This window comes from Schistocerca nitens, chromosome 7 (assembly GCF_023898315.1).
Source record: "Schistocerca nitens isolate TAMUIC-IGC-003100 chromosome 7, iqSchNite1.1, whole genome shotgun sequence".
Taxonomy (NCBI): domain Eukaryota; kingdom Metazoa; phylum Arthropoda; class Insecta; order Orthoptera; family Acrididae; genus Schistocerca; species Schistocerca nitens.
The window spans coordinates 80,423,260-80,495,348 of NC_064620.1; positions in this window are offsets into that span (position 1 = coordinate 80,423,260).

The window sequence follows — 72,089 nt, forward strand, 5'->3', positions numbered from 1 at the left end:
CTGCGAAAACCGGGCGTCTCCACCAACACCCACGCCGCCTGCAGCCGCCGCCATTCCGTCGAATCACTGAAGCTTCCATTTCGCCCCTCTTAACTCTCTGGGATGTCAACAAAGCTGTAAGAACTAAGTTACTTTCTCTGGTCCTGAGTTGTGTTCAACATTCGAAATGAAGCATTTGCGTTACTAACTAAAATATATGTTCATTTCAAAACATTTATATACTCGTCAGCGCTCAACTAAAAACGAGTGTTCAACACAGATACATATACTCTGTTCTGAAAGCAACACCGGAGTGAAGCTGCTGCTGCAAATGCTCCAAATATTACAACATCCAGTGTTTTTTGTCGTTAATACACCACCTTAAACAGAAATAGAAATGAAATTCTCAATTTCACAGTGGAAAAAATTATTTCACTACTCCTTTTACCTGAAGTCTAGGATGCCCTGTCTTCGTCAGTTAAAGGAATAATTCACCCAGTTGTCAGTTAATTTAAATGCCATACCATACAGCACACTACTAGCCATAAGTGTTACTGAAGAAACATTCTACAGCAATACTATCTATTACACTGTCTGTAAACTTGCTGATGAACTGATCGGGTTACTTTTGTAATTGACATATTTAGATATGAACGTTGATCATGTGCAAATGAAGCTGATCACAATTTAAAAAAACACATGCAAGCGAGATGTACAAAAAATGTGGGTCATTGCAGAATCGATGCTAGAAGTTTTCAGGTCGATGCCTAGATTAACAAATAGAGAGCAGTTATTAGTTTTGATTCCGCTATTTCATCATATACTTTTTTTAATGTGATCTTGTTCCTTGTTTTGGAAAACAAACTTTATTTAAGTTCGTTGGTGTGAGTGGATGACAATACACTGTAAAAGTTACAATGGAATGAACACCCTTAGCTGCTTACAGGCGTTCACATACGTCAACGGGGACAGATCAAAATGTGTGCCCCGACCGTGACTCGAACCCGGGATCTCCTGCTTACATGGCAGACGCTCTATCCATCTGAGCCACCGAGGACACAGAGGATAGCGCGACTGCAGGCATTTATCTCTGGCACGCCTCCCGCGAAACCCACATCCTCAACGTAATGTCCCGCACTACATTAGTAGTGCCCCCGCCCATTATACTCATTACTCGCGGCGCGTTGCCGATTCCTGTAAGAGTTCGGGCACTGTTTGTGCATTCGCACAGAAGTAGAAGTTGCTCAAGTGGCCCGTGAGCCTTAACTATATATATACTAAGATGGTATCTGTTCTTTCGGACACAAAAAGTCCGTTCAAAAAATATCCCTCAATTAGAACCAGGGCCAACAAAAGTGTTTCAGTAAGAATTAAAAAACACTTAGAACAACATAAAAACGTACTGAAGTTCGCACAAAAAGGAAACTACATGCAGATTATTCCAACTCTACTCATCCTTCAGAACAAAACAAAAATCCAGCATAAGAATTCCCACCTGACCCATGGGAGTCTCCATAAAAACCTGCACTAAATATACCAGGACATATGTCAAGATTACGACAAGAAATTTACAAAATATAGGACGACAGCCTCGTAAAAACCCCTGTAGCTAATAGATATATTAAAAATATAAAAACTCCAGATCAACAGCAATTCTTTTCTTCAATATAGAAAGCTACTTTTCCAACAGAACAGTATCAGGTACACTAAATATAATAGAACAAAATCTTAAAGTCAACAGCCTACTCCTTGATGAACTTATCAATGAAACTCCCAAATTATACAACTAATAACAAACTATTCCAAATTCAACAACGTATTTGGTTTACAAGATAATGGATTGGATATGGGTTCACTAGTTGCAGGTACATTAGCAGATTCTTTTTGAATACTTCAGTAAATACTGCTGAACAGATTCGTTCCACGAAAATAGTTCCAAAACAGTACTACATATTGTGCTGGATTAGATACATGGATAATTCCTCTTATTAAGGATAAACAGTCGACATAGTTTTATCAGCTGCATACTGAGATTAACAAAATGCATGAAATAGTTAAATTGACAACATAAAGATAATATGACAACAAATGAGTGTTGTAGGTACAACAATTATGTGACAAATTGACAAACATGTTAATCAGTGGCAACTGCGTTTATTGTAGCAGATACAGATGTCGGTCAGTGAGTGACCACATTCAGTCCTAGAAGAAATATGGGAAATAATTAGAATATAATCACATACATGTGAACACCAGAATACAGTAATTATATAAATATACATGGAAGTGGGTGGTAAACACCAGCAGATAAAGTTAATATATCGCAGCTGTTGTGTGGGATAGACCCTCTGGGACTATATATGCCAAGAGTTCAAATTGCACTGAGGCCTTTTTTAACTGCTGTTGTTAAATGTTGTAGGAACCAATGGATGTGAAATGTTTCTAGATACATTTATACACGATTTACTTCTCTGATGCAATATGAATAGCTATTATGTACATATCAATACCTACCCAAACAAAGTAGTTCACATTAATACCACTTTGATTGTAAAGAATTTCCACTGCCTTAACATTACTCATTGTCTTAGTCGCTTCTGTTATATATATGTACACAAAAATGTATTTTTTTTTTAAATTAGCCATTTGTGTGATAATATAAATAACCAATTGTATGTATACGGTGCGTCACTTTAACATGACGCAAGTATAGCCATGAATGATGTACATTGAGGCCAGCTGTGAGATATCTGTAAGCAGTAGCCTCAGTCCAATCTGGAATCTTGACATGTATAGTCTAAGAAGGACTATGCCAAATAACATCCTAATTTTATCTGCTGGTATGTACCACCAATTTATACGTAAATTTATGCAATTGTACTTTGGTGTTAACATATATGTGATTGTATTCTGATTGGTTCCTGTGTTACCTGCAGCACTGAAAATCGTCTCTTAGTAATCAAGATCTGCTACAATAAAGACAAGTTGCAACTGAATGCTATACCTCCTTTCACCAATCACAGCAAGTATGGTCACTGTGAATTTCCAGGGTCCAGAAGGAGTGAAATTTAGAATATATAAAACACGTGGTTTGTAATATACTAGAACTCACAATAGCTCACACAATATTACACCAAACCTCGAACCAACCATAACAACACAGAACCAACAAGAGCTTAGACACATGCCTCATAGAGGGAAAAAAGGGATCTACCAAACAGAGCTAAAAATCACAATGTACTTTCGCATAAATCGTGGATACTAGAATAATATTTCCCAAAGTTAAACAACAGAATAAAGATTTGGGTTTTAATATGTGAGTGGAAGTATTAGTTTGGGGTGGGTCTAATACATTGCTTCAAAATCCATTGCCATTTGCTACAACAAATATGCTCCTATTAAAAGCAACAGTATTCATAAAACCCTCTCTAATCACAATTTTGAACAACATACGATTTTAACCAGTTGAAATAATATACTTCCCAAACTTCCTCAACAAACTGGAACTCCAATAAAGTTAGAAAATACAACTATTACTAAACATTTGCTTAAACCTCGCAATCTATAAATCCGTTACTATCCATACATGGAATATACTACTGTGACGTGAATGACATTAAGCCACTGTCAAACTAATTTTTACATTTATGAACACAGTCAATGAAATACAATACTGCTCAGGGCTTCCACCAAGACTAAGCTCTGAGTAAACACAACAACCACCATTAGTGGTTCTGGTGCCACTCCTCATAAATTATTACCACTATGAGCTTGCCTTAGGCCAGGATCACCAACGATTTGCTAAATCGTTACAAACCACCATGAGTGGTTCTGGTGCCACTACTCTTATAAATTATTACCACAATGAACTTGCCTTAGGACAGGAACACGAACGATTCGTTAAATCATAACCAAAGTCCTTGTGGACACTAATCGAGGCCACCAAGCGCTTCTTTGGAATGGAACAAAGTACACCTAGTTTTACAGCCGCGAACAGATAAGCCTAATGCTTGGGATAGGAGCCGGCGCTGTCGACGGTGCAGAACCAGGAAAATAAAAACGTCCAGCTCGTGGAAACAGTATGCACTGGCAGGGTGGGCTCCATCAGTGGTAGCTTCACGTTGATAACCCGTTGTTCTCTCTCAGTAATCGGGTGTGAAGCGGTTTGTGTAGCGAAGTGGGGTAGCAGCCCGAAAATATGCTTGGTTCGCTGTTGCGTTTAGCATGTTATTCAGAGCGGGATGTCGGTTGTCGGCTGGATCAGTGGAGACTGTCCGCCGTGGAAGTTATTTCGGTTTCTTCCTCGGGCACCTACTTGTAATTGGATTTGTATCATTCGGTAGAAGCCTGTGTCCACTGTAGCATCGGGTAGGTTTCCTGTCAGCTTGTTCTAAAGGCCTGAATACAAGGGAGACTGGTGGATTTGCTCAACCGACTGTAGTCACTGATCGGGCGGGTGTTGATTTATGTTCGCATTTCCTGGAAACCGTGGTGAGCATTCAATGATAGTCCCACCCGTTATGGTTAAAGTTAAGACCCTAGTCATCCATCGTCGTCTATAAAGCAGTATTTGTGGAACTTCGATGTCATTTTGTGTGAATTTGTGACAAACTGGAGGTGTAGAAGCTTTTTCCTGGGTGTGGCCGCATAAACTGGCGTCACATACATTAATCAGTACATAACGTGATTTCAGTTTCCAGCTTGCTTTTTCCAAATTTTATCCAGAGTCTTTCGGCGTTGTAATTTTCTCTAAAATTGTCAACTAGTAATTTATAAGTTACAGGATACGGATACACGTGTGGTTTATACTGTAAGTGCCACTAAGAGTCTTGAATAAAATAAATGGCCAACCCTAAGTTGATAGCTCTCTCTGTTGACTGTACAAAAGTGGCTGGCCAACAAGACGGAGTGTTCTTCACAAAGAAAAAAAAGAAATTAGACCCTACACGGGCACTTTTTCTGCACAACCAACTGATTGTGTTTTGTGTAAACATTTCATCAGCCTGTTTCACTGAATTTGTTTGTTTTTCCTAATTACATACGAAATGTTTTACTTGCCAGTGGATGCCAGACGTTAACTGCCTGTTCATCGTTTCTGTATTTCCAAAACAGTATGCTTTTTAACGCCACATTGTTGACCTCATTAAACACCTTGTTAAGGCTTGGATTGAATGTCAATATTTCAGAAAATTTTTCTTATGATTCTGTTCGTACAGTTATTCTTATATGTTAGCCGATTTTAGAGCTTTAGTAAATTTTGTCACCAGTTGTCTTCGTTCAAGCAGAAAAATCACTATTAAATAAAATTCGGAATTGTCGTTGCTGAGATTTTTCGCACCTTTCTGAGGTGACAATATAGTGGCTTATTTTCCATTACATTTGTTAATAAAATTATGGTCCAGCATCCTACCACTCAACACCAGATTCCTGCTGCATTTCTAAAATGTTGTATAAAAGGTTGAAACCCAATGGTCTTGACACTAATACGTGTCGATTTTCGTACACGAGGGAGAAAGGCCTTGTAACTTATTACCAGACGAGAGAAAACACTGGTTTTGGTATGACAGACAAGTAACTATGGACTAAGTTACAGGTTGTTCATATAATATTTAGGCGTTAATGTTTTATCAAGCGATATTACGTAGTAAATGTTTCCAGTATGTCAGTATCCACACAGCAGTGTCGAAAGAACAATTTTCAGTTACACAGTTAAAAGGAATGCAACACAAATCTACTAGGTACGGACAAAGCGTTGACACATTTGAAGTTCTGTATAAATTCATATAATGGAAAAGTGGCTCCCAATGTAGGTTTAGTTACCGTACCAGCATTCTTTTAAAGTTCACGCCTGTTACAGTTGTTCCCGTGTACTGCGATTATGATGCGTTATTATTAGTGGTGTGACGACGTATCTTCATCCCTCCAACAGTGGGCATAAGGAATGCAGAAGAAGACATGGAAGTTTCCAAATTCATGGCTTTTCTGCCATACTTGGGAAGCCTATTGTCAAAAATAGGACGGGTCCTCAAAAAACACAAACTGAAAGAGATTTTTCTCCCTCCACCAAAGACAGCAGCACTCCTAGCTTCCGTTAAAGATGATCTGGGGTTTACAAGATCCTCTGTCAGTGAGGCTGTTTATACATCTTACAGACGACACGTACAGTCCATGAGCGATGCACAGAACACCGCGGCTACACCCGGCTCTTACAGCCTAGTAAATCGGCGGTGGCAGATGACGCTATAGACAGTGGACACTCTACAGTCTGCGATAACGTCAAAATTTTAGCCTTGAATGCGCCTTTCTGGGACTCTGTAGTGAAAATAGGAACCGAAATTCGATTGGCGACGAATTTAATTAATAGAGATAGCGGTTTCAGCTTGGACAATGCACGGAATCCGGCACTCACGTCGCAACGGTGCAGCTCGCAGTGACACATCGACATCGCCGTGAGGATCGACGTACAGCCAAAGATCTAATTTCATGTTCATGTATATGTAGTACCTCTTTGCTCCCCCCCCCTCCCCCCCTTCCCCCAACAACGTGTCTAGCGCCGCGTGTATCTGTGGCAGTATGCATAGTGGAGCGGTCCACAGGTCTAGAGGACGGATCAAGTGATGGAGCGTCAGTCACTTTGGCTCATTCTGAAGATGGTTGTACGGTAAACAGCCGAAATATTAGAGGAAGAAGTGAAATTTATGAGGCTGCACCCCCGAAATTTTACTGAACAACTATTTCTCTGCGAAAATATGATGATGCACAACACGAAGAGAGCTCCATAAGCAGAGAATTACAGCGTGAGCTGGTACACCAAAACCACTCATCAATGATGCCAATGCGCTTACGTGAAAACGTGATGATAAAGCCATAAAACCTGGACCATATAGCAACGGAAGAAAGTGTTTTGTTTGACGCTATTCCAAAGTTATGGCCGAGTTTAAGCCCAAAGAGAGAGACAAAGATGGGTTTTGGGGATATTTGAGCAGGCATTTCGTGGTATTCCGTGAGTCCACAGACACTCTGCAAGTTCGCATTACTGCCAAGGCTTATGCGCCCATTTTGGCTGCTCTGAACCATCTCATCGGACAATGTATGTTCCTCAATACTTATGCTATGTTCCCAGAAATCTGAGAGCCAGTTCACGCAGCTATCATCGACTATAACTGACTTTTGACTAGGGGGATGAATTACGCATCCTTCCTAGGCACCACGGTCACCAGATCTCAATATAATTGAACCTTTATGGTCTACTTTGGAGAAAAGGTGGGTGATCGCTATTCACCTCCATCACCGTTTATTGCACCTCCTATTATTTAGCAGGAAAAATGATACAAGATTCCCTTGAAAACCAAACAGGACTCGTATTTATTCACTTCGAGATGCCCGAAGTTGTTTTGAATCCGAAAGGTTTCCCTAGGACGAATTAGGCAAGATAATGCTTTGAGATTTTGGTTTCCATATTTTTGTCGATCCCCTGAATCTATCGTCAATACGAACAAGTTATCACGTTTTGAATTCTGAAAATGTTCTTCATCGTCTTTTCAGAAGGGCTAAACTGGAACACGGTCTTTAACAATTGGTTATATGCTATTTCAAAGCAGCATGTACCATGTGGCTAACTTGGCGTTTTGAAACAAAGAACTAGAATGAAATACAGTTGTAGTGTTCGAAATGAATAATTGGGAGGCTTTAAATGAAAATGGGTGAAAGCCCGAAGGTGACAGTGGTGCATAGGAAATAAAATAATTTGACTGCCTGCTGTAATTATTCAAGTAATTTTTTCACGTTCACAAAGTTCAACTAACATTATCGTGCAACTAATTTTTATTAGATTCTCACCGTTAGATCCACATAGACACCAACTTTCTTTCTTAACAGACTTCCACAACAGCTTTAACTACATGCAGAGCGTTCCCATATTATACGTCGTTAACAATGAAATCCAAGATTTGAGCCTAAAATGTAAAAGTATCGACGACTTGATACGACTAATATCAGTTTAAGCAAAAAGAAACTTCATTAGATGAATGACTTCTTTGTGCAACTACTCCAATGCGCAAAATAATATGAACTGCTATAAGTACGGCATTTTCCTACTACTATGTTCACAGGATAACGAAAAAATACCAGCGAGGTCGCTACAGACATTACGCTCTGGAGTAGAAAGAAAATGACATAGATTGTGTTGTGTGCGTCGATGCGTTGAGTCCAGTAGTAGCATATGACATTTAGTGCTTCTCGAGAGCTCCCCCTTAGCGCTCCAGTTAATCGGATCAGCAGTTTGCCTTCTTTCTGCGTCTGACGTCGTACTAAATGTACATTAGCACGTTCTATTGTCAAATCCACTCACACTCTAAACACGATGGAAGTTTCAAAAAGCAGCAGAATATGGGACGTGATGACGTGTTGGATGCTGTATATGGTGCATTAAAAGTTATATTCCACTAAGAGATTTGCGGAACGCATTTGTAGTTTCATTTTATGCCACATTTTGTAAAGGAAAAGAGCACTGTATGTCCCACATTCTCAGTTTCCCGTTGAATTCCTTTTGCTTGAGACTGTTCTCCGCAGGTTCAAAATCCAATAAACTTAGCGTATTCCCCCTTTTCCTGTTAATGGTAAGATGGACCTGCTTATTTGTACCTTTCTGGCTTTATGAAACCGATTTTTCCAGTACGAGCAGTATATCTGTTATATAAAACAGACTGCGGTTCATTGGGATATAAATTTCTGTATTTGCTTTAGTCCGACACGCCTAGTGGACCATACTTAGCGGTAATTGTGACAAGTAAATATGTTATATACCATGAAATACGATAAATACTAAAAAAATCTTTGGATCTGCTAGTATTGCGACATCATTAGACACTGCGTGTAATGCTCCATCTACTTTGTTATTGTTATTTATCTGATACCACAGTTAGAAGAGGATGCTTCTTTTCAGTTTTAAAGCTTACGAAGTTGCTTCGCAGTGTGGAATGTAGCGACGAGCAGTATTAGTTGAATCGCTGTGAACTATTAGAAATTACGTTAATGACAGGTGAGAAAATTTTACTCAGGTCGCGCTGGAAAGTACAGCTTGCATCTGTGTCTACCAGCAAAAGCTCTAATATCTTGCATACGAGATTTCTTGTAATCCCAGCCTTTTGAGAATCTCTATACGTATTGCTTCCAGCTTAGAACACAATACGTTACTTAAATTTGAAGGTTCCGAAGCCAAAGAACTGAATTAAATAGTTATGTTCGATTTCAAAGATTGCACTAATAATATGCGAGACGACTGCTTTATAAATTACAATTAGCTATACTAAGACAAGCGGTTCCTTTATGTACATTTCACTATTTTTATCTAGTATCTTTCGTTTCAATTGACTGTAAGATTCGACATTATTAGAACCCCTCACCTGCAGTATAATGACGAAGAAAATATTGGTAGGAGAATAATACAATTTTCTTTCAAAGTGGTACATTGCAGGACCTTTGTCAGGTATTTTTACGAGTAGTACTCTAGTAATAATTCAGTTGGTATTGGTTACAAACCCCGCTACTGTTCTTATCGATTTGAAACGAATTTGTCCTGTCCCAACAGAAAAATACTAAAACTTCATCTAGTCTACTTTTTTTCCACCCCTTCGATGACATACCGACCCACTTAGGCTCTAGACTCCACTTTCGGAGTCTCAGTGGTGCAGGAGCCATCTTTATCGTTCCTTATGCTATCTGATGGCAACATTAATGCATCGTCTTTCTAAATAATGCCGTATAGATCACTAGGTACAGTAATAATTCAGTATTGTACTTACCAAAAGCATTGGATCAAGGCCACTTTCCTTCCGATACACAAATTTATTTAAAATAACAATGATGACATTTTTAAAATAATAAGCAGGTTACATATCAAAGAGTAAATGTTCTCGAGGTTAGTTTTCCCACCACCTCGAATTAAACTAGTAGTGATTGGGAGACTGGGGGAATACCGACGTATCTCTCAATACTGATAACATCGTGAGGGGACGGTAGTGCTGCAGCATATAATCAGGGTGCAGAGGCTATGAGCTGTTGTAAATGATAGTCTTATTACGGGATAAAAGGTCAAAGGTAAAAATCCTCTTTAGAGAGAAGGTATGTTTTCATGCCTGAGCAAGAATATGAACTTGTCATTCACGAGACTACCATGGGACGATTATTATTTAACGGCATTTCACTGGTTGATTTGGGCAAAGTGTCTATGAGCAGGCAGAAAAACTAGGCTTTCAGTCTCAAAAAATTAAAACAATGAATCGAGAAGATTTTGTTTCTGGTTTTAAGATGAAAAGTCCTAAAATAAGATTAAGAAAACTGACAGCAACAAATGACAACAGATTATATCTTACAATGAATCTGAAGTTGATTTCTTTTCTTTTCTAACTTGAACTTCATTTTCGGAAAACATTCTGTGGATTCATGTTGATACATGTTAAGATAATAAAGTATGTTACTTTCTTAGATCAGGAACTTTTTTGTCAGTATTTCATACTGTTGGTATTAAATTTTAAGGGTGTCGGTATTATCTACGTTCTTGGGGCAATATCGATAGGTTACAGACTTGTGAAAAAGTTTATATAGCTCCCAAGGTATTCAACATTTTTCGATTTTTATGGTAGAGCTATGCACGTAACGCTCTTTGGTTACACAGAGTGCCATCAATTTGTCCATCGTTGTGACAGATTCCTACTGTGTCTGGAAACGTGAGGTGGCATCCTCAACATTGCCTTAATAGTTTTCAAACAATCTATTTTCACTTATAGATGTGCCTTTTGTGGCGTGCGTTATTGCTGATGAACTTACTCAACGTGCAATAATATTTCAAACGTAATTGGTAAAAAACACGTCATAATATTGTGACGTCTCGTTTTGTCTCGGCTTGATGGTGATGGTTGTCGCAGTCGAGATGACGTGGAACGGCGTCCGTCGATCACGACAACGCCAATCTGTAGGTATTACAAAAACAAACTCCTCGCGGGGTTTGGTTATTTTTCAGATACTGTCTCTCAAAACTGATATCAACGTCTCGATGGAGCAGCACGCCGGAGTGTGTGCGCTGCCCTTCCTTGTAATTAAAGGAATAGTGTTCGATGTCCATCCATCTTCTCCACTTATAAATATAGCGACTGCACCACTCGATAACGTGATGACTCCCTTAATCTGAAAGGATAACCAAAATTCCTTTGGGTGTTGACTGTTGTTCTTATGCCCGGTTTGAGAATGGGTATTCAAACGTTGAAAATATAATGTCTTGAATCATCAGCCCATCACACAAGCCGATGTCACATCATGATTCTTTCGAGGATATTGAGTTGTTAATTATTATTCCGTCATCAAGGCGTCACTACGTCACGTATTCAACAAATACACAACGTAATTCGAGAGATAACATACCCTTGAGCAATGTGCAGAATGCGTCGTATTTCGGTGTAAACTTATTGCTGTTTACAGTTAAATTGTCACTAAATCACTTTTCACTTTTATGTTATCCGAAGAATCAGTTAATCCCACAAATTCTCTTTAAATGTCCATTAAATGATGCAGGCGACACGAAGAATTAAAGTTTATTGTTGTTCGTAATTATTTGTCCCTACACTGAGCACACGCACCGACTTTTCATTCAGGGAATTGCGTCTGTTAGCATCAGCAATTCTGACTTTGACGATAGTTTCTGACAACACGGCACACTTGTAAGTTGTTCGCGATTGCGTTTATCTGTTGCCTACTCGAGTCTAAGAGTTTATGTCGGCGATCAGTCTCTTTCTGTATACTTTGACGCTCGTGACTATTAAGTATCACGAAGGCTAAATCCCATCACAAATCAGCAATCACACGAGTTATTTTTCTGTCACATATATCAACTATCCCGTTATCTGTCTAAAGGGTAAAGATTATTTAGCTTCAGTACGACTTCTGATTAATACTTCTAACCGTAAAACTTTTAAACTTTAGACCGCTTTTAAAACAATCTATTAGCGCTCAACTTGCGTACTGCTATTGCAAGAGTACAAGACAGAAGCGAAGTTAACATCTCCATTGCCGAGTTCTTTGTAGTCACAGCGTACGTACAGCTCGATGCAGCTACAACTCTCTTCTAGGATAAATGTTATCTTTGGTCAATTTATGGTCTGGGCTTTAACCTCCGTAAACAATAATTTTTTGAATTCTTTCTTTAAACTTTCTGTTTCGTATCATATGGTATTCTTTCATTCAGTCCTTGATTTATGATAAGCATTAGTATTTACACAACATTCTTGTTCATCAAATTGTCAAGAGTGTAAGTTTTGTTATCAGTAGCTGTCATCATTGTCAGGATTTCTGATTTTTATACTTCTTTTTGCAACAAATGGATGTTCATTAATGGTTCTATAATTGGGGTGTTACAATATTCGTAAATACTTCTTTTGAAATACACAAATGATTTGGCACACCAAACGAAACGGTAGTCATGAACCTTATCATCTCCGAATAATCAAGTTACGACCATTAATCTTGTTGATTGTGTTAATCCTTTACTACGTATTTGTTCTTCACTGTGACATCAACGAAGGATTACTTGGAGACGTTGGTTGTAGGAGTTTTTATTTTTGCTCTTCAGGAAAGTTCCTCTTCGAAAATCTACTGGTTTCTATTACGTAACTGCCTGCCAAGCAATAGTTTCTTCGTCCAAAGAAAGAGGAAGAAACCACTAGGTGGCACGTTTAGGAGAACAGAGGAGGTGGGACAACCTTTGATCGCCCTGTACGCACCAACTATTTTTGATCATAAATCCACAAAGAAACAGGAACGTAGCAGCACCAGCTGAGGCAAGTGCAGGTGCTATACTTGACGTCCTGTCACGTTAAGTGTTGTTGACAATTTTCTATTTGCTTTCCGGCAAAGAGTGGAGGGGTGGGGACGGGTGGTGGAGCCAAGTTCCTGATCACCAGACTTTGCGCGAATGCCGTGTATTAAATTCCAAAGATTTCTGTGGTGCCTCACTGAGTGATAATATGTGACACTATTGATGGACTGATGGTGATCTCCCCATTCACTGGGGCGTTAAACTCGGCTCCCTTTTCTGCTCTTCAAATGGAGTAAACTATGTGCTGAAACTGGGTTTCACCCTCTCCCTCCGCTCATAATCATGCAGCCCAAAAATGACACCACACTACGCACGTGACAGTCATCTACACGTATCAGACACATCTTACACAAAAATCTCACACTTTGCCAAGGAAAGGTACCAGAGAGAGCGAAGGGTAGGAAAAACCCTTCACACTATTCCGAATCTGCCCCTTGTGGTCTCCCAGAACATCACGCCATATGACTCTGCTTTACCAGGTTACCTCGTGTAAACATAGAACTCAATGTCTTAGGGGGTGTCCATTGGTTGGGATACTTGGTGTGTAAATTTCGTTCGGGCAGTGATCTTACCATTGAGCTGTCCAGGCACGAATGATGACGCTGTGTTCACAGATTTATTTCCGCCACTACATTTCCCAAACCTCACAGAAGTTCTCGAGCATACCTTTCGCGATCAATAATCCTAAAAGAATGGACGGAAATTATCCAGCCGCAGCATAGGAACTGTTTACAGAATGAATCAGTCACTCTACTGTGCAGTATGCATTGGTTTGAAAGTTCCTGTGTTCCGGACTGAGGTTGAAACCCGGAATCTTACCACTTGTGGATAATTCAATAACCAGTTGAGACCTATTGTGTCAGTAAGGGGTTCGTAAGAGCGTTGCTCCGAAAACAAGTACTCCCGGTTGAAGTGCCAATTGGCTTATATCTTTAACCGTAATTAGGTAACATACAGGGGACAGGCAAAATAATGTGAACAGTGGTAGTAATTGGATGGTTGTGTTCGACTTTCAACAACGAAGGAACAACACTGTCGCGTTGGACTGTGCGTGTTCTTTACCGACTAGGCATCAGTGAAGGTTATTTACAAGTGGTGCAGACTTCGAATTTGCATTCAGAGGCCGAGGCCGACGTACAATGAAAGACCTAGCGGAGTTCCAAAGAGGGCAGATTGTTGGGAGTCCGATTATCTGGAGCATCAACAACCAAGACAGCCAACGTATTGAACTTTCCAAGAGTAACTGTTTCAACAGTCATGACAGCCTACACAATACATGGAAAGACATCATCGTGAAAACCTAATAGTGGGTGCAAATCAAAACTAAATGACAGAGATCGTCGTACGCTAACATGAATTGTGTTGGAACAACACAAAACTACTGCTGCTTAAGTAACTGCAGAGCTCACTAGCCATTTTAGAGATTCCGTTTCTATCGACATTGCCCACCGAGAACTCTATAAAGCGAATATTCATGGATGAGTTGCTATACCGAAACCATTAGTGACGACAACTAACGCAAAGAAGCGTAAAACATAATGTCAGGAGTATAAATCCTCGATGGCTGATGAGAGGAAACACATCAATGACCCGACAAGTCAACGTTATCGTTATTTCCAACATCGGGCCGGGTATGCGACTGGAGAACGCCAAACGAAGCCTACAATCTTGAATGATTGATTCCACTGGTTAAGCATGGAGGTGTAAGTGCTATGCTGTGGACAGCTATATAATGATCCCATCATTACTCTCAAAGGCCTTATACAGGCATCTGTGACTCAGCATCTCCGCCTTTAGGTGATCAGGTGCACCCCATGATTCAAATGTTGTTCCCAATAAAGATGTCATATTTCAGGACGATAATACACCTATTGGTTCAAATGGCTCTGAGCACTATGGGACTCAACTGCTGAGGTCATTAGTCCCCTAGAACTTAGAACTAGTTAAACCTAACTAACCTAAGGACATCACAAACATCCATGCCCGAGGCAGGATTCGAACCTGCGACCGTAGCGGTCTTGCGGTTCCAGACTGCAGCGCCTTTAACCGCACGGCCACTTCGGCCGGCCAATACACCTATTCACATAGACATAACAGTACAGTCGTGGTATGAGGAGCATGTAACTGAACTGCAGTGTCTTCCCTGGCCAGCACAGTCCCCAAACTTGAACATTATCGAACCCTTGTGGGCCGCATTGGAGTGCAGATTCCGGAGCAGATTTCCGTCTCTCTTGTCACTACAGAAGTTAGAAGAGGTTCTGATCGAAGAGTTGTATAATAGTCCACTGGAGACTATAAAATCATTAAATGCCGGTATTCCAAGAAGAATTGCAGCTGTATTACAGCAAAATGGGGGCTAACCCCTTATTAATGAACCATTCCCAAATGAGTACAGGTGTTCCCATTATTTTGCCTATCCCCTGTAGCATGGAGACAGCGATTTGTACACTAGAATGTTGTAGATTAAAACATTTATCAGGCGAAGATAGTAGTGTAGAAAACAATGACTACTAGTTTCAACCACTTAAACAGTATCTCAGATCAGGATACAAACATGTAGTGTCTAAATTAAGAGACTAGGTGAGACACTTTGTCATTATAGAGTTAACATCTATAAGGAAATGTCAACTTACAGTACACGTATTTTCTTGATTCAGACACCGCATGTTTGCACCATTGCCGTTTAAACGCTTGAGACTAGTAATAACTATTTTCTACAGTGCGACACTGGGCAAATAAAGGCTTTAATAAAATCTATAATATTCAAACAATTTGTAATGTTCTGAAGTTTAAGGACACTCCAATACATAGTGAAAAATTCGTTCTGCGAAGTCCTAGTGTGTCGTTAAGGCATTATCCTCCGCATTCTTTCTTCCGTAGGTAACAATTATGTAAGGTATTCTCACCATGCTCGTGGATTTTGAAAGTAGGTAAATGATACTGAAAGTTTCAAGTTCTGGATCGACGTGTAATTATTGCCGTAAAGTGCTTGGTAGGAAGGTTACGAGAGACAGGCATGGTTACAGATTCAAGTACCTGTTATTGCCAGTTTTGATATGTTAGTTAGTCATGTAACAGGAAGGGGCAAACTGCGCTTTTGTAGAGAATTATTCTACATCCAAATAGAGGCAGTTGTCACAGTCAATACACAAACTCGTCGTTTGACATACAATGTTAGGAACTGTACCTTGGAATTTCTCGTCTGTAATAAAAGTTTAATATATATTAGAATACAGGCTTTCACGGCCTGTTATTGGTATTATTTATTTATGTGCTTTACGCCATCGTTCAAGGTATTATTCTTTGACTAGAGTTTCGTCTTCCAGTGCTGGAAGCGTCATCAGATATTTAACGGCTCAGAAAGCAGCTATAGCTATAATTCTCGATTGCAACATTTTTAAATTCCAGTAGAATATTCCTTCACAGGTCCATGACGATGTTGCGCCTTGAAACACTTTTTTCCACATTTGGAAACAGCTTAATATTTCGGAGTAATTTTTGCATAAATGTCTGCTTTCTTAGTCGTTGAATCTGCTGATGATCTGTCTAGCATTTGAAAACAACATGCTAGCGATTGATTATTCTTTGGGGCACAGATTAATGCCCACAGAATAAATACCAGCAATATAACATAGTTTATGATTCCTTTTTGAAACGATAGCACTCACTTCTTGTGTGCAGCAGCCTTGTCCTGAAATTACGGAAATTGTTCCGAAATAGTAAAGTGTTTCCAAACGTAAAAAAAATGTTCCAAGATGCACGAGTCTAGTAAGAAATATTGTACTGAAACTAACAATTGTTTCAGTCGAGAAAATCTTGTAAATATTGTATTTATTAATGTATCTTTTACATTATTACTATAGTGCACACCAGTGATCAGTAAGTGAAATAAAATCAAGCATCAGTATTAACAATAACCAGATATAAGTTAAATACATTTTTAAATTGAAGCTACACTAATTTTTATATTAAAGATGGATCAATTTAGTCGTTATCGAAACTCAGTTAATTTGGAACTTACACACGTTCCATTGTAAAAATTCTTCTACTTCAAGTGCACACCAGTGATCAGTAAGTGAAATAAAATCAAGCATCAGTATTAACAATAACCAGATATAAGTTAAATACATTTTTAAATTGAAGCTACACTAATTTTTATATTAAAGATGGATCAATTTAGTCGTTATCGAAACTCAGTTAATTTGGAACTTACACACGTTCCATTGTAAAAATTCTTCTACTTCAAGATTAAAGATGGTTCACGATCAGTGAAGTATGGTTCAACTATCCACACATCAACTACTTTTCCAAATATACAGCTTTCACTCACCATATAATAAACAATACCCCAAAACTAGCTTTAATATTTCATACAGTGCTTAATTATGTAGAACTCGCGCAAAACACAAACTCATTTTTCACAACTGTGAAACTGTAGAAGATGCTGCAATGTTCTTTAATGTGCATTCCTTCATGTGACTATAAAATCATTCACTAGATTTAAGCATGGAAACTGAAACGTGTTCTTACATACAGTATCACCTAGGTACAACACTCTCCCACAACACATAGCACTAAGATGATGGGCGTTATCAAGCACCGTCCGCACCGCTCAAAAGAGGAAAAGAGACGCAAAGACGTGCTCGGTTTTCGACGCGCTCGCACTGGCAGTATTCACGTGCGTGACTGACAGCGGCTTTATCGCAGAAAGTCGACAAGAAGAGTTTGCAGGGCGGTAAACACGCCGCGGCCCTTTCCAAATACGGCTTGTAAATGACGTACACGTCCCTTCCATCTGCCCGTGGCACCCTCTCTGGCCGGGATAAAAGCTCTCTCTCGGGCGGCACTTTTCGATCCGTGAATGCGTCGGACCCGATCCTCTGTTGACCGGCAGCGGCGGCGGCGGCGGCGGCGCTCTGCTGGAGGACTGCGTGCTCGTGACAAAGGGCCGGATCGAGTGTTTGTCGCGATGCCCAGGTCGAGCGGGCAGCTCCACGCCGGTCGATACTCGTTGAGTCGAGGGTGACAGGCGCCGCGCGCTGCAGGCTAACCTGCCAGGGGCAGCCGACGCGTCACCCGCCTCCCCTGACCCCTAGGCAACCCGTGATGCGATGCCCGCGGGGAATCCACCCTACGCAGCGGTCCAATCCAGCGAAGACTGCTGAGAAATATAGTAGCCGCTTTCTGGGACATTATGACGTTACGCTCTCGCTGCTTCATCTCTATATTCACTGCGTAGCTTCGGACAATGACAGAATCAAGTGCTCTGTTTCAAGATTCTGTAGCCTAATTAAAATACTTTTCCCTTAATACCAGTCAGCTTTCAAGTTGCGACAAAGTATCAGCCATACCATAGCAAATTAGAGTTTTTCGCGTTTTCCTTAAGACATACTTCCACACCCACAAAGCAGAAAGGAATCATGAGAGCCTTTTTTGAGGCGATGGATATTGACGCAAAAGAAAGATTTATAACGGTGCCCATATTACAGCTCCAGATGAAAGTACACTAATGGCCATTAAAATTGATACACCAAGAAAATGGCGTGCTACAGACGCGAAATTTAAGCGTCAGGAAGAAGTTGCTTTGATATCCAAATAATTAGCTTTTCAGAGCATTCACACAAGGTTGGCGCCGGTGGCGACACCTACAACGTGCTGACATGAGGGAAAGTTTCCAACCGATTTCTCATATACAAACTGCAGTTGACCGGCGTTTCCTAGTGAAAAGTTGTTGCGATGCCTCGTGTAAGGAGGAGAAATGCGTACCATCACGTTTTCGACTTTGATAAAGGTCGGATTGTAGCCAATCGCGATTGCGGTTTATCGTATCGCGACATTGCTGTTCGCGTTGGTCCAGATACAATGACTGTTAGCAGAATATGGAATCGGTGGGTTCAGGAGGGTAATACGGAACGCCGTGCTGGATCCCAACGGCCTCGTATCACCAGCAGTCGAGATGACAGGTATCTTATCCGCATGGCTGTAACGGATCGTGCAGCCACGTCTCGATCCCTGAGCAACAGATGGGGACGTTTGCAAGTCAACAACCATCTGCACGAACAGTTCGACGACGTTTGCAGCAGCATGGAATATCAGCTCAGAGACCATGGCTGCGGTTACCCTCGACGCTGCAACACAGACAGGAGCGCCTGCGATGGTGTACTCAACGACGAAGCTGGGTGCACGAATGGCAAAACGTCTTTTCGGTTGAATCCAGGTTCTGTTTACACCATCATGATGGCCGCATCCGTGTTAGGGGACATCGCGGTGAACGCACATTGGAAACGTGTATTCGTCATCAACATACTGGCGTATCACTTGGCGTGATGGTATGGGATGCCATTGGTTACACGTCTCGGTCACCTCTAGTTCATATTGACTGCACTTTAAACAGTGGACGTTACATTTTAGATGTGTTACGACCCGTAGCTCTAACTTTTATTCGATCCCTGCGAAACCCTACATTTCAGCAGGATAATGCACGACCGCATGTTGCAGGTCCTGTACGGTCCTTTCTGGATACAGAAAATGTTCGACTGCTGCCCTGGTCAGCACATTCCCCAGATCTCTTACCAACTGAAAACGTTTGGTCAATGGTGGCCGAGCAACTAGCTCGTCACAATACGCCAGTCACTACTCTTGATGAACTGTTGCATCGTGTTGAAGCTGCATGGGTAGCTATACCTGTACAAGCAATCCAAGCTCTGTTTGACTCAATGACCAGGTGCATCAAAATGGTTCAAATGGTTCTGAGCACTATGGGACTCAACTGCTGAGGTCATAAGTCCCCTAGAACTTAGAACTACTTAAACCTAACGAACCTAAGGACAACACACACATCCATGCCCGAGGCAGGATTCGAACCTGCGACCGTAGCGGTCGCGCGGTTCCAGACTGTAGCGCCAGAACCGCTCGGCCACCAGCGGCCGGCCCAGGTGCATCAAGGCCGTTAATACAGCCAGGGGTTGTTGTTCTGGGGACTGATTTCTCAGGATCTATGCATCCAGATTACGTCAAAATGTAATCACATGGTGGTTCTAATGTAATATATAAACTCGAACCTTTGGAGATGAGGTATTGGTGGATGCAAAGCTGTCAGTCGTCCTGGATGGCCAAGACTATAGAGCGCTTACCCGTGAAAGGCGGAACTATCAGTTTTAGGTCGCGGTCCGACAGACTGTTTCAACCTTCCCGGAAGTTTCAAATCATGAACTGATCAAGACCCAAGAATGATAACGTGAAGTCAAGAGCCGACTATCCGCCGATGAGCATTTATCCTCAGTATCTAAATCATTGTGCTACATTGTTCATGAACAGCTGTCTGAATACCTCAGACTTCCAACTTCGGCAATAAATATCATTCATACTTCCATGAATTCGAAGTACAACAACTGAGTCAATCATACTGACTGACGACATCGACTATGCCATGCACAAGCGTGAAGTGACCATTTTAACAATGATCGATTTTAGTGGGACATTTGAGGTTACTTTTGGAAATGATACCTTTGAATACTGCGAAATGATAATTCTACGCTCCGATCTATGGCTGCCTGAAAAACGGTCTCTATTATTTATTTCCTGTGTTAGGGACTGGAAACCCGAGAAGTGAAGACCCTACATAAAATTTTTATTTAGACTGATTACTAGTTTCAACTAACGATCTATCCATCTTCAGATCATAAAACATTCTCGATTAGTGTTGGTGCCATTACAGCTTTACATATCGTCAAAATATTTCTTAAAATGACAACATCCACGCAGGACATAGTTAGAAATAGCTTTTCATAGTTCGAAACCCGTGTAACTAAACGATGATCCTACAACAAAGGCGTTACAGCTTGTGTCAGCTACTAAGTGGTCACGGCATAAAGCCTTTGTTTTATAACCATCATTCACTTACACAGGCCACTAATGACGAAACGTAGTTTTTAATTATGACTGTTTTGGATGTTCTCATTTTAAGAATTAAATTATTCGTTCTAAGATTATCCACCAAAAACCTCGATGAAACTCATCATACTGTTATAAATTTTATCCCACATATTACTAGTCAGGTCATTCCCATTCGCCGGCCACGGTGGCCGAGCGTTTCTAGGCGCTTCAGTCCGGAACCGCGCGACTGCTACGGTCGCAGGTTCGAATCCTTGGATGTGTGTGATGTCCTTAGGTTAGTTAGGTTTTAGTTCTAAGTTCTAGGGGATTGATGACCGCAGATGTAAAGTCCCGTAGTGCTCAGAGACATTTGAACCATTACCATTCCACACTGACCTCTCTCGCAGCAGCGAACAGACTTTTACTGGCCTATACTACGAGACTTTACAACTCTCCCACCAGCCGCATACAACAATGTCGATCCACATTCTCCTATTGTTAGACAAAAGATCTGGCAGATGTAGCACAGTACTCAACAGAGATACAAACAATCTCATAATCAAATATCGAATAACTCGACATGTGAGGATACTGAAACCACACGGCACCGTTGGAAGTACCCTCTGGCTTCACAGTAATTTGCAGAAAATGGACGTAGATGTGGATTCCGCTGGTCATAGCGTCAAAACTCTTTTGTGAAAGGTCTGTTTCTTATAATAAACGACGCACCATGAAAGAATTATCCGAATGGGACAGAAATTGGTAGATGTCATGTACGTGTACAGACAAACAGATGATGAAAGTTCAGTAATTTTTGATGATTTATTCAAGAGAGAGACATTCGTAAATTGAGCAAGTGCCTAATGCGTTGGTCTACCTCTGGCTAATTCGTCTTTACACTGACTGATGGAATTGTTGGATGTCCTCCTGATGGTTATCGCACCAAATTTTGTCCAATTGGCAAGCTTGTTGCTAATGCAGCAAACGGTCTCTATTGGGGGAAGATCCCGTGACCTTGCTCGACAATGTAAGGTTTTGCAAGCAGTATAAATTTCCGCCTTGTGCGGGCGGGCATTATCTTGCTGAAATGTAAGCATAGGATGGCTTGCCATGTAGGGCAACAATGGGACTGTACTGCAAGAATGCTGCGGATGACAACCAAAGTGTCCTGCTATGAAATGAAATGGCAATCCAGACAATAACTCATGTCGAGCACATGTCGGTTGACAATAAAGTTGTTACCTCACCACTGTCCAGGGCGTTTTCTGCCACGTTTTCGCTATTCATCGGATCTCAAATCGAAATGCGACTCACTGCTACTGCAGACAATACGAGTCTCGATCGAATGTGCCCGACACCAGTACAAGCGGGCTTTTGGTTGTACAGACGTCAATGGTAGCCGGTGCAATGGGTGCTGTGATCTCAGCCTCCTTTCTGTGAGCAGTGTGTTAACGGTCGTTGTGCTCACTGAAGCCAACGTTTCACGTCGGATCGATGATAATGATAAATCTGGCTCTGAGTGCCTCTTTGACGATTGCTCAGTCCTCACGTTCTGTCGTCTCTATAGGTCGACCATTTCCTTCTTGATGCTGTGTTCAGTCATGATTCATCCATTCCCACCAACATCGTCAAATAGTGCCATCGCCCTCATTCAAATGTCGAGCCAATTGGCGATTCCTCCATCCATGTTCTTCGAGCCCAACCACACTCCCTGTCTCAAATGCTGACATGTAGGTATATTATTCACACTCCTGTCTGAAATGCATATTTACTGTCCTACTGAGTACTTGGAACGAAACTTCGTAAGACTTATGTCCTGTCTGGAACAGCACGACCGCTACGGTCGCAGGTTCGAATCCTGCCTCGGGTTTGGATGTGTGTGATGTCCTTAGGATAGTTAGGTTTCAGTAGTTCTAAGTTCTAGGGGACTGCTGACCTCATCAGTTGAGTCCCATAGTGCTCAGAGCCATTTGAACCATTTTTGAACTTATGTCCTGGTATTGAAATGTCTCCTGTTCACTATCCTTGCCAGCTGCAAGTTGAAATGCCGACACTCCAACACACATTCACCCATAGGCCGCCAAAGTTAACAATTTTGCATGTTACGTCGATACCTGTACGAATATAAATTTGTGACCCATGACTCCTCCGTGGCGTGCCGCTTTTTTTGTCTTAAAATGTGTAATCCATTCACCTTGAGCCTTACCAATACAGCTGTGCAATGACATTATTCTCCCGTCATACCTGCAGCTAGGTCCATTGCCACTCGTGGCGTGAAAAGCTTTCACTGTTACGCCTCGCCACCCACGGCCATGATACCGCGGCGCTACTACATCTCGCACTACCTGACGGGCCCTTTGTGCCTAATGAATCTGCTCACTCATCTCCCTCGCCGGTCTGCAAATGATTTATTAACGCACAGCTCGCCACATTGACACAACATATCTCGCGGGTAACATGGCTCGCACGTCGCCGGTCCATTAATTCCATAGACACGGAACCTGTTCTTCAATCAACTGACCAGACGCAGCAGGCGACCGCGCGACGCGTGGAGGAGCCAGCTGAAACCCACGTAATGAGCTCGATGCGACTGCCTGTCACAGAGGCGGCATTTAGCGCTGCAGGTGGGTAATTGTGCGTGCCGCAGCGGCGAGCGCAGCGCAGCTCGGCGGGCGCGGACCGGCGTCCGCACAAAACCGCGGTTATCTGCGGGTAGCTGCGGGCGCCCGCCGAAGGCCCACGCAGAGCCGAGCGCAGCTCAGCCGAGCTGTGTGCGGGAGGTGGCTGCCGCGGCAGATATTACGGGCATTATCCGGCCTGCCTTTCTCCCGGCCCATTCTGTTTCAGCCTTCCTTTGTCGACAAAGCACAAAAACGGAGGGGATGGTGAAGGGGATGGAGGATTGGGGGATGTCCTGTCAGAGCTCCCAATGCAAGTAGCGCCATTTTATCAGGGGGCCACCGAATTCATTACCTCTTCCACTGTGGTGGCGTAATGCGAATTAATTCCATCAATTTATCTTGCCAAGTGGCCACGTTCTGAGCGACAGTCTTTGACGTAAATTGCTTTCTCAGGTCTTTTTATATTTTTTTAATCTTTTCTCATCTTCCCTAATGCTACCTTTAGATTATTCTCGGAAATTAATGACTCCTTGTTCCTGAAACTTGCCTTTTCCTTTTATTTTTGTCATTATCTTCTCGAAGAAGCAGAAGCTTTAACATAACACAGTTCGACCTGAGTTCTAGCCGTAATGGGAAAGAAAGACAGATACGGTGTCTATTGAAGATAGTTGGCTCTGAGCACTATGGGACTTAACATCTATGGTCATCAGTCCTGAAGATAGTTATTACAGCAGACAGATAAGGACAATACAATGATCAGAACACAAAGATTAGCATCTCCATATAAATTTATGTCTAAATCCACATTTGTGAATCGCAAGCCTTCGTTCAGAAATGTTCAAATGTGTGTCAAATCTTATGGGACTTAACTGCAAAGGTCATCAGTCTCTAAGCTTACACACTACTTAACCTAAATTATCCTAAGGACAAACACACACACCCATGCCCGAGGGAGGATCGAATCTCCGCCGGGATGCAAGCCTTCGTATAGAGCTCTGCATACAGAGTACATACTCCGCAACTAACCGTAGGCTGCATGACGGAGGGTACCTTCTACAGCTACTAGTCATTCACTTTCGTGTTTCACTTGCAGATGAGGCGAGGCAAACACCTCTGTGCCGGCCGCTGGTCGCCGAGCGGTTCTGGCGTTACAGTCTGGAACCGCGCGACCACTACGGTCGCAGGTTCGAATCCTGCCTCGGGCATGGATGTGTGTGTTGTCCTTAGGTTAGTTAGGTTTAAGTAGTTCTAAGTTCTAGGGGACTTATGACCTCAGCAGTTGAGTCCCTTAGTGCTCAGAGCCATTTGAACCATTTTTGAAACACCTCTGTATACTAATTATTTTGTCTTGTCTTTACTGTCCTTATAAGGAATGTACGTCGATGTCAACAGAATCATTCTGTAGTCAGCCACAAATGCCAGTTCTCAAATTGTTTTCATTGTGTTTCGAGAAAAGAACGTCGCCTCCCCTCCAGGGTTTCCCATTTTACGAAACGTTTCCGTTATACTATAGTGCTGATCGAACCTACCGGTAGCAACTGTAGCAGCCTATCTTTGAATTTCTTCACTGGATTCATATAATCCGACCTGGTGGGGATCTAAACACTCGAGCAGTTGCCAAGAAATTGTCGCACTATTGGTCTACACGCAATCTCTTGTACAAATGAGCTACAATTCCCTAAAACTCTGCCGGCCGAGGTGGCCGAGCGGTTCTAGGCGCTACAGTATCATGCCTCTGGCATGGATGTGTGCTCAGAGCCATTTGAACGATTTGAACCTTAAGTTCTCCCAATAACTCGAAGCCTACCAATGTCCTTCCCATCACCGACCTTGCTCGGTCGTTCCATTTCATATTGCTTTGCAACGTTCCGCTAGACATTTAAGCGCCATGATTGTGGCAAGCTCCACATCACAAATATTGTATTCGAAAATTTCAGAATTGGAGATGGAAATGCCGTGTGGCTAGGGCCTCCCGTCCGGTAGACCGGTCGCCTGGTGCAAGTGTTTCGAACTCACGCCACTTGGGCGACTTGAGTGTCGATGGGGAAGAAATGATGATGATAAGGACAACACAACACCCAGTCCCTGAGCGGATAAAATCTCCGACCCAGCCGGGAATCGAACCCGGGCCGTTATGTATGACATTCCATCGCGCTGACCACTCAGCTACCAGATGCGGACATTTCAGTATTGTTTACCCTATTCATCTGCAGTACTTACGTTCTTTCACGCAAACCGTCATTCATCACACCAAATAGTAATTATGCCTCAGTCGTCCACTACCCTCACAGTCACAAAACAAAGTCACTTTCATGTACACTAGAGAGTCATCTGCAATCAGTTGACTTTTCTGATTACTCAGTCGATCAGATCATTTATACTGAGTGAACAAAAGTATCAGGACACCTGGCTGACAGTGACCTACAAATTCGTGGTGTCCTCTATCCCTAATGCTGATATTCAGTATGGTGTTGGCCAACACTTAGCCTTGATGACAGCTTCCACTCTCGCAGACAAACATTCAGTCAGAGGGAAAAATGGTTGCCGATATGCCTCTTTATGAGCCCTAATCTATCTTATCTTATCTTTGTGGTCTTTCCGCGAAATGTAAGTTGGCGGCAGTAAAATTGTACTGCAGTCAGACTCAAATGCTGGTTTTCTAAATTTACTCAGTAGCGATTCACGAAAAAAATGCCTCCTTTCCTCTAGAGACTACCACCCGAATTCCTGAAGCATTTCCGTAACACTCGCTTGATGATGAAACCTACCAGTAACAAATCTAGCAGCCCGCCTCTGAATTGCTTCTATGTCCTCCCTCAATCCGACCTGATTGTTGTTGTTGTTGTTGTTGTTGTTGTTGTTGTTGTGGTCTACAGTCCTGAGGCTGGTTTGATGCAGCTCTCCGTGCTAATCTATCCTGTGCAAGCTGCTTCATCTCCCAGTACCTACTGCAACCTACATCCTTCTGAATCTGCTTAGTGTATTCATCTCTTGGTCTCACTCTACGATTTTTACCCTCCACGCTGCCCTCCAATACTAAATTGGTGATCCCTTGATGCCTCAACACATGTCCTACCAACCGATCCCTTCTTCTAGTCGAGTTGTGCCACAAACTTCTCTTCTCCACAATCCTATTCAATATTTCCTCATTAGTTATGTGATCTACCCATCTAATCTTCAGCAATCTTCTGTAGCACCACATTGCAAAAGCTTCTATTCTCTTCTTGTCCAAACTATTTATCGTCAATGTTTCACTGCCATACATGGCTACACTCCATACAAATACTTTCAGAAACAACTTCCTGACATTTAAATCTATACTCGATGTTAACAAATTTCTCCTCTGCAGAAACGCTTTCCTCGCCAATGCCAGTCTACATTTTACATCCTCTCTACTTCGACCATCGTCAGTTATTTTGCTCCCCAAATAGCGAAACTCCTTTACTAATTTAAGTGTCTCATTTCCTAATTTAATTCCCTCAGCATCACCCGACTTAATGCGAGTACATTCCATTATCCTCGGTTTGTTTTTGTTGATGTTCATCTTATACCTTCCTTTCAAGACACTATCCATTCCATTCAACTGCTCTTCCAAGTCCTTTGCTGTCTCTGACAGAATTACAATGTCATCGGCGAACCTCAAAGTTTTTATTTCTTCTCCATGGATTTTAATACCTACTCCGAATTTTTCTTTTGTTTCCTTCACTGCTTGCTCAATATACAGATTGAATAACATCGGGGAGAGACTACAACCCTGTCTCAGCCCCTTCCCAATCACTGCTTCCCTTTCATACCCCTCGACTCTTATAACTGCCTTCTGGTTTCTGTACAAATTGTAAATAGCCTTTCGCTCTCTGTATTATACCCCTGCCACCTTCAGAATTTGAAAGAACGTATTCCAGTCAACATTGTCAAAAGCTTTCTCTAAGTCTACAAATGCTAGAAACGTAGGTTTCCCTTTCCTTAATCTAGCCTCTAAGATAAGTCGTAGGGTCAGTATTGCCTCATGTGTTCCAACATTTCTACGGAATCCAAACTGATTTTCCCCGAGGTCGGCTTCTACTAGTTTTTCCATTCGTCTGTAAAGAATCCGCGTTAGTATTTTGCAACTGTGACTTGATAAACTGATAGTTGGGTAATTTTCGCATTTGTCAACGCCTGCTTTCTTTGGGATTGGAATTATTATATTCTTCTTGAAGTCTGTGGGTATTTCGCCTGTTTCATACATCTTGATCACCAGATGGTAGAGTTTTGTCAGGACTGGCTCTCCCAAGGCTGTCAGTAGTTCTAATGGAATGTGGTCTACTCCCGGGGCTTTGTTTCGACTCAGCTCTATCTGTGCTCTGTCAGACTCTTTACGCAGTATTATATCTCCCATTTCATCTTCATCTACATCCTCTTCCATTTCCTTATTCTGTCCTCAAGTACATCGCCCTTGTATAGACCCTCTATATACTGCTTCCACCTTTCTGCTTTCCCTTCTTTGATTAGAACTGGGTTCCCATCAACGCTCTTGATATTCATACAAGTGGTTCTCTTTTCTCCAAAGGTCTCATTAATTTTCCTGTAGGCAGTATCTATCTTACCCCTAGTGAGATAAGCCTCTACATGCTTACATTTGTCCTCTATCCATCCCTGCTTAGCCATTTTGCACTTCCTGTCGATCTCATTTTTGAGACGCTTGTATTCCTTTTTGCCTGCTTCATTTACTGCGTTCTTATATTTTCTCCTTTCATCAATTAAATTCAATATTTCTTCTGTCACCCAAGGATTTCTAGTAGCCCTCGTCTTTTTACCTACTTGATTCTCTGCTGCCTTCACTACTTCATCTCTCAGAGCTACCCATTCTTCTTCTACTGTATTTCTTTCCCCCATTCCTGTCAATTGTTCCCTTATGCTCTCCCTGAAACTCTGTACAACCTCTGGTTCTTTCAGTTTATCCAGGTCCCATCTCCTTAAACTCCCACTTTTTTGCAGTTTCTTCAGTTTTAATCTACAGGTCATATCCAATAGATTGTGGTTAGACTTCACATCTGCCCCTGGAAATGTCTTAAAATTTAAAACCTGGTTCCTAAATCTCTGTCTTAGCATTATATAATCTATCTGTAACCTGTCAGTATCTCCAGGCTTCTTCCATGTATACAACCTTCTTTTAAGATTCTTGAACCAAGTGTTAGCTATGATTAAGTTGTGCTCTGTGCAAAATCCTACAAGGTGGCTTCGTTTTTCATTTCTTACCCCCAATCCATATTCACCTACTACGTTTCCTTTTCTCCCTTTTCGTACTGCCGAATTCCAGTCACCCATGACTATTAAATTTTCGTCTCCCTTCACAATCTGAATAATTTCTTTTATTTCATTATACATTTCTTCAATTTCTTCGTCATCTGCAGAGCTAGTTGGCATATAAACTTGTACTACTGTAGTAGGCGTGGTCTTCGTATCTATCTTGGTCACAATAATGCGTTCACCATGCTGTTTGTAGTAGCTTACCCGCAATCCTATTTTCCTATTCATTATTAAACCTACTCCTGCGTTACCCCTATTTGTTTTTGTGTTTATAACCCTATAGTCACCTGACCAGAAGTCTTGTTCCTCCTTCCACCGAACTTCACTACTTCCCACTATATCTAACTTAAACCTATCCATTTCCCTTTTTAAATTTTCTAACCTACCTGCCCGATTAAGGGATCTGACATTCCACGCTCCGATCCGTAGAACGCCACTTTTCTTTCTCTTGATAACGACATCCTCTTGAGTAGTCCCCGCCCGGAGATCCGAATGGGGGACTATTTTACCTCCAGAATATTTTACCCAAGAGGACGCCATCATCATTTAACCATACAGTAAAGCTGCATGCCCTCGGGAAAAATTACGGCCGTAGTTTCCCCTTGCTTTTAGCGTTTCGCAGTACCAGAATAGTAAGGCCATTTTGGTTAATGTTACAAGGCCAGATCAGTCAATCATCCAGACTGTTGTCCTTTCAACTACTGAAAAGGCTGCTGCCCCTCTTCAGGAACCACACGTTTGTCTGACCTCCGCAGGCCTCCCCACAAACGGCAAGGTCCATGGTTCATAGGGATCCCAAACGCTCGAGAATTGGTCGTATTAGTGTTTTATAAGCGGTCTCCTTTACAGATGAACCAAATCTTCCCAAAATTTTACCAATGAACCGAAGACGACTATCCGCCATCGCCACAACTGCCATTACATGCTTGTACCACTTCATATCGCTCTGCAATGTTACGCCCAAATATTGAATCGACGTGACTGTGTCATGGGCTACACTACTAATGGAGCATTCAAACGTTACGGGATTCTTGTTCCTATTCATCTGCATTAATTTACATTTATTTATATTTAGAGTTAGCTACCATTCTTTACGCCAATTACAAGTCATCTTGTATCTTCCTACAGTCACTCAACGACGACACGTTCCCGTACACCACAGCATCATCAGAAAACAGCCGCACATTGCTATCCACCCTATCCAAAGGATCATTTATGTAGACAAAAAACAACAGCGGACATACCACACTTCCCTGGGGCACTCCAGATGATACCCTCACCTTCGATGAACACTCATCATTGAGGACAACGTACTGGGTTGTATTACTTAAGAAGTCTTCGGGCCACTCACAGACTTGGGAACCAATCCCATATGCTCGTACCTTAGTTAGGAATCTGCAGTGGGGCACCGAGTCAAACGCTTTCCGGAAGTCAAGGAATATGGCATCCGTCTGATACCCTTCATCCATTATTCGCAAGATGTCATGTGAAAAAAGGGCGAGTTGTGTTTCGCAGGAGCGGTGCTTTCTAAAGCCGTGCTGATACATGGAAAGCAACTTCTCTGTCTCAAGGAAATTCATTATATTCGAACTGAGAATATGTTCGAGAATCCAGCAACAAACCGATGTTAAGGATATTGGTCTGTAATTTTGAGGAGCCGTCTTTCTACCCTTCTTAAATACAGGCGTCACCTGCGCTTTTTTCCAGTCACATACAGGCAGTCATTTTTCCCTCGTTCTGTTTGGGAGTGGAACAGGGAGAGAAGATGCTAGTTGTGGTACGAGGTATCCTCCGCAACGCACCATATGGTGGATTGCAGAGTATGTATGTAGATGTAGATTTAGAATAGGTGCTTGGTTGCCATCCTTGAATTGCTCTTTAACAATGGGAAGCAAGAAGGTGCTTAAAACATTAATGTAAGCCTGTGCTGTGATAGTGCCACGCAAAACAAGGGGTGCAAGTCCCCTTCATCCAACACGACCACCACCGACCCCGAATTTTACTGTTGGCACTACACACGGTGGCAGATGACGTTCAGCGGGCATTCGCCATTCCCACACCGGGTCGCCACATTGTGTATCGTGATTCGTCACTCCACACGACTTTTTATGTTTTTCCACTGTTCAGTTTCCAATGTTTACGCTCCGTACACCAAGGGAGGCGTCCTTTGATGTGTGGCTTTTGAGCAGCCGCTCCGCCACGAAATCTAAGTTTTCTCATCACCTGCCTAACTGTCATGGTGGATAATGATGCAGTTTGGAATTCCTGTGTGACGGTCCGGATACATGTCTGCCTATTACACATTACGACCCTCTTCAACTGCCGGCGGTCTCAGTCAGTCAACAGACGAGGTCGGCCTGTACGCTTTTGTGCTGTACGTGTCCCTCCACGTTTCCACTTCACTATCACATCGGAAACAGTGGACCTATGGATGTTTAATAGTGTGGAAATCTCGCGTACAGACGAACGCGGCACAACTAACACCCAATCACCAGACCACGTTCGAAGGCAGTGAGTTCCGTGGAGCCACCCATCTGCTCTCTCACGATGTCTAATGACTACGGAGGTCTCTGATATCGATTACCAGGCAGTAGGTAGCAGCACAATGCACCTAATATGAAAAACGTATGTTTTTGGGGGTGTCCGGATAATTTTGATTACATAGTGTATGTATATAGAGAACAAGAGCGGTGCTGAATGAGATTTTCACTCTGCAGCGGAGTGTGCGCTGATATGAAACGTCCTCGCAGATTAAAACTGTGTGCCGTATCGAGACTCGAACTCGGGATCTTTGCCTTTCGCGGGCAAGTGCTCTACCAACTGAGCTACCCAAGTACGTCTCATGCCCCGTCCTCACAGCTTTATTTCTGCCAGTACCTCGTCTCCTACCTTCCAAACTTTACAGAAGCTCTCCTGCGAACCTTGCAGAACTAGCACTCCTGAAAGAAAGGATAGTGCAGAGACATGGCCTAGCCGCAGCCTGGTGGATGTTTCCAGAATGAGATTTTCACTCTGCAGCGGAGTGTGCGCTGATATGAAACTTCCTGGCGGATTAAAACTGTGTGCCGGACCGAGACTCGAACTCGGGAACTTTGCCTTTCGTGGGCAAGTCCTCAACCAACTGAGCTGGGTAGCTCAGCTGGTAGAACTCTTGCCCGAGAAAGGCAAGGGTCTTTCTTCATTCAATCTCCTTCTCGTGTCCTCTAGTTTCGCTTTTTTCTTCTTCCTCTTAAGCTTCAGATTATTTTGAATAACCGTTACTAAAATATTCATTGACAAATTTCTTTTATTACTGGTAGCTGCTAAATAGTAGTGTGTAGACGAGAGTTGTGTAACATTTGATGCGTGGTATGACACAAGGTCTCATCTGCTGTGGCGTAAGATTTAGCTCATGAAATACTAAACTTTATCATTCGGAATCTACTAGTGATCCATTAGTCTTCCTGTCTCTTGTTTATGTCGATAGGAAGTCTTTGGAATGCAAGCGTGTGCATTTATCTAAACTTATGTCTCTTGATGGAGGGAGTGTTATCTGATAGTATACCATATGCCATTTTAGCCTCAAGGCTGTTTCTTTGTCGATAGTTTATTCAGTTCGTTTGTTTATTATAATCGTTTTTGGATGATTCACATAGGTTACGTTTGTGATTTTCACAGCAGCCCTCAACCGCTAGTATCACTCTTCTTTACGTGAAGAAACTACGACATTCATGTCACCATCGCAGACAAAGTAATAGACATGTGTCTATACAACTAGCTGTAATGCGACAGTACCTAACTGACTGAGCAATTTCAGAGTACAATACTTTCTGTCTTTCTGTCTTAAAGTGCTACCACATACTTCTAGAGTATGCGAGTCAATAGCACTTATGCGTAGGGATTGTTAATCTACTTCTTAGAATAATCAGATCTAGCATTAATACCTCATACTTTCCCTCCACGTGTCCCTTGAATCAGTTCTGAAGGTAACACTATAAAATTAAGTTGTTGCTAAGCACCGTGAATGTGAAATCACAGCACCAGTAAGTTCGATATGCCTTTACTGATTGCAATATAGTGTTCCAGCACCTTCAACAGACATATTACCTCCCTTAGCATTCAAGTAATCTCCAGAACAATATTTTGCAAAAAAAATATAGTCTACAGATCTTAATAAAGGGAGTACGACCCTGTTGAGGTATAGTTGGGCTGTTAGTATTCACTTAGCACCAAACCGCAGTGAAAAGTAAACCTAATAACGTATGCACAGCAAGTAAATTTTCCTGGTGTCTACCTTGCAGCCTGTGCCGATTTAATAAGGCAGTCATTATTATTAACAAAGTGGGTCTCTAGAACAGTCTTCGCCTCATTCCCTTACTGTCCGGACTCTCATATATGCGGGGCAGGCAGTCCTTCACTGTATTGCTCTCCCACGCCCCTTCAGCTGCTGATGTAAACATCATGTGCTTAACGTCCACAGTCTCCTGGTGCCGTGAGTGGGCATATTTGCTAACGACATTTATCTCCAATCATCATCATCATCAGTGTTCTGCGAAAAGGCAGGTTTTCACATGGTAGTTCTCCAGGCTGTCCGGTCTTCTGGCAGCCTCTTCAGGTTCGCATTATTTCCTCTTCCCCTTATGTCGTCCATCATCTTGTATCTCCTTCTTCATCTCAGTCTTCTCCCGCCGGCCGCGGTGGTCTAGCGGTTCTGGCGCTGCAGTCCGGAACCGCGGGACTGCTACGGTCGCAGGTTCGAATCCTGCCTCGGGCATGGGTGTGTGTGATGTTCTTAGGTTAGTTAGGTTTAAGTAGTTCTAAGTTCTAGGGGACTTATGACCTAAGATGTTGAGTCCCATAGTGCTCAGAGCCATTTGAACCATTTTTTTTTTCAGTCTTCTCCCACAAACCAATCCTTCCAAAGCATCTTCTAGCAATGTGCAATATGTCACATCAAACTGAACCCTGATTTTCTACTAAATAAAACAATAAAACAAACACAGCCGGTAAGGCAGGAGAAATCGCAAGGTGTCTGCTACATACATACTAGGTCCTTAACATCTTAAACACCAACGCTCGTTTTCATTTATTTGTGCAGCCCCCTGTACACTACACAGTGATGCTCTAACTCTTTGGTTCCAACTAAGCCGGTGTTCCAAACCTCATTTCGGAAAGTTCTCAGACCCCTTGCTTAGTAAACAATAGAAGGGATATTCTGCGTCACCTCAGAGCGAAGTATCTTTGTACAGTGGTATATTTTCCTTTTTTATGCGACGCCACCCGATTAACCATCAGCGAAATCGTCAGAATAGCTTAGAGCTTCGTAAATGTTTCCCACTCACGTGATGACATAGTCAAATATATGTGCAGCCATAGCATTTTACTAAGTAAAGTTCCTAAAAATCGCAAAGAAAACCAAGGGAGTTTGCATAAAAGCTACAGTTACTTTAAAACGCAGCTGTAATGTTTTGTTGTGGACTTATTTCAATAATACGTATGAGAATCTATATGACATCCAAATAAAGAAAAATGGGTATGTATTTCACGAGTTCGTAATAATCCTTTGGAATGTGGTTTAATGCTTCATTATTAATCCGTAGTTGGAAGCAGACTGGTAAAAATCGAATTTTCTGATTTCACAACGCTAAAAAATTCAACAAACGAAATGTGATACAAACAGGTTCCGTTTATTTAGACACACCCAGGCACACCGATCTTGTGATACATACTTATACGTGACAATATTCATCCTTCAAACTCTCTTGAGTAGATGTATAGAACACACGCAATAACATGAACGAGAATTTTCACTTGCGTCGACAGTAGCCGTTAACTACTGTCAGCTCAGCCAGAAAAACTTTACGGGCGTGACGGTCCTTTGATCACATATGCATAGAACGCGTCGACGCGACGGCAACTTCTACTTGGCCGTTCTGACTGAGCTTGCAGTCATTTCCCTTTCAAATGAATTAGAGCCAAGCCTGAATTATAAGCGGGAGCCATGTTGGGGGGTGAAGCTACCTATCGGGGTGCCTTCTGCCGTGCAAAGTGTTTGGCGCAAAAGTTAGGCAGCCCAGTGACAGACGTTTCGGCGATAAACCATACGCCACGCTAGCGACTGAGGTTTTGCCCAGTAATACGTTGACAAACTTTGTGTGTCCCATGTTTGTGTTTAGAACCTCTTTTCTTCGTACAATATCTGTTCAATTAATTTTTAACATCTTTTATAGCACCATATTTGAAATAGTTTCTGTTTTTATTTTTCATCCGTTTTATTAATATACGTTCAGATTAAATCACTGAAATTATAAGCATGAAATGACACAATGTTCTTTTTTCTTCATTAGCGTGTTTTTAAGGACTAGAAAATTTTGTAAATTATTATAGAAGAGAAGTTTTGAAAATAATTAAGGAAACTGACTTATATAACTCTCCTGGTGACATAAAGACCACCCAGGTGGGCGAAGTATTGGCGTCTGAATGCAATAAAGCGATCAGACCAAATTAAATGGAACGTGCATGTGGCATTACTGACCAGAAGACCCCATTGGGGCATTCGACCGCCTGGTGTAAGTCATTTTATTTTACGCCACTTCGGTGACTTTCTCGTTGATCTTGATGAAACAACGATGAGGACAACACACACACACACACACACACACACACACACACACAGACCCGAACGGAGAAAATCCGTGACCCGGTCGGGAATCGAGCCCGGAACCTCGTGTCGAGAGTCAGCAGAGCTAACCACAAGACCACGAGCTACTGACAGTCATCCCTGTGTTTGCCTCAAGTGGTTTAGGGAAACTACGAGGATCGTAAACCAACACACCGTCTAGGTAACACCAACGTTTGACTGTAACGACTGTCCGGATACTCTGTTGAGCAAAATCATTATGACCACTTGCTTAATAATAATTTTCTGACTTTGGAACGAAATAATTCACTCATTCTGCGTATCAGGGTTCCGACAGTTTGTTGGTAGGTTTGTGGCATTGGATCAGGCATTTTACGTAAATAACGTGCCGCTGACTTGCATACTGGGCGGTTTCGCCCGATAGCGACCCAGATGTGTTCTATAGGATTTAAACCATGGAGATTGGTTGCATAGACATCACCGTGAGTTCACTATAATGATCCTCGAACTACTGTAGCACGGTTCTGCCTCCGAGACACGGAAACACGGTCATTTATACTGCTGATAGATGACATCGGTTTCGGGGAAGACATCACACATGAAGGGATGCAGGTGGTTCGCAGCTGTCAGCGTGTCTTCGATTACCTACACAGGTCGCATGAAAGTGCAAGAGAATAATGTTGCTCCCCCCAGCCTACGTCAGTGGTGGGCTACACGTTTCCAGCCACCGTTCATCTACATGAATGCGTTTATGGAGGTGACCATTGACCTTGCGTAACAGAGGTGCGATCCACCCGAAGAGCCGACGAGTTTCCGCTCATCGACGGTCGAGTCTCGATGGTGCCGTATCCACTGCAACGTAACTGACGATGTCGTGGGTGCACACGTGACTCCGGAGCTCCATGTTCAGCAATGTACGATGAACGGTGTGCTTCGAAACACTTGTGCTTTCACCAGCATTGTGCTGTTTCGGCAGAGATGCCACAGATCATCATCTATCCCATTTTACAAAAATAATGGTTCAAATGGCTCTAAATACTATGGGACTTAACATCTGAGGTCTTCAGTCACCTAGACTTAGAACTACTTAAACGTAACTAGCCTAAAGACATCACACACATCCCGGTTCCGGACTGAAGCGCCTATAACCACTCGGCCACAGCGGCCGGCCTATTTTAAAGAGTAGGCAAACCTCCGAACCCCATGTTATCTGAAGAGTCGTGGATGCCGTACCATTTAGAGCCTACCGCTAATGTCACTGCCCTTCTACCTCTTTCCGTAGATGCTCACGACAGTAGCATGTGACCATGTGGAAATGTGGAAAACCTTATATTGGACAGACTTGCCGAACCTGTAACCTCCCCGCAAGAAATTAGAAATAGAAGTCAATGATAATGAAAATGTGCCAAGCGTAACCTCCTTGCAAAATTAAAGGACAATAATGGCTCAAATGTAAACTCCCCACAATAATATTAATTAAATAATGAAGCATGAACTGAATGTAACATCTCAACAGAAATAATTAAACCCGATAAATTTTATAAGGGCAGCAGCGCCGACCTACGGCCCTGTGAAATAATTAAACCTGATAAATTCTTACCTCAGTAACACTGCATCTATATCTGCTCTTATTTTTCGGCACAGCTCTGTGCAATGCTGGCGTATATTTAATTTTGATTCTTGGAGGAAATGCATAGGAAATATTCTTCGAATTGAAATGAATGCTTTTTCTTCAAAAGAGTGGAAAAATTCTTTAAATTGAAATGATTACTTTTCTTTAAAAGATTTACTTTATAGAAAAATTATTATTGGGGAATTTTTTGAACAAATTAATTACATTTATCATACGTTATTAGCTGAGCGCAATGCTGCTTCATTACCTTCTACAATAATACACATCGTCCACCACAATACTGACGAGATTCGGAAGAACAGCACGCCGTCGACGCATGCCGACTCCCGCAGACTAGCACCGACTAAGTACAACTATCCAACTGTCTGCTCCCTCTGCCGACTCGCCACACACAACTGCCGGCTGACTACTACTGCAGACAGAGTGCAACTCGCAACTGAACACTCGCGCGGTCAAGCGCAGACTAGCAACGATATACTGTCATGCCTCGCCATCGCTGGTAATGAATACATATGAAACGTACGCGTTTCAAACCATGCAAGAACGTTGCGTCGAACACCATCGTCATTCACAACTGGAGCAACCTGATAAATCAGAGGTAGCGGAGCATTGCCTGCACACGGGGCATCGCACGTTTTTCGAAAAAATGGAAAATTATATGGTTCAAATGGCTCTGAGCACTATGGGACTTAACATCTGTGGTCATCAGTCCCCTAGAACGTAGAACTACTTAAACCTAACTAACCTAAGGACATCACAGATATCCATGCCCGAGGCAGGATTCGAACCTGCGACCGTAGCAGTCGCGCGGTTCCGGACTGAGTGCTTTTTTTTTTTTTTAGATGGGTAGGTGGAGACAAGGCGGGCAGGGGTCGGAACCCGAGGCCTGGCCGCGATGTCTCGCCCCTCCCGTCGCTGAATCACTCCCTCAAAGTAGCTTTTTGATTTATTTTTGTTTTATTTTATTATTTTTATTATTTTTTCTCCAGGAATAGGGTAAATGAACAAAAGATCTTTATTGGTACAAACTTAAATACAACAGAAATGCAATCCTTCCGGCCAAAATAACACAAGACATTATACTCGTACAAGGCGAGCAATTTTTTTTATGAACAAGGTGTAGAAAAAAATAATAATAATACTGATGTAAGCTAAGAGGTGTGAAGCAATATACAGTGGAGTGAGGGAAAAACCAGTGTTTTCTGGTGTAGTTCATAAAAGAAAGGAGGCGCGCGTCCATGCGCCTACTCCACCGTGGGTTACAATGTGGAAAGTAGCGCGGGGGGTCTCAGATGTCAGCAGGGGGGGGGGGGGGGCGGGAGTGCTGTCGGCGTGTGGCATCATCCAACTGAGCGGGGGTGACGTAAAGATCGCATGTAGGTAATTGGCGAAGAAGGCGCGGTAGCGCGGTCGGTGTTCGACTTCACTGTGGGCGGTTTGTAAGTACTGCCAGAAATCATGGCGTGATTTGTCGCCATCATTATACATGTAGATGATCGTCCATCCCTTGACCCATACAATCGCATGAGTTTTGGTGGCGGGGAAATAAGTATTCGCAGGATGGATAAAAGTCCATGGGTCAATCGAGTCCGGCGGAACGCGGAGGTAACAGCAACGAACTGTCAGGCAAGTTTACAGACGTCACTGGTGGCAGCACAAGTCAGTGGAAGGACATCGTCATCCACGAGGTGGCAAATGGAACAAAGTGGAGAGTCCTTTAGTCCGATGGCGTGAAGACGATGATTTGTGGCGAATTTTTCATTTGCGACTTGGTACCATGTTGCCCGGACGTTGGAGGGAAGAAAAGACTGGTGGACGTGACGCCAAACCGTGGGCCACCGCGTGGACGGATGTCTCAGTTCGATATTGTTGCTGGATATGGAACGAAGGAGTGGGGTGTAAAAATCTGTAGGTCGAGGAGAACGCGTGGTCGGTAAATGTGTGCGAGCATAACTGAAGTCGACGATGAAATCAGAAATGTGCGTCAGATGGTGCTTGATGTGTCCAACTGGTACTGGTGGTGTTATGGTCGCGGGCACAAGAATTTCCAGCAAGCTGCGCGTAAGGGAGGTGCCCCCGTGCCACTGCTTGTGCATGGTGGACATGTACAAGGACGCCGCGCGGCGACGCACATTGACAAGGCCGAGGCCCCCCGTTCGCGGGGGAAGGGTGAGCGTGTTGTAGCGGACCTTAAAGAGCGTGCCGACCGTAAGGAAGTATCCGAAGGCAGCCTGGAGGCTGCGTCCAATAGTTGATGGCAGCGGGAGGACCTGTGCGATGTGGACCATTCTGGACGCCACATGTTGATTGAGGTATTGGACACGTTGTAAAGAATCGAGTCGTCGGAGAAGATTTTGTCGCACCGTCGTGCGGATAGTTTGGAGTGCACGCCGAAAATTGATGGCAGCGGAGCGGCGCACGGTGGAGGTGAAAATGATACCAAGGTATCGTAGTTTTTGTACACACGGGAGAGGTGCTAAGTCGTCGTGTGAGAGGCCGCGTCCAATGGGCATTGCCGCGGATTTAGCCACATTCATTTTACTGCCCGCTGCAGTGCCGTACGCTGATATCAAATCAAGTACCGTGTATGTTTCACTCCATGAGCGGATCAAGAGGAGGAGGTCGTCCGCATACGCACGACATCGAAAACTGTGCTGTCGCAGAGTGAGACCAGAAAAGTGGCTCGTCAGACTCCCGATGAGTGGCTCCAGGCTTATGGCATAGAGTAGGGTCGAAAGTTGGCAGCCTTGCCGTACGGAACGCCAGATCGCCACTGGTCCCTCCACACGGCCGTTAACCTGAATCAGCGATTCGGTGGTGCCGTACAGGCGCCGGATAACGTCGATAAAGGCTGGTGGAAAACCCATGCGGTTCATCACTGAGAACAGAAAAAGATGCCGCACTTTGTCGAATGCGCTGTCAAAATCAATGGCAACCACTGCGGCGCGGAGTCTGCACGCCGCTGCCAGTGTAATTAAATCGCGACATTCTCCTGTGGCCGTTTGTATATTAACTGAGCCGCCCGGAGTTGTCTGTTCCGGGGATCGAATGCTAGGCAGGACCTTGCGGCATCGCGTTGCTAGGCAGGACCTTGCGGCATCGCGTTGCCAGTAGGCGTGTAAAGTTGTACAGTCTGCGTTAAGCAGAGTCAGGGGACGGTAATGTGCTGTCGTCACACCTGGTGTCGGTTTGTGGATGGGTATAATAATTCCCGTGACGAAGGACGGCGGTACGGCGTTCCCCATCGTCAGCAGTTCGTGAAACATCGTTGTCCACCGTGACGCCATTAGTGTGAAGAAAGCGCGATAAAATTCTATCGGCAATCTGTCGACACCAGGTGACTTATTCAGAGCACCTTTTTTGATTGCATCGTGGATTTCGTCCCGCGTAATGGGCTCCATCAGCTCGTCTGCTTCGTCGCTGGTGAGGGTGCGAGTTATGTGTGGTAACACAGACTCCTCAGCGTGGTTGTTGGTAGTCTCCTCCAGGTACATTGTGCGTTAGTGGTCGACAAAGGCACTGACGATTTCGGCCTGGCAAGTGACGTGCTGGCCGCGACAGGTGGTGATCTCGGTGATGAGTTGTTGTCGTCGATGTTTCCTATCGGAGGCGATATGATGCATGGTCGGATGTTCTTGTTCCGCCGAATCTTGACGTCGGGTTCGCACCATAGCCCCCTGCAGTCTACAGCGTGTCAAAGTTACAATTTGCGCCTTAATCCTGCTGCGTTCCCTCTCGGTGTCTGGGGTGGGCGGTTTGGCGTCCAGGTCGCGGAGAACGGCGTAGAAATAGTCGGTAGTGTGCCGGCGCCACATAGCAACTTCCTTTCCATACTGAATCAAAGTACGTCGAATGGCAGGTTGGGCACATTCCAGCCACCAGGTCAAGATCGTGCAGTATTTAGGTAAGCGACGTTCACAGGTGGCCCATGTCTCGGTAACACGTTGAAGACATTCGGGATCATGAAGATGGGAGGTGTTGAGCTTCCACGGTGTACGACTACGCCAGACCACTTGCTTGGGGAAGAGAATGTTGCAGATGTAGGCACAGTGGTCCGAAAAGGCCAGGGGCCAAAGTTCCGCACCTTGGACTGCAGGTGTGAGTTCCCGAGAGACGTAAATTCTATCAAGGCGGCTCGCGGAGTGACTCGTCTGGTAAGTATGTCCAGGTGCGTCGCCGTGCTGAACTTCCCAAGTGTCGCGGAGCAACAGATCTCGGACGACAAGACGCAGTTCTTGACAGGTGTTGTAGTGGGACACTTGATCTTTAGGGTGCAAGACACAATTAAAATCACCCCCAAGCAAGTAATGGTCGCAGCGTCCAAGAAACAAAGGAGCGATTTCTTCTGAACAGAAGAGTGCCCTGTCGCGTCTGCGGGTGGAGCCTGACGGAGCGTAAATGTTGACGATACGCGTCCCCATGACGGTGACGGCCATGCCTCTGGCAGATGGAAGGTATGTGATATCGGCCACTGGAATGCCTTCTCTGGCGTAGATGGCTACGCCGCGTCCCAAGTGGTCACCAGGAGAAGGATAAGTGTTATATCCCGCGACGCGTGGAAGTGTGGCCAAGTGTACTTCCTGTAGTAGTGCGATATCGACGTCCGACGCCCATATCATTTCTCGCAGCAGTTGAAGTTTCACGGGTGAGCTAATGGTGTTAGTGTTCATCTTCGCTATTCGGTAGGTTTGGAGCCGTACCCCGCCGTGGAGGGGAACTCCACCGGCGGAGGATGAAGAGGGACGAGGCAACGGCGAGTCGTGCCGTACGCCACCTGACGGTGCTATCAGCGGCGTAACGATACTTCCGTCTGGGGTAACTCTGTCCCCAGCGTGTGGTCCGGGTCCTCATCGACGTCCTCACTCCACACCATTGAAGGCGTTGTCGTTGTGATGGTCGTACGTTCCACATCGGTCGTAGGGGCGGAGGACGTCTCGGCGGCAGTCGCATCGGTGGAGTCCATTGGTTCAGGAGCACCTGAGCGAGCCAGTAGAGTAGGCATCGACACAGCTACAGTCGGCGTCATGTTGTCGTCATTCGTATCGTCGTGCAGGTTCTCCGAGGCCTCGTCGGCTCGGACGGCCTCTGGAGCATCAGGGGGAGGTGATCCGTCTCGTTCCGAGACCGTATGGCGCCTCCTCTTGCGCCTCTTAGGTGAGCGTTGTTTGCGGGTTCGTCCCTCCGTGTCGGAAGACGGAAGGGAGTCGCGTCGCTCTGAGAGGAAGGCCGTCGCGGGAACGTCAAATGAAGGGGCGTCCATATGTTCAGGCGGGTGGGCGTCGGAAGTCGTCGCTGTTGGTAGTGGCGCCGGAGTAGCGTCAGGCTTTGAGCGCGACGTGTCGGCCCCGGCGGTATCCGTAGCAGCTGGAAGGGTCACCGGTACGTGGTCCGATGGGCGGCGGCCGGTGGTAGGAGAAGAGAGCGCCGATGCGTAGGTGATCGGTAAAACCATCGTCGGAGCCGGAGGTGCCACGGTAGCGGCTGGCAATTGAGTGATTCGTCGCTGAAGACACTCAGATCTGAGGTGGCCTTCTTTGCCGCACCCGGAACAGGTCTTGGGTTGGCCGTCGTATATGACAACCGCGCGGCACCCGCTAATTTGCAGGTAAGATGGCACGTGGCGATGGAGGTCGATGGTGATCTGCCGTACACCGTTAAGAACGGGGTACGTTTGGAATTGCGCCCAGCGTAAAGTTGATTTTCGAAAACGGTTGGCCATGGTTCTAGTGCACGTAAGCGACACGTAAGTGACGGCCGCTGAAATGTAAACAACAGCGAGCGCGCGCGCTCCGCAGGCGGAAACAACAACATGTCCGCATTGCACGGCGGCGAAAGCCGGACTGAGCGCCTAGAACCACTAGACCACCGCGGCCGGTGATGGAAATTATATCCCCTGCGGCATCTTTCCGGGACTATGTTGTTAAGGAGGCTATACGTACCCGTACGTCGGACAATCTCATCAATAGGGATGCAGGTTTTCAATTAAGCATCACCTGGAATCCAAGCACTGGTTGCCATTAAATCAAAGCAGGCAAAATAAGAATTTCCGATTCATCACTCGACGCAAAACATAGCTGAGATTTAATTCAGTGTTAACCGCAGGTGGTTCCGGCAGCGGAGTTACTGTCCACCGAAAATGCGCGGAAGGCCTTTCTGCGGGTCCCAGCAGGGGACACCAGGAAGTTCCGCTTTTCTCCAACTGCGAGGGTCTTCCCGCGCGCGCGTATTGTATGCTCCATTCCTGATAAGTTTCGACGCCGCCACGCGATTATCATCCGTCGCGTCTTGCAGCAGTGATAGCAGCAACTACCACCAACTGAAAATGTCGAGCAGCTGTATCGATGAAATACTGTGGAATTGCACAATATAATCTGGAGGCAAACCCGAGAAGTGTATTTGGAACAGATCCGCCGTGAAAGCCTGATACGTCACGTGAATTGTTCTCTTTATTGGCAATGACTGCAGATACGATATATAACGTTCCTTCCACAACATAACTTGTAAATATCATATTTGCGCATATCTATGAGGCAGAAGGTGTATATTGGATATTGAGAAAACAAGTAATAAATTTATTGCATATTTGTGTACGAATGATCGGCTCTTACACGTGAAAGAATCGTCTATGAGAGGAAAATATTTGAGGTCAAAACAAAACAAAAAAAAAAGGATGAATTGAAAAATGACGGATCTGACAACTTTTAATATCTAGATAACACTACATCCTTCCCCCATGAACCATGGACCTTGCCGTTGGTGGGGAGGCTTGCGTGCTTCAGCGATACAGATGGACGAACCGTAGGTGCAACCACAACGGAGGGGTATCTGTTGAGAGGCCAGACAAACATGTGGTTCCTGAAGAGGGGCAGCAGTCTTTTCAGTAGTTGCAGGGGCAACAGTCTGGATGATTGACTGATCTGGCCTTGTAACATTAACCAAAACGGCCTTGCTGTGCTGGTACTGCGAACGGCTGAAAGCAAGGGGAAACTACAGCCGTAATTTTTCCCGAGGACATGCAGCTTTACTGTATGATTAAATGATGATGGCGTCCTCTTGGGTAAAATATACCGGAGGTAAAATAGTCCCCCATTCGGATCTCCGGGCGGGGACTACTCAAGAGGACGTCGTTATCAGGAGGAAGAAAACTGGCATTCTACGGATCTGAGCGTGGAATGTCAGATCCCTTAATCGGGCAGGTAGGTTAGAAAATTTAAAAAGGGAAATGGATAGGTTAAAGTTAGATATAGTGGGAATTAGTGAAGTTCGGTGGCAGGAGGCACAAGACCTTTGGTCAGGTGATTACAGGGTTATAAATACAAAATCAAATAGGGGTAATGCAGGAGTAGGTTTAATAATGAATAAAAAAATAGGAGTGCGGGTTAGCTACTACAAACAGCATAGTGAACGCATTATTGTGGCCAAGATAGACACAAATCCCATGCCTACTACAGTAGTACAAGTTTATATGCCAACTAGATCTGCAGATGATGAAGAAATTGATGAAATGTATGACGAGATAAAAGAAATTATTCAGCTAGTGAAGGGAGACGAAAATTTAGTAGTCATGGGTGACTGGAATTCGTCAGTAGGAAAAGGGAGAGATAGAAACATAGTAGGTGAATATGGATTGGGGGGAAGAAATGAAAGAGGAGCCGCCTTGTAGAATTTTGCACAGAGCATAACTTAATCATAGCTAACACTTGGTTCAAGAATCATAAAAGAAGGTTGTATACATGGAAGAATCCTGGAGATACTGACAGGTTTCAGATAGATTATATAATGGTAAGACAGAGATTTAGGAACCAGGTTTTAAATTGTAAGACATTTCCAGGGGCAGATGTGGATTCTGACCACAATCTATTGGTTATGAACTGCAGATTGAAACTGAAGAAACTGCAAAAAGGTGGGAATTTAAGGAGATGGGACCTGGATAAACTGAAAGAACCAGAGGTTGTAGAGAGTTTCAGGGAGAGCATAACGGAACAATTGACAGGAACGGGGGAAAGAAATACAGTAGAAGAAGAATGGGTAGCTCTGAGGGATGAAGTAGTGAAGGCAGCAGAGGATCAAGTAGGTAAGACGACGAGGGCTAATAGAAATCCTTGGGTAACAGAAGAAATAGTGAATTTAATTGATGAAAGGAGAAAATATAAAAATGCAGTAAATGAAGCAGGCAAAAGGGAATACAAACGTCTCAAAAATGAGATCGACAGAAAGTGCAAAATGGCTAAGCAGGGATGGCTAGAGGACAAATGTAAGGATGTAGAGGCTTGTCTCACTAGGGGTAAGATAGATACTGCCTACAGGAAAATTAAAGAGACCTTTGGAGAGAAGAGAACCACTTGTATGAAAATCAAGAGCTCAGATGGCAACCCAGTTCTAAGCAAAGAAGGGAAGGCAGAAAGGTGGAAGGAGTATATAGAGGGTTTATACAAGGGCGATGTACTTGAGGACAATATTATGGAAATGGAAGAGGATGTAGATGAAGATGAAATGGGAGATAAGATACTGCGTGAAGAGTTTGACAGAGCACTGAATGACCTGAGTCGAAACAAGGCCCCGGGAGTAGACAACATTCCATTAGAACTACTGATGGCCTTGGGAGAGCCAGTCATGACAAAACTGTACCATCTGGTGAGCAAGATGTATGAGACAGGCGAAATACCCACAGACTTGAAGAAGAATATAATAATTCCAATACCAAAGAAAGCAGGTGTTGACATATGTGAAAATTACCGAACTATCAGTTTAATAAGTCACAGCTGCAAAATACTAACGCGAATTCACTACAGACGAATGGAAAAACTGGTAGAAGCGGACCTCGGGGAAGATCAGTTTGGATTCCGTTGAAATGTTGGAACACGTGAGGCAATACTAACCTTACGACTTATCTTAGAAGAAAGATTAAGAAAAGGCAAACCTACGTTTCTAGCATTTGTAGACTTAGAGAAAGATTTTGACAACTTTAACTGGAATACTCTCTTTCAAATTCTGAAGGTGGCAGGGGTAAAATACAGGGAGCGAAAGGCTATTTACAATTTGTACAGAAACCAGATGGCAGTTATAAGAGTCGAGGGGCATGAAAGGGAAGCAGTGGTTGGGAAAGGAGTGAGACTGGGTTGTAGTCTCTCCCCGATGTTATTCAATCTGTATATTGAGCAAGCAGTAAAGGAAACAAAAGAAAAATTCGGAGTAGGTATTAAAATTCATGGAGAAGAAGTAAAAACTTTGAGGATCGCCGATGACATTGTAATTTTCTCAGAGACAGCAAAGGACTTGGAAGAGCAGTTGAACGGAATGGACAGTGTCTTGAAAGGAGGATATAAGATGTACATCAACAAAAGCAAAACGAGGATAATGGAATGTAGTGAAATTAAATCGGGTGATGCTGAGGGGATTAGATTAGGAAATGAGACACTGAAAGTAGTAAAGGAGTTTTGCTATTTAGGGAGTAAAATAACTGATGACGGTCGAAGTAGAGAGGATATAAAATGTAGACTGGCAATGGCAAGGAAAGCGCTTCTGATGAAGAGAAATTTGTTAACATCGAGTATAGATTTAAGTGTCAGGAAGTCGTTTCTGAAAGTATTTGTATGGGTTGTAGCCATGTATGGAAGTGAAACATGGACGATAACCAGTTTGGACAAGAAGAGAATAGAAGCTTTCGAAATGTGGTGCTACAGAAGAATGCTGAAGATAAGGTGGGTAGATCACGTAACTAATGAGGAGGTATTGAATAGGATTGGGGAGAAGAGAAGTTTGTGGCACAACTTGACTAGAAGAAGGGATCGGTTGGTAGGACATGTTTTGAGGCATCAAGGGATTACAAATTTAGCATTGGAGGGCAGCGTGGAGGGTAAAAATCGTAGAGGGAGACCAAGAGATCAATACACTAAGCAGATTCAGAAGGATGTAGGTTGCAGTAGGTACTGGGAGATGAAGAAGCTTGCTCAGGATAGAGTAGCATGGAGAGCTGCATCAAACCAGTCTCAGGACTGAAGACCACAACAACAACACTACATCGGATTTAATATCATAGTTCCTGCATTGCCGCTCAAGCGCAAGAGGAAAAGGATACACATCAAAATGGTTCAAAGGGCTCTGACCACTATGGGACTTAACTTCTGAGGTCATCAATCCCCTAGAACTTAGAACTACTTAAACATAACTAACCTAAGGACATGACACACATTCATGCCCGAAGCAGGATTCGAATTGAAACCGCAGCGGTCGCGCGGTTCCAGACTGTAGCGCCTAGAGCCGCTCGGCCACCCCGGCCGGCGACACATATCAGTCAGATAGGTAAGTATCAGTCATAATAGTATACTGTGTTACTGTGGCTTATAACCTCATCTTACGTTTAGAAACACCTGTTATATTTCTCGTGTGTGGTTACGATATTTTTGCTGTCAATTTCATAAGCTGATATAAGATGGACGCTATATCTGAACTAAAGGAAGTCAAATTTTATATGAATATATCTAAAATTTCTTGATGTAGGGACTGTTTTCACTAAGTTAATGTGAAGAGCAGCCATAAACCACGCCGCACAGTAAGTCGTCTGAGTGTGGGTGGCAATATCTAAAAATTACTTTAGTGACAAGCGACAGTAAATACTGAAAATTTCAGTTAGTTGTTTCTTGGTGGTCGAACAGTTCTGGGAGCTTCAATCCGGAACCATGCTGTTGCTACGGTCGCAGGATCGAATCCTGCCTCGGCAATGGATGTGTGCGATGTCCTTAGGTTAGTTAATCTTCGTGCATCCATATTTAAATTGGATGATGGTGGGACACAGCTGGTATAATTTTTATTAAAAATGAAACTCCTCAAGCTGTACTTAAGATTTTATATTTATTTGGCTACTAGTTTCGACGTCGCGTCAACGCCATCTTCAGGCCCGTACACTTTGATGAAATCAATTGTGTGTGACTGAGTACTAGAAGTCCGCGTGAGACCAATACGTGCTCCACATAGTTAGTTAGGTTTAAGTAGTTCTAAGTGTAGGGGACTGATGACCTCAGGTGTTAAGTCCCATAGTGCTTAGAGCCATTTGAACCATTTGTTTCTCGTTTGATTTCAGTAACTGGATCTTTTCAACTACGTAATTTTCGACGCGTGAACGTCACGTTGAAATATCTCTAAAATACTAGTGTGTGCGTCTAATTATAAAGGTATAAAGCCTTCAGACGCATCATATTAATATCCTATTACAGATATGTGTAGCAGCTGTTTCACTATAAACCTATGAAGTACTTATCTATTGCCACACAGCGACGTATTTTCAGTCTCATAATATTCAAATATTTAACACGGGCCATGTTTAACTACGTGGCAATAATGTACACAAAACTGGGAGAGTTTATTTTACTGAATACGCTAACAGCTTTTCTATCAATTATTAATCAGCAGACTCGTGTGTAATCGTGTTATCGTCCATCAGTTATAAATTGAACGTATACTGAAAAGATACGATTCGTTTTTACAGTTGCGTGGTAGCAGTTTACAGACTGATAAAGTCGGACTATACAGAGCTGTCGCGAGTACTGTAACGCGCGCTCTGATGTAGTGTACTGCCCTGTCCACGCAGTGAGTGTTTAGCAGGCAGCAATGTGGTGCTACAGAAGAATGCTGAAGATAAGGTGGGTAGATCACGTAACTAATGAGGAGGTATTGAATAGGATTGGGGAGAAGAGAAGTTTGTGGCACAACTTGACTAGAAGAAGGGATCGGTTGGTAGGACATGTTTTGAGGCATCAAGGGATTACAAATTTAGCATTGGAGGGCAGCGTGGAGGGTAAAAATCGTAGAGGGAGACCAAGAGATCAATACACTAAGCAGATTCAGAAGGATGTAGGTTGCAGTAGGTACTGGGAGATGAAGAAGCTTGCTCAGGATAGAGTAGCATGGAGAGCTGCATCAAACCAGTCTCAGGACTGAAGACCACAACAACAACACTACATCGGATTTAATATCATAGTTCCTGCATTGCCGCTCAAGCGCAAGAGGAAAAGGATACACATCAAAATGGTTCAAAGGGCTCTGACCACTATGGGACTTAACTTCTGAGGTCATCAATCCCCTAGAACTTAGAACTACTTAAACATAACTAACCTAAGGACATGACACACATTCATGCCCGAAGCAGGATTCGAATTGAAACCGCAGCGGTCGCGCGGTTCCAGACTGTAGCGCCTAGAGCCGCTCGGCCACCCCGGCCGGCGACACATATCAGTCAGATAGGTAAGTATCAGTCATAATAGTATACTGTGTTACTGTGGCTTATAACCTCATCTTACGTTTAGAAACACCTGTTATATTTCTCGTGTGTGGTTACGATATTTTTGCTGTCAATTTCATAAGCTGATATAAGATGGACGCTATATCTGAACTAAAGGAAGTCAAATTTTATATGAATATATCTAAAATTTCTTGATGTAGGGACTGTTTTCACTAAGTTAATGTGAAGAGCAGCCATAAACCACGCCGCACAGTAAGTCGTCTGAGTGTGGGTGGCAATATCTAAAAATTACTTTAGTGACAAGCGACAGTAAATACTGAAAATTTCAGTTAGTTGTTTCTTGGTGGTCGAACAGTTCTGGGAGCTTCAATCCGGAACCATGCTGTTGCTACGGTCGCAGGATCGAATCCTGCCTCGGCAATGGATGTGTGCGATGTCCTTAGGTGAGTTAATCTTCGTGCATCCATATTTAAATTGGATGATGGTGGGACACAGCTGGTATAATTTTTATTAAAAATGAAACTCCTCAAGCTGTACTTAAGATTTTATATTTATTTGGCTACTAGTTTCGACGTCGCGTCAACGCCATCTTCAGGCCCGTACACTTTGATGAAATCAATTGTGTGTGACTGAGTACTAGAAGTCCGCGTGAGACCAATACGTGCTCCACATAGTTAGTTAGGTTTAAGTAGTTCTAAGTGTAGGGGACTGATGACCTCAGGTGTTAAGTCCCATAGTGCTTAGAGCCATTTGAACCATTTGTTTCTCGTTTGATTTCAGTAACTGGATCTTTTCAACTACGTAATTTTCGACGCGTGAACGTCACGTTGAAATATCTCTAAAATACTAGTGTGTGCGTCTAATTATAAAGGTATAAAGCCTTCAGACGCATCATATTAATATCCTATTACAGATATGTGTAGCAGCTGTTTCACTATAAACCTATGAAGTACTTATCTATTGCCACACAGCGACGTATTTTCAGTCTCATAATATTCAAATATTTAACACGGGCCATGTTTAACTACGTGGCAATAATGTACACAAAACTGGGAGAGTTTATTTTACTGAATACGCTAACAGCTTTTCTATCAATTATTAATCAGCAGACTCGTGTGTAATCGTGTTATCGTCCATCAGTTATAAATTGAACGTATACTGAAAAGATACGATTCGTTTTTACAGTTGCGTGGTAGCAGTTTACAGACTGATAAAGTCGGACTATACAGAGCTGTCGCGAGTACTGTAACGCGCGCTCTGATGTAGTGTACTGCCCTGTCCACGCAGTGAGTGTTTAGCAGGCAGCAAACAGTGATTCAAACTCGGGGCCGATACGAGCCGGCTGGCCGTTACACGAGCCGTTACCGTTTACCGAAACGTTCGTGGCTCATTTTCACGAGTCCCCCGTATAATCGTGACTTATTGAATAATTACACGAGGACAGTGCCCCGTAATGACGGCCGCTTGTCGACAAGGGCTGCCCGGGACCAAGTGTCCGCACCTCGGCTACTTACTAGGGTCCTGTGTGTGTGTATGTGTGTGTGTGTGTGTGTGTGTGTGTGTCAGGGAACGCCCACAGCTGTGTACATAGTCGCCGTGATGGCTTCCTGCTAGATACTTACTATCTTAGTAGCGAACTAGCTCGTATGTGAACTCAAAAGGAAAAATATTACTCCCGTAAAGGAATTTAGATGATATAGATGCAACTGGCACTTGTGGGTCATGTGACCGTCCACCTACAACGTAACTCATGGCTACAAAATTATTTGTATGTGCCAGACCTTTATATGTGATCAGAGCAGTACGTTTATCTCACATACAGCAGTAACTTGACAGAATTGCAGATAGGAACACGTTTGGATGCCCATAGCGTACAGTGAAGTTACCCAATTGTATAAGTACTACAGCGGACTGCCCAACGGGTTTACAAAGATCGAAGTATGATTCGTAGCCGTATAAGACGGTGTAAGAAATGTGGTTGTAAATAGATCCTAACTGACAGGGGTCGGAGGCGAGGGTCATTTCTCTCAAGATTAAATTGGTTTCAGATCGACAGCAAGTGCTGCTGTCAGTGAATTCACATCTCAACCAGCTCCCGACTGAACATTACGAACGGGACTGTATACGATGGATGCTTAGTGTCAGGTTCCTCGCACAATCCACTCCCCATAGCTGCACCTACAGCAATTGTCCGAACGGCACATGTTACTTAAGAACAAGAGAATTAAAATTGCATTCAAGACGGACAATTCAGTGCAGTAGAGGGTGAAGCATAAGATTACCACATTGGAGAGTTGGATGGGGAACCATGAAGTTTGAGAAATAAATTTACAGGAGTGAGAAATCAAGTATGTGAGACAAACGTGAAGAAAAATTAAATTATGGTTTAAAGAGCTTACTAATGAGGAGAAAGGGCCATCGACATCGACGATGCCCCTCAAGAATGAGCAGCGTTCTTTAAGTAACAAAACAGGCAGCATGATGGTCATTACAGTTTGAGGATAAAGGGCAGATACTGTCAAATTTAGAGGAATTTGAGGTTTATGCACATTGCAAAATAGCTGTAGTACGATTTTTTTAAGAATTTGCTAGGATCTAGCACACAACGTTCAAATAATTTACAATAGACAGTAGTACCGGTGGGGGCTGTAACCTATGCGTTATGGGTAAGTATTATCTTTGGTAGCTGAAGGAGCTGCCTTTAGCTTAGAAATGAGTCCTGTGAGAGCACGATGCGCCTGTATGAGATATTCAAGGAAGAACTTTTTGTTTGATAGTGCATGTTTCCTTCTGGCTTTCTAATTTTGTCAGTGGCTAATGGCGCAGAAATTTTTTAGGTATTTTATACTATAGTCTATACTACAAGACACTGTCTGCGTTTAAATACTTGTCAGTATGTGTGGTAATCCGATGTACTATTTTGTGTCCTTATTTCATAGCACTTCGTAGTGGGATAACGTAGCCCGGAAACACGTTGCGGTAAATAATCACACAAATAATCGACAACTGGTGCCTAACAGTGTGTCAGTATTGATTCTTGAGACGTGCGATGACTTCACAACATCTAACACAGAAAATGGACAGTAATGGCTCGAGGCGTGCCATGTGGTTCAATGAGTCGTAATTCTGCCTCTTTACGAATGACGCAAGGCTTCCAGTGCTCCGAATTGGCCCAGTGAGAGAATTAACTCACGATACATGCAGAGTGTAGTTCGAGCGAGAGATGGTTCTGTTATGTCTTGGGGTACCGTGACTTGAGGCCACTCATTCGGATTCTCGTCTAAGTAGGTTCATTAGTTTTATTTTAACATTCTCGGCGACCAAGTGTCGCCCTTTGGGCATCATAGTCATAATAAATGTGTTGTGGATACTCCAGACTTCCAGTGTGATAAGCGCCATGTTTGTAGACCAGAAGTCATACGTTCCTGGTTTGACGGACTCTCAGACTTCCTATCGGTCGTCTACTTAATCATCCAACCGTAATCCCACTGAAAATATCTGGGGCTCTTCGGAACAGACAGCCGAAGAAACATTGCTATCAACATCCTCGCAGTTTGATAGCTCCAAGGTCTCTAATCATACGTGAATTGCTTCAGCTGATTACCGGAAACATGAAGAAACTTACAGGCTCTCGTCCTCAGCGGACTGGAAGTTCCCGCGGCCTCGTGGAACTCGAGCGATGAAGGCCTCTAATATATGGAACGTCCTGGAAGTTTTTAAACACGTAAACCGACAAAAAGTAAAGACTACTTTTTTTCACCATATTCACCTACTGAATCACCATATGCAAATAAACTACTTTACTGCCATTTAATTCATTCAAGTCTATTTCCCTAACCTTTCTAACTTATTTAACTGTTACTACAACATCTTCAGTAACCTAGTTGTCTTAACTTTCCCTAGGCATTTTTCCGTTTTACTTGTCTTTTCAGTTACATATTCTTTGGCGATGTAGTACAGGTCCTACAAAAGTATTCCTTCTTCTGGCAATGGGTTGCTATAGACTCCTCTACTCATCTTGTATTTTTAGACCTTCTTTAGCATTTCGTGGGTTATCTATTTATTTAATTTTGTAACATTTTATTAATGCTTCACAGATAAAATGCTTCCATGACCCACGTGTCTTCCTGTGAAAGCTGTGCTCCAGACACACACTTGCAGTGAGTTGCAGCTCAGTTTTATATCAATATTTAATATCAGTATGTCGTTGTACTTATGTCTTCCCTGCTTCGACAGTCTTCGCAATAATCTTTCTCCTTGGATCGAAGTATCCCCCTATTTCTACAAGTACGTAATTCCCAATTATCATGTGAAGTCAGTCGTTGTTTTCGTTTTCTCCAACTCTTCATGCCATCCTTTATCCACTTTTGCGCTCTAATAGTGCTGTCTATTACGTTGAACAGATCTGAGACTTCCTTGTACGCTGCCGTAAGGGATAAATCGTCTGTTTAATTCTATCTTTTCCTTTACAACTTTTATACTAGTTCCCAAATTTTCGTTTTCTTTTACTACTTTTCCTACACATGAAAACTGCTTTACGTTCTTAGAATGAAATTTGGAATACAAAAGATCAGATATATATCCAGTCTGTTTGTATACTCAGATATTACTCTATATATGTGGTTATTATAATGTTTAATTACAATCTGGGTGTGGGTAATACAATCTCTTTTATCCAAAATAAATGTTATCAGAAATTGGCCCATTTTACCAGGTCTAGCTCTGGAATTCCGAGCACATATACGATTTGAATGTATATATGTAGAGAAAGTAAAGCCGGCCGCGGTGGTCTCGCGGTTCTAGGCGCGCAGTCAGGAACCGTGCGACTGCTACGGTCGCAGGTTCGAATCCTGCCTCGGGCATGGATGTGTGTGATGTCCTTAGGTTAGTTAGGTTTAAGTAGTTCTAAGTTCTAGGGGACTGATGACCACAGCAGTTGAGTCCCATAGTGCTCAGAGCCATTTGAACCATTTTTTAGAGAAAGTAACTTCCGCTTTGGCATAAGTATTTTCAGTGCTAAGGAACTCATGAATATGTCTCGTAAAGAGAAACCAAATACAGAGTGTCTAGAGTAAAACGCGATGATTTCAGACTGGTATTATAAAACAACGCCTTTTTACCTAACTTAAGTGATCTCGAGTGTTTTGTTGAAGTTCTTATTTCATCTCGAACACCACAGAAACTATGTTGTCACTGAATATAAGCAACTTGTCACTCCATCCTTTATTTCCTGCCAAGTATGAAGTTCATCGCTGTTAGCAACATCAGGATCTCACTTATGTATGAGAATTAACTGCTCACGGTTGCGTAACACTTCTATTATCAAGGTCAACACAATAACAACAAAGGAGAGGCAAGTACAATTCATTATTCACCCACATCGACAATGTTGGCGATAAGAGCATGGAAGTAAGTGTACTGTGGCTTTAAAAACAAAGTCTCCCGCCATTCACATAATGTATTTTACGTAAACAACAGAAAAGCCTCAGAGTGGTCGAGTGAGAATTTAGGCTCGGAGCGCCCTACTCTCGAGTGCATTGTTTACTAACTTTTCCGGAAGACGATAAGAGGCTCAAGAAGATAACCCAATGTGAGAAGTTCTAGCGAACAACTGTCGAAACACGCAAATCACCTATTCTCCATTCTTTGCAGATATTATGGCATTGAGGCTCCTTTCGTACTACTGTAAGTACATAAACAATGCAAACATTGAGAGTGAGAGCGGCGATCACATATCGCTGATGCTTCTGACAGAGAAAACACGCGTATACTATGTTTTTCGTTAATTTGTTACATAGTACTTTATATATTAATAACATACACTGATGAGCCGAAGTATTATGACCACCAAGCATTACGACACTAAAGACCGCCGGTTGGTGTTGCGCGGACGTGATGCGGTAAGGAAAATGTATCGACTGAGCAGAGACGATTGGGGAATCATTCAGTCTACCACACTACCCACAAATGGAATAATCGAGTGACATAAATGACTTTGAAGGAGCACATATTGTTATGGCTCGGCGTGTGGGAATGGGAATCTCGAAACGGCGATGCTGGTCGGCTGAATGTGTCCTACTTCCGTGAGATTCAATGGAAAGTAATGGAAGGACAGGGAAACGTCAAGGAGGCGACAAGGTGTTAGGCCTCTATGGCTCACCACAAAACGTGAAGATACAGGGCTAGCCCGCCTTATAAAGGAGGGCAGGTAGCCGTCTATGGGAGATCTGGCGACAAAGTATCGGTTGTCTCAAGAAGAACGACGGATTTGAAAAGCCCATTATTTTTATTTATTATTGTAGGCCGCATTGTGTATGTCTTTTGTAGTCAGTGATATCTGAGGTGATGTTTCATTTTCCGGATCAGTGTTTGTGGAGTATCGGCACGGAAAGTTACGGAACAGTGAGTGTTGACTGTGAAAACTTTCTACAAGAATAGTGGAAGTTTCACGGAAACTACTCGAAAACTCAATACCATTCTTAGACACAACAATACTCCAAATTATTACTCTCTTCTTTGGCTGATCAAGAAGAAACGTTTCAATACTCGACATGAAAAGTTCTGGACGCCCTCGAAGGGGCCAGAGTGGGACAAATGTTGTTGCTCTGCGTCATTCTGTAACTATGTGTCCAGGAAAATTATGTCACAGTCGTGGCCAAGAAATGCGCATGTGACCAGTAACAAACAGACAATCTTAATAAAAGATATGCACTTACATCCATGAAGTGTTCAGTTAACACAGCTTCTTTAACCAGAGGATCATGGAAAGCAATGGCATTTTGAGCATTGGATACTGGAACAGGAGCGAAAGAACCATGGTCTCATTTTCTAGGATGAAGCTCACTTCAGATGATGATGATGATTATTATTATTAGTGTTTTAGGGCGCACAACAGCGAGGTTATCAGCGCCCGTACCCAAAAGTTCAATTCAGAGCCGAATTGTGAGAGAATTGGTAGTGTTCAAATTGCAAGATGGGACACAGCACATCAAAACAGGGAGATAAAACTAAAATTAAAATAGTAGTACAAACAGGGAAAAAAGGAATTAACGGTGGCTGAGTGACCACTTACAAATAATGGGTGACCAAACCACCGGACAGCACATTAAGACTTCAATCCCAATAGTTTGGGAAGAAGGCCAGACATCACACAAAAACGTAAAACTCTAGCAACACTCGCCTCATTATTATTTAAAAGAGAGGGTAGGTCTGGTGGGAAACTGAAATCGTCCCTCAAACCCGCATATAAAACACACTCGCTCACTTCAGTTTAAACGGCTTTTGGAAGAATCATAATTCCCGAGTAAGGGGATCAGAGCACCTAAGAGTAACTCACGAAAAGACATGTATCCTCAGAAAGATACGGTATGGTGTGGGATTTAGTGTAAGGACTTAATCCGTCCGTAATGTTTTGAAGGTGGACAAGGAAGGGCCCTCACGGTGAATGGAGTTCGTTATCGTAGGAGGCTTACAGATTTTCTTCGGCCCTGTTTCGATCAAACGAACATAAAAAAATTGTGGTTCCAACAATACGGCGCAACTTGTCCCACTTCAGCAGACATGAGGTGAAAAATTCCTGGACAGCTTGATCTCGTTTCAAGGACACCGTACCTACCCATCTCGGTTTTCTGTCCTTAGAGCATGTTACTTTTTTCTATGGTGGTTCGCTAAGTCACAAATTTACCGAAACAAACCCCGTAATCTGTTGGATCTCAGACAAGAACTTCGACGTGTCCTCGACGAATCTGATGGAGAAATGTATGAGCGAGTGAACGATAATTTCATAGATCGGGCAATCGCGTTTAGGGCTAGTACAATTGGGTGCGTCATATCCCCGATAACATCTCCTGAAGAGAATGGTGTGTTTTGTTTCCTTCTTTCAGACAAACGATCTTGATCTATAGGAGCCTGAATACCGGCGTTCTTTTTGAGACACCCTTTACAATGCTGGTGCAGACAAAAAGGTTTCGGAGTTCCCCTTTCGGCACATATTGTTGAACATTGGGTTCCGAAGCGGATGACACATATGTGTTGGCATGTTACCCAACGACGTTGTCAGTTACGATTCTAGTGGACAAGAGATGATCTAGATTGAATCAGAGATCAATAGAGATGTGTCACCTGATCGGACAAATCAAGTTTCATTTTACACCAGGTAAATGGTAGTCTGATTGTCTTGTCCGGATATGCCGATATCCAAGCGATGGCTGCTCGAAACAGGCACCGCACCACGAACACAGACCGGCAAGGGCAGTGTTATGTTACGGAGGACGTTCACTGGGTTTCTATGGAAACTGCGGTGGTAATAGCATCGTGAGGCTATCCTTCTTTAGGCGCCTAGTCGACGGATGTTGGCGGTCCACATAGCGAGCTCTGGACATGACTTTGTAGCATGGAAGGTTTCTTCTGACGTGCAGTTACACCACCTACTTCATCCACAAGTTCCTTCGTCTAGCAATAGATTTTTCCCTCGCATTTTCCCTTCATTGACGAGTTGTATTAACTGGTGTCTTCCGCCTCTTATTATGTGTCCTAAACACTGTTTAAAAGTGAACAATAGTTCCTTTTTCTCTTATATCCAGTAAGGAATTCTTCGTTTGAAATTTTCATTACCCAGTGTATGTATAACAGACGGCGATACAGACACATTTCAAATGTGGGAATTCCTTTCTCCAGATATTGGTCAGCGGTCCATGTTTCGCATCCGTAGAAATAAATGGAGAACACGTAGCAACTAATCGTTCGCCTTCACAGTTGCAGATCTTATGAAAAGATCTTTCATACTATTAAATTGTCTCCTGGCCTCTTCTAATCTAGACATGATTTCTTTCTTGCCGTCACACTTCTCATCCATCACGGTGTCCCAGTGCCTCATGAAGGATACTCGTTCAGTCGTATTTACTTCTATGGACAACGTTGCTTGGCTTCTTTTCTCATAAGAGGCTACAACTTAGGTCATATAGGTGTTGACTAACAGGCCAAATTCTTCACTGCGCTGGACTAAATTGTGCATCGAGTGTTAAAGGCAGGTAGATCATTTGCAACGAGAACAGTGTCATCTGTGTATCTAATATTGTTAATTATCTTCCAATCTATAATGACCCCGTTACTTTATTCCGCCTATTTGTTGCGGATCTCCTGCATCGTCTCATGCTCGATTGCTTCCGCGGTTGCTATGGAATCGTTCAGCGCGAAAACTGTCCGTGTCACAAAGCCACACTCTTGCTGCAATGAATTGAGCTGCATGGCAGTGAATTCACGTTTTTGGCTTTGCCATCATCTTCGCCTTACCTAAATCCGACAAAGTACTTGTGGGACGCATTGGAGAGACAACTCCGCTGCCAGAAAACACAGGCTCCTAATTTAGGGACACATAGAGACCTGTAGGTAGACTCTTGGTTCCACCTACCTATGGAAACTTGTCGGATCCATGCCACGCAGAATCCCGGATGATCAGTTTTTTAAGCGGGTGCTCGTAATGTTTTAGCTGGTACTGTATATCGATAAATGGACCGTATATTTTATTTTTACATTGCGAAAACAAAACAAATTTGAGAACAGACATCACACTCCTGCACAAAAACGCCTTACTGCAACACTTCTCCACAGTAGCAGATAAATAAAGGTGTAAACTCAATGCTGTTTGCAAATCACATACAACTGCTCGTGTCTTATACATAAACGTGCAACAGGGATGTCTAAATAAACGATAAATACCATCTCAATAACATTGGGATCTCAAGTTTATCGCTTATTTTGCCATCTCGGTTGCACATGTACTTTATAATACGAACCAGTTGCTTCGCAAAAATAAATGTGAAAAGAGGTAGCAAGATAAACGGTAAATTTTAGATGTTAACATTGTTGGGCCTCCCCATGAACCATGGACCTTGCCGTTGGTGGGGAGGCTTGCGTGCCTCAGCGATACAGATGGACGAACCGTAGGTGCAACCATGACGGAGGGGTATATGTTGAGAGGCCAGAGAAACATGTGGTTCCTGAAGAGGGGCAGCAGCCTTTTCAGTAGTTGCAGGGGCAACAGTCTGGATGATGGACTGATCTGGCCTTGTAACATTAACCAAAACGGCCTTGCTGTGCTGGTACTGCGAACGGCTGAAAGCAAGGGGAAACTACAGCCGTAATTTTTCCCGAGGAAATGCAGCTTTACTGTATGATTAAATGATGATGGCGTCCTCTTGGGTAAAATATTCCGGAGGTAAAATAGTCAACCATTCGGATCTCCGGGCGGGGACTACTCAAGAGGACGTCGTTATCAGGAGAAAGAAAACTGGCATTCTACGGATCGGAGCGTGGAATGTCAGATCCCTTAATCGGGCAGGTAGGTTAGAAAATTTAAAAAGGGAACTGGATAGGTTAAAGTTAGATATAGTGGGAATTAGTGAAGTTCGGTGGCAGGAGGAACAAGACTTTTGGCCAGGTGAATACAGGGTTATAAATACAAAATCAAATAGGGGTATGCAGGAGTAGGTTTAATAATGAATAAAAAATAGGAGTGCGGGTTAGCTACTACAAACAGCATAGTGAACACATTATTGTGGCCAAGATAGACACAAAGCCCATGCCTACTACAGTAGTACAAGTTTATATGCCAACTAGCTCTGCAGGTGATGAAGAAATAGATGAAATGTATGACGAGATAAAAGAAATTATTCAGGTAGTGAAGGGAGACGAAAATTTAATAGTCATGGGTGACTGGAATTCTTCAGTAGGAAAAGGGAGAGAAGGAAACATAGTAGGAGAATATGGATTTGGGGGAAGAAATGAAAGAGGAAGCCGCCTGGTAGAATTTTGCACAGAGCATGACTTAATCATAGCTAACACTTAGTTCAAGAATCATAAAAGAAGGTTGTATACCTGGAAGAATCCTGGAGATACTAAAAGGTATCAGATAGATTATATAATGGTAAGATAGAGATTTAGGAACCAGGTTTTAAATTGTAAGACATTTCCAGGGGCAGATGTGGACTCTGACCACAATCTATTGGTTATGAACTGCAGATTGAAACTGAAGAAAGTGCAAAAAGGTGGGAATTTAAGGAGATGGGACCTGGATAAACTGAAAGAACCAGAGGTTGTAGAGAGTTTCAGGGAGAGCATAACGGAACAATTGACAGGAATGCGGGAAAGAAATACAGTAGAAGAAGAATGGGTAGCTCTGAGAGATGAAGTAGTGAAGGCAGCAGAGAATCAAGTAGGTAAAAAGACGAGGGCTAATAGAAATCCTTGGGTAATAGAAGAAATATTGAATTTAATTGATGAAAGGAGAAAATATAAAAATGCAGTAAATGAAGCAGGCAAAAAGGAATACAAACGTCTCAAAAATGAGATCGACAGGAAGTGCAAAATGGCTAAGCAGGGATGGCTAGAGGACAAATGTAAGGATGTAGAGGCTTGTCTCACTAGGGGTAAGATAGATACTGCCTACAGGAAAATTCATGAGACCTTTGGAGAGAAGAGAACCACTTGTACGAATATCTAGAACTCAGATGGAAACCCAGTTCTAAGCAAAGAAGGGAAGGCAGAAAGGTGGAAGGAGTACATAGAGTGTTTATACAAGGGCGATGTACTTGAGGACAATATTATGGAAATGGAAGAGGATGTAGATGAAGATGAAATGGGAGATAAGATACTGCGTGAAGAGTTTGACAGAGCACTGAATGACCTGAGTCGAAACAAGGCCCCGGGAGTAGACAACATTCCATTAGAACTACTGATGGCCTTGGGAGAGCCAGTCATGACAAAACTGTACCATCTGGTGAGCAAGATGTATGAGACAGGCGAAATACCCTCAGACTTGAAGAAGAATATAATAATTCCAATCCCAAAAAAAAGCAGGTGTTGACAAATGTGAAAATTACCGAACTATCAGTTTAATAAGTCACAGCTGCAAAATACTAACACGAATTCTTTACAGACGAATGGACCTCGGGGAAGATCAGTTTGGATTCCGTAGAAATGTTGGAACACGTGAGGCAATACTAACCTTACGACTTCTCTTAGAAGAAAGATTAAGAAAAGGCAAACCTACGTTTCTAGCATTTGTAGACTTAGAGAAAGCTTTTGGCAATGTTAACTGGATTACTCTCTTTCAAATTCTGAACGTGGTAGGGGTAAAATACAGGGAGCGAAAGGCTATTTACAATTTGTACAGAAACCAGATGGCAGTTATAAGAGTCGAGGGGCATGAAAGGGAAGCAGTGGTTGGGAAAGGAGTGAGACTGTGTTGTAGCCTCTCCCCGATGTTATTCAAAAAAATGGCTCTGAGCACTATGGGACTCAACTGCTGAGGTCATTAGTCCCCTAGAATTTAGAACTAGTTAAACCTAACTAACCTAAGGACATCACAAACATCCATGCCCGAGGCAGGATTCGAACCTGCGACCGTAGCGGTCTTGCGGTTCCAGACTGCAGCGCCTTTAACCGCAAGGCCACTTCGGCCGGCGATGTTATTCAATCTGTATATTGAGCAAGCAGTAAAGGAAGCAAAAGAAAAATTCGGAGTAGGTATTAAAATTCATGGCAAAGAAGTAAAAACTTTGAGGTTCGCCGATGACATTGTAATTCTGTCAGAGACAGCAAAGGTCTTGGAAGAGCAGTTGAACGGAATGGACAGTGTCTTGAAAGGAGGATGTAAGATGAAGATCAACAAAAGCAAAACGAGGATAATGGAATGTAGTCAAATTAAATCGGGTGATGCTGAGGGTATTAGATTAGGAAATGAGACACTTAAAGTAGTCAAGGAGTTTTGCTATTTAGGGAGTAAAATAACTGATGTTGGTCGAAGTAGAGAGGATATAAAATGTAGACTGGCAATGGCAAGAAATCGTTTCTGAAGAAGAGAAATTTGTTAACGTCGAGTATAGACTTAAGTGCTAGGAAGTTGTTTCTGAAAGTATTTGTATGGAGTGTAGCCATGTATGGAAGTGAAACATGGACGATAACTAGTTTGGACAAGAAGAGAATAGAAGCTTTCGAAATGTGGTGCTACAGAAGAATGCTGAAGATTAGATGGGTAGATCACATAACTAATGAGGAGGTATTGAATAGGATTGGGGAGAAGAGAAGTTTGTGGCACAACTTGACTAGAAGAAGGGATCGGTTGGTAGGACATGTTTTGAGGCATCAAGGGATCACCAATTTAGCATTGGAGGGCAGCGTGGAGGGTAAAAAACGGAGACCAAGAGATGAATACACTAAGCAGGTTCAGAAGGATGTAGGTTGCAGTAGGTACTGGGAGATGAGAAGATTGCACAGGATAGAGTAGCATGGAGAGCTGCATCAAACCAGTCTCAGGACTGAAGACCACAACAACAACAACATTGTTGGGACGTAAATCGAATTATTAGTCATACATCACGACTGGAAACTTGAAGAATGGGCGAGAAACGAAATCAGCGATAATCCCAGAGAATGATACCAGAGAAAATGGAATAGACGAGCACTACGTCAACTCAACTGCTTAGAAACACTTGGTCAGCGAAAACTTGTTGCCTAACTGATCCTGCCAAATTCACTGAAGAGCAGAATGCAGCATCCATAGGCCGAAATGCATCAGGGAAATTGCTGTTCTGAATTAAAAACAGAAATGCTTTTTGTGGAATGGTCTTCATGGTCTTCCCACGTCTTTTTAAGTCCGCAGTCAATACGTTGATCACTATTTCGCGCCAAACGTTGTGGGATTCTCTGAAAAATCGCAAGACTAGGTAGAACTGTCAACGCTGATAACTACGAGCCGGGAAACGGTTGTTGATATGCATCCAGTACGTTTAGCCAGTACCGAGCAAGGGTGGCCAGTGGTGGCTGCAGTATGAAAACAGCCTACCTCCACGTGCTTTCCACATCCGCAACTACATGCGTACCTTGCTTAATATTTATAAAGCACTCTGTATTTGGACCAAAGCACGATCGGGATAAAATGCTAAAAATCATAAAAAACAGTTTCGATCGCCTTTTCACATTCTTATTTGTTAGCAACCGGTTTCGGCCCCTTCTTCCGGCCGTCTTGAGGCTTTTCCCCGTGATTATGGCTGCTGGCGGCGACAGACGGAGCCAAACCCTTAGGATGTCACTGCTTCTTGTGTCATAAAAAAAAAGTTAAAATGTGTGTGAAATTTTATGGGACTTACCTGCTAAGGTTATCAGTCCCTAAGCTTACACATTACTTAACCTAAATTATCCTAAGGACGCACACCCATGCTCGAGGGAGGACTCGAACCTCCGCCGGGATCAGCCACACAGTCCATGACTGCAGCGCCCTAGACCGCTCGGTCATGTGCCATCCTTACTTCTATGGATCGCGCTCGGTCTGCCCCTACCAGCAGACATAATCGCAAGGAGAAGTCTGTAAATGGTCTGAGGAAAGGGCCGAAACCGGTTGGTAACGAATAAAAATCTGAAAACAAGATCGAGACTGTTTTTCTTTGATTTTTACTCTTCCTAACTTGAACATAGAAAGTGTAGACGTACCACATCGATCCTTCAATCGCTTCCAAAACAGATCTTTGATGAAAATTTCCATTGGCATTATGTCCATTCCAAAAAGTGTATAGTTGCCAACACATTACAGGCGAATAAAGATATTTTCTTTGTATGTCTTCTTCTTTTAGGGATCTTGTTATCAGTGTTTCGACTAATTACTCACAAGGAAGTCTATTTAACTAGTAATTTCGGATGAAGATGCAAACCAGTTGAGACTCTGGACTAAAATTCGCAACGAACTTGTATTAAAACAGCTACTGATATTTTTCTCTCTGCTTTCCACAAATCATTAGAAGGCCACTGCTGATCCCTTCCTCAATGCTTATCAAATGTGCTACTGACATCTCAGATGACGAGACATAAATCTCTAACATCTGTTTGTCCTAAACTCAAGAGCGGTGAGCGTAATTAAAATGATGGGAAGCCGAATGTACGACTCATCTTCTGTACGACAATCGTCCCGAAATTGTCGGAGCGTTTACAAAAGAAGTTCACTGGCTACAAGCAGGAGACACGCCACAGGTACGTCAGTTGCATCTCACAGAGTGCTGGCTCGTTAATTTGGAACTGAATGTGTAGGACGTCTCATTCATTGTGTCAGTAAATTAATTCTGCTACGTGTCACAGGGTCCTTGTTGGTTGGCGGGTACTCCTTTCCTTTAGTTAGGTGTTTACAAGGACGGGACGAGCGATAATGTATTTCCCAACCCCCTCCTTCACGTCCCGATGTACGAATGCTGGCGGAACGGAGGATGGGGAACGAGAGTTCTTGCTGGGCGAGCAGCGAATCTCATTAAATATTAATGTCCTTGGTTCGCTTTTAGCGGCTGGGTGCCGTGCCGGGTCTCGGCTGGTACACAAACAACGCGCTCCCAACTTAACGGCAAAACTCCAAGCGCACAACTCCCAAGTTTCGGCTGCGCTGGCATGCGGGCCTCCAAACACGCCCACCCCACTAAGTCAGTGTTTCACAAGCCAACGCCCTCGCCCGTGATGCGGACAGCATCAGCCGCCAATAGTCCTCACACGAGTAACTAAACTGATGAAGCTGCTGCTAAGTACGCATTGAAAATAATAAATCTGAAAGTAACAAACGTACGACGATACCGATTCTTCATTTCGTTCAATGAAAAAAGTTTCAAGGACACAGCAACTATGAAGGATACCAAAGTATCAAAATACAAACGATGTTCCACGTATACATTTGTGCCAACACCACCAGATATGAATATTGTCTAATTTTCTTTTCTCACTGTCTACAGTGTTTCAAGTGAATGATGAGATAATTCCTGCCTTAAAATTCACGGTCATCAACTAGTTTCCTGGATTATATATTCCTCATATTGCCCGTCTAGAAGAGATATGTTGTATAACGAACTCTGAAAAAAAATTGAAACATTCAAGATCGATACTGAAGTATCTATTTTGATGACGAGTTTGCTAAGATTATCTACCCATCCTCGGATCTGCAAGGACCCAATTAGACTCACGCGGTAATGATTCTACAAAAGATGTAACCAAATACAGTTGGCATGTCCGTACGTATGGACAAGTTACATACCTCTAAGTCAACATTTCATAAATCTCCGCCAACTGTGCTTTATATTGTATCACATCACAAATGAATGTGTAAGGATCGTGGAACACACTGTATGTCGGCATGTCATAATTTAAATAAATGTATGTACAAAATATAATGATGCATCTGGACGTGGGTATCACATCTTATATTTACTGGACATAATGCGAATTCCACAAAATATTTTACCTGAATGATTTTAATAACTTATTAAAATTTTCACTTTGTCTATGATGTTAATCTCTACAATTAATCCCCTTATCAGCGTCTGTCCCCCGACTGAAATTGAACCTAAACATCAAATAACACAGTACAGTGTTCTTATGTAACACTTACCACAAAATTATAAATGCATACTATTCCGTCAAGAATGCAATTTAAGTAATCAACAGATTTCTCTCTGAATGTTCCGTTGCACACAAAACCTTGGAAATAAGATATATATATCGACGTATGTTAGTTAGTATGAAAAATGATTAGCTTGACTGCTCACTATATTGCGTCGCGTAACGGTTGTGTGTTCCAGCTACATGTCATTACGACTGTTTTAAGAGCGACTTTCAATACGGCAATAGTTTTATAAAATTGTCCGGTCAGTACCACTGAAGTCCCTGATTTGATTGGGCTTCGGAAAAGAATGACAACTATTATGAGAGCCTTTTTAATTATTATTTTAACAACTTCTTGTTACTGTACAGGTTTCTTAATTACTACAGTAACAATTATTTGTATAGTAAAATTATGACTTGACTTATGTAAAACCAAATTGTAAATTTTACTATTTTACTCATATCTGACGAGCTTAGGATGAGTGTCGTGTTTACTTGCATTGTAGTCTGTATTCAAATGTCGTATGAACATGAACACCGGCAGTCGGGACATTAATCTCATATTTTGTATACACTGTTGAAACGGTACAGTAGTTTCCGCTCTATAAGCAGCAGGTTTCGCAGCTTGCTCGCACCGGGAAATAGAAACAGAGCCGGCCGCGGTGGTCTCGCGGTTCTGGCGCGCAGTCCGGAACCGTGGGACTGCTACGGTCGCAGGTTCGAATCCTGCCTCGGGCATGGATGTGTGTGATGTCCTTAGGTTAGTTAGGTTTAAGTAGTTCTAAGTTCTAGGGGACTGATAACCGCAGCAGTTGAGTCCCATAGTGCTCAGAGCCATGTTTTAGAAACAGAGGCGGCTCTGCAGACAATTTTATTATACGACGCGGCCGGCCGCGGGTGCAACAGAACCCATGTGGACGGGTGGAAAGAAATGTGTCAGGCTTCATAATACGTATTTATATGTGTCGTGTATTATGCATTTCTTGTACGTGGATGTGACTCTGCGCATGGACTTTCCTAATCCTCCTCACACCTTGCCGTAAAGCGTGGCCTAATCTTTGTTGGGAAGTAGTTCTGTAGTATAGTAGTGCCAACCTTACTCCTGGCTAGGGGATCAGAGAGACAGCACAGGCAGGTAAAAGTCAAAGACCTTCCAGTGTCACAAGATTTGGGGTGGAGAGGTTGGTCACGGCCAAGTGGTTCGACCACCCCCTCCACTGGGGCCCAGGAAGACCTCCGGGTGCCCGCCATATTCTGGAATGTTACAGAAGACGGGTAAGTGAGCAGACGTGCCCTCAGTGCGTCTGTCTCAATGTTCACGCATGGAAGAGAGGTATTTGAATATTTGTACTAATTCTTTTATTTCCAGCTTCGGATTGTCTAAGGAAATGAATGAACTCGTTAATTTAGGAAATTTGACCCCCTGTGTTAATGTATCTGGTCCCCAGTTTGCCCGTTATCTTCCTCACATAGTGGATGTCCTATGTAAAATGCTGGGAGACTTTGCTGATATACATTTGGCCAACGCAATTCCATCTTACCTGCAGAAATGTGCGTGCAGATTAGTATATAATATACGCGAGCTATAAGTTGAAAATTTGTAATACCTGTAAACTGAAACAATTGCTGCTATCGGTGTAAATTCGTGTGGTAAAATACTAACTGTCTTCAATCTTTAACATACCTTAACAATCACAAAGAAGTCAAGTTAAAGGAATTTATATGAAATAAAAGCTATAGAATGCAGGGACCCACACATCAGCGTGTGAGCCCTCTAGCCCCTTGCATAGTATCGCACAGAAAGGACACGCTCTCTAGGTAGCGCTCTCAAGCTTCTCTCCCCAGTTATCCGTTGCGGAATTTTGATTGAGGGCTTGATCGCATCAACCTTCATCTGGCATCGCTAGGCAAGGAGGTATGACGGTAAACTTTCACTGTTATTTTCATTACAGCTTGCCGACTTCTAGTGTATTCATCGATCTTTACACATACATTTGTGATATCACATGATACAAAGCGCAGATGTCGGAGACTATATGACTTGCAAAACTGAAGGTAAGTAACTTTTCCCTGTGTATGGATATACCAACTGTAATTTGTTACAACTCTTGTAAAATTATTACCCTGTCAACCACGTTCCGCCCTTGCAAATCCGAAGATGGTAAAGCACTCTTAACGAATCTGGTCATCTGAATAAATGGCTGTTTGGAGTCTTTCCAGAGTTTGTAGCTTCTTAGACTTTGTCTACCTAATATGCAGTTCCAAATCTGAGAAGTGTTAGTTCAGTTTACGTTGAAGAACACTGAAATCAGAGGGAACTTCGAGAAGTACGCTACACGTTCTGATCACAGGCCAATCAACTTTTATTCTGTGCTGCACTACAATCCAACGCAACACGGTTGCATGACACTAATTTTCAACGTAATCACCAAGTCTCTGTAAATAACATTCTAAACGTCCTGCTAATCGTTCAGTTGCTCGACGATAGAAATTCTTTCCTTGGACAGGCTGCCACACGAAAACCGCTGCTTGAGCGTCTTGTCGTCTGTCGTCCATTGGATGGCCTTAACTCCCGATGAGAATCGCCCACATCTCTGAGGCCTTGATCAAATTACTGCCACGATTTGACTACTGTTTGACGAGACACTGCGTTTGAACATACACCGCCAGAATTTCACTTGGGATCTGTGTGTAATTTGGACTTTTTACCGACGAGTGTAGTGTCGCCCCGAGTACTTCAACCTTGGAGTACGTTTGCGGTTACCACGCCATTTCATTCACACACTGTGACGCACCTATTAACTGGAATACAACAGATTTGTGTCTGCAAGTAATCCAGAATAGGAACTTTCTTGTGACGATGCGTCAGTCTTGTTGCACAATGATCTTAGCGTGGGACTACAGTAACTTAATTTTTCAAGTCTCCTCGTTGTGGCCCGCTAACCTTCTCTGTAGAAACCAAAAATGTTAGCCAGCGCCTCTTTTTCCATGGAACTGTAATTCATATGAGGTGTTGTTAGTGTTTTAGACGCGTGGGTTATTGGTTGTACCGTGCCTTGGCGGCCACATACTGTCCCGTGCCGTGCAATGTGTGGATACCAAGATTGACGCCAAATCGATGGCCGAAAAGGCAGTAGGAAGCCAACCTTAATGCTGCAAGTAACACGAACGCAACCCAGTAACAATGAACAGTGCAACATGCAACTCTGGGCGCCCCTTGACGTAATTCAGTGAATTACAAAGAAACTCCATTGGAATAACGATCAACGAACAGTACCCATATTTCAAGGAAGCTGGGTTCGATTACCAGTTTGGTCATAATGGAATAGTTTCCCCTTTTGTCTCTACAAAAGTTTATGTAATTCTTAGAATGTTCCTTAAAACCGCCACACACGGGATTTCTTCTCCCAATTCCTCTTCAATTGAAATGGCCCGTTCCCTACAGTTGTCTGCGATTTTGTCAAAATGTTGAAACATAATCTGAAAAAGAGGACACACAGAATTGGCTGCTCTGGTAGTCATGTGTAGTTAGTGATGAGGGGACAGCGAAGTACAAGGACACAAAGGAGTAAAACAGCGTTTGTTTCGATATGAGCAAAGATTCTTTTCTTTTCGCAAATTTCCGTTACACATTTTCGTTTTCAGTACAATGTGATAATCGGAACATCCGAGTCCAGTAACGATAGTTGCTCTACTATTTGCATAGCTGAGTGCTTAAATTTATTATTGTAGAATTTTAAATTTTAGTACTCCTTTCGGAACACCAATTCCAATACTGTGTACAGTCGAAAAGTCAGTCGTGGTAATCGTATTTAATGCAGTCACTTTTTCTAAACTGTTAATACTGCTGATCAAAATATCCTCCACAATCATTTTCGTGTTACTTGAAATTATGTTTGAAAGACGAAGCCTTAATTACTAGCTAATTCCTTGCGGACTTAGGTTACTTCAGAGGCGTCTCCTATTTTATTCCAAAAATTATCAAATGTGTGTGAAATCTTATGGGACTTAACTGCTAAGGTCATCAGTCCCTAAGGTTACACACTACTTAACGTAAATCATTCTAAGGACAAACACACACACCCATGCCCGAGGGAAGACTCTAACCTCCGCCGGGACCAGCCGCACAGTCCAATACCGCAGCGCCTTAGACCGCCTCATATTTTATTAAGATGCCACATCCATCTACTTTAGATTAGTTAATTACGTGTTATAAACCGGAGAAATCGTTTTAGTTACCAGCCTTAAAGGGTACGAGCTGAAGGAAGAAAGAGCTCATGTACTGAAAGACGGGAACTTTTCCTTAAGAACGTTTAACATTGAAGAAGTTTGTACGTGTTTAGCTTTTAACTGAACTCGAATACTGTCTTGTAACTTACAGCATGGCTGTTAATTATCAGAAACGAAATAGATGGTGAAGTTCTTTTCGTGTTTGAAAGGGAAATAAATAGACGAATGACCGTTCTGCTGTCCTAAAATTAAAGTTTCCTCTTCAAATACTCTTCCTTCGTATGTAGATAAGGTGGGAAAACAAGATATGGGACTGTTCAAAATAACTGTCATCCAATTTTTTCCGTCTCGCTGAATGTGAGGAGGCCTGTGTACGATACGTGATTGATGATCGTTCCTAAACGTGTATGTGGATTTATCCTGGTGCCGAATTTTTCATTGTGAATTACTGTCGTGCTTGTGGCCAGCAACGCATCTTTCTGTGTGCGTTTCGGATGTTGGCGTTGCGTTTTCGATTTGTCAGCCGCTTGTCGCGCTTTCGGGGACTAGAAGCGTTGCCTGTTTTAGTAACAGTGGCGGCGATAAATCTCGGCAGGTTACGTCCGTGACGTATCTGGCGGCCTACGCTGTTTGTCTCCCGCTCGCTGTTCCGGTACGTAATAGTTTCCCGCAGCCAGAGGGGAGTTCCCGAGTCTTGGCGATCGTGACTGTTATTCAGCTCCTAATATTAATGTTTCCGACAGTAATTAACCAAATGCCGTAAGTGGTACCGAACGCTGGGACAGAAAGTGCTCGTGTTCTCCTACGGTAACTATTTAATAAGTGTCCAAATTGATCGACAAAAGCCATTCTAAGTATATTTATGAAATAATATTCGGTATTTGAAAGGAGAAAGACGCAGCACAATCTAATCGAGGAATAAATTATTATCGACAAGAATCACAGATCGAGCAAGAAGTTTCCACATGTTCTTGGTGAGGTGCTGTAACTCGACAGGTACTGTGAAAACCAATTAGGTGCTAAACCAATAATTTCTCAGAACTTTAAATATTATAGTTCGAAGGGTGACACAAACCTCGCGTAACTGATACGAAGACCCATGCTTTAGACTATGACAGTTCCTTCATAATTGCCGAATCAGACAATATCATTTTAAGAACTGAAGAAATAAATGTCACCATATCAGTTAAACTACCACAATGGTCGGTTTTAGTTGAGGCACAAACTGAAGGCTAAAATTCATGACATGAACCCATTATAGAGATGGTACTTAATGTTTCCTTGTTCTACCCTTTAGTAACAACATGGACCATTGAAAATGACAGATATTTAGCGATGTTTACAGAGACCGCGGGATAATGGGAAGCAAAATAGCATGCATAACTGTCTTCGAAATGAGTTCCATGAGAGATTTTAGTTACGTTTTTCATCTTTTAAGTTTGAATAACAACTACTCTGTTACTGATCTACTGCTTTTTGTTTATTTCGACTGCTTATTGGAACCAACTGACTATCGTCTGGAAAGGACGCTGGTTCTTAGGTAACCAGACATTACAGGCGAAGATGCAATCACTTGCATAGAGGGTTCTGCATCAACCTTGTTTCTCAATATTGAAATTACACTTTACACAATGGACAATATTAAGCATAATAAGTAATTAAACTACACAATACTGCAGGTTAAATGGATTTTTTTTAACAATGTAAAACTGATTGTTTCTCAATATAAGTTGCAATTACTCAGCTATGGCATCATAAACATTCATCTTCTAATAATGATAGATTATATGTTCTAAATATTGTGGTAATACTGTCCATTGGCTAGAGTTTAGTTTACAACGTAAAAATATGTTTGTTGAACAACATAAATGAAAAGTACTCACTTTAACAGTATCTCAGAAAAAAGTATCCATGTAACCTGTAATGTCGTGTAGTTTAATTATTTATTGTGCCTAACATTTCCCATTATGTAGAGAGTAATTTAAACATTAAGAAACAAGTTTGACACACAACACTCTATGGAAGTGATTGCAACGCCACCTTTCATGTTTGGTTACCTAAGAACGAGCGTCCCTTCCAGACACTAGTCAGTTAAGCCGAAAACTAGTTCGAAATAAAAAAAAAAAAACAGTAGAACAGAAACATTGTACTTGTTATGCAACCTTAAACATGGAATTGTTTTACCAAGAAATGAAGGAAGAATAAATAAATAAGAGTTTTTTATATTTATTTACAAATGTCCGTCTTCATCTGACACTGGAACACAATTAACAATATCCGATTTCGCTTACTGTCATCATCGGATCATCAGCAGCATTCTCAGACAAGTT